Genomic DNA, 72,089 nt, shown 5'->3' on the forward strand with positions numbered 1-72,089 from the left:
CGCACCATCCAAGGCAGAAATCACATGGCCGATGAAGAAGAAGTGGTTCCGGCTAGATTATGAGTTTACTGTTGACATTTTCAACAAAATTGTTGATCATAAGACCTCGGGCACTGATGACGTGACGAAGGAGAAATTAAAAATGCTGCATGCATTTCTGAATGAGCTCAAAGTTGATTGGTCCAAGATCATCTTCAACAATCTCGCCCACACCATCACCTATCACAGGAAGAGTCCAGGAGACATTGCAAAGAAGTTAGGGTATGACTTTGTGATAAGTCATCTTCTTGCCACGAAAGGAGTCTTAATGCGCCCAGGAATTCGACCTGGACAGAAAGCATGCCATATGAAACAGAAACCCTCCGGGTATGACAAGCAGAAGGCATTGGAGTTGGGGATTCCTATTGAGCAGGTTAAAGCCAAGAGGAAGTCGAGAACCCCTAGGGTTTCAGAGGATGATCAACCCAAGCCGAAACGACAAAAGCGAGAAAACACTCCTCTCGGAGTAAGGCGAAGAAGGCAGAAGCTACTCCACCCGTTCCAATTCCTCCAAAATCTCCTCAAGAGAAGAAAAATCCTACTCCATCACCAGAAACAATCATTGTAAAAGATTCATCCGAAGAAGACAATTTGGTACTCTCTAGAATCATAAAAAAGGGTCACTTTCGGTCTCCTGTCAAGCCTAAACCTTCCCCGAAGGAACCTTCTACACCAAAAGCAGCAGACACGAGAGAAGCACCTCCACAGGGGGAAGAAGTTCTAAACGACGCACTTTCTGAGGGGGGAGCACAACCGAAAGTTGTCCTTCCTGGAAGTTTCCCTGCTGATCAAGATCCTGTAGTTGATCTCGTTCCTTCTCAAGTCCCCCATCCACAAGAACCTACTTTGGCATAGCAACTTCTTCGTGAGTTGACACAAGAACCTGCTAATGTAGAAATGGAGGCCAGTCGCTTAAGTCTTCCACAAGAACCTGGCTCGCCAGAAAAGACGAAAGGAGCGACTGCTGAATTTGTTGATGTTTCTTCTCTGCCACAAGAACCTACCAATGCAGAGCAGGTTAATCTGACACAAGAACCTGCGTTGGTAGAAGAGTCAGCTGTTGTGCAAGTCACAACCCCCGTTATCCCGAATCCTTCTGTTCCAGCTCCCAAAGCACCAACACCAGATCAAATTCTTCGAGCATCCATTGAAAGCGATTTTCAACGAGTTCTACAGTGGAAAAAGTGGCGCACTGCTCCCCTAAGAACTTTTCTTGAAACTTTTGAAGTCATGCAAGACGAAGAAGAATTTGCACTGAAATGGATTGGCACAGAAGATGTTTCCAAAGCCCTTCGAATTGAAGAAATCAATCGAGTGTTCTCATACAAGATGACGAATCGCACTCTCGGGAGAGACAAAGCTCCAATCTGCATTGAACATAACAAGCCACCTTTGGATCTGGCCTTGGAAGAAGAAATGAAGCAACTTCGATATGCCATGCTGCTATCAAAGATCAAGACCACGCTAGAAAAGGAACATCAGAATGATCCAAATTGCAATATCAGTGACACGAAGGATGAGCATGGCCGAGAGATTGAAGAAGACGAAAGTGATGAAGATGAAAATGATGATGATGTTGACGATGCAGATGACGAGAATGATGACAACGATGATGATGACAATGATGAGGACAATGATGATCAGTTGGGTAATGAAGGTGTTCAAGAAGACAAACCCGAAGACAGTGCTACAATTTTGATCGGCCCTGACTATGACATCTTTCCTCAAAGATCTCCCTTAAGAAAATTACCCTCTGACAGTGATGATCAGGAAGAAGCTTCAACTGCACATCCCGAAGACTTGTCTCGTGCCATAGTTCCACATGTCCCACCCATGGACGAGACCCCGATCAAGCAAGAGAAAGAAAATGTGTGTGAGGGCAAACTGGAAGCCTCACCAATTCTTCTTAGCTCAGCAAGTGGTGGAAAACGGGAAGCACCACCTCAAGATGAACACATGGACACGACGCCAACAAACATTGAGGAAGAATCTACTGCAGAGTCCCCACGGACTATCATGAACATCATGAGAGAAACTGTTCATTCAGCCGAAACCATTCATATGCAATATCTTGCTTTACGGCAAAAGGACACGAAAGTTTTGGAGGATTTATGCAAAAAGGTAGATCTTTTGATGGCTGCCCAATCTCAACCTCAGCCTCCACCTCCGGAACAGCCCCAACCGTCTCAACAAGCTCAATCTGATCACAAATTTCTTGAGCGAATAGCTAAGAGACTTCATGAACTGGACACCACCATGAACAAAGTTGCACGGCAACAACACGAGCTCAAGCACTCACATTATGGTCTAAAAGAGCGTGTTGACCTAGCCTGTACAAAGATTGACACTTATCAAGATAACTCGTACCAACTGGGAGAATATGCCCTTCAAATTCTCGGGTATGCCCGGGATATCTTGCTTGCAATCAATAAGGTTTCCTCTGTTCCTCCTACCACCTGTGCTGATGATGCCAAAAAGGGGGAAAAGAGAGATGACGACAAGGGTAAGGATGATGATCATCCGACAAATCCGAGAGATATCACGAAAGATCAGTCTCCACAAGCAAGACACTCGCCTTCTCGGACACCAAGAGACTCTGGCCGAAGGAACACAAATCCATCCCATCCTCCCTCAAGGTCTCGTGGTCACCATTCCTCGAAGCCAAGATACCATGGTCGATACCAATCCAAATCAATTAAGCATCGCCAATCCTTCGGTTCTGAAGCCAAGTACATCTTCACGGGTTTGCCCAAGAGAGAACAGACGAAACTAAGGCAGAGACTTATGAAGGACAACAAAGTAACTATGGATGGCATAGGAAACTTTGTGGACTTTGTTCCATACGAAGAAGGAAGTGGTAAACGTTTTGAGGGTTGCAATGTTCCTACCTGGCTTAAAACTAGGGACAATCATACAAGGCAAGATCACATCAGCACCCAAAACGAGAAGATCAAAAGAGAAAATAGAGAACTGTGGAAGAAACATGATGAAGAAATCAAAAGAAGAGAAGATGAAGCAATGGAAAGAGAAAGGATCAGGAATCTCATTGAAGATCTTTCTAGTGTAACCAAAGACTCTCCACAGAATGTCATTCACAATGCAGCTTTCAAAGTGCACAAAGAGTCAGGAAAGAGTTATCAAGAAGGAATGAATTCTTTTGAGCTAATTTCGTGGTGGAAGGCTGGAATAGTCGAAGGAAGAAACATTCGTGAAGCCTATAACAACTACACAAGCTTGAACATCAAAGGAGAACATGAAGAGCTTGTCAGGTCAAATCCAATCAAGGTTTTCAGGAAAAAGATCAATGAGGGAATAGATCTTAAAAGGATGCTCAAGCAACAAAAAGAAAAGGATGACAAAGAACTCAAGGAAGCTGCTCAACAGAAGTCAAAGCTCTTGGAAATGTAATATATCTTTTATTTTGTTGTTTTCATCATAAAGTTTTTGTAATCTTCACGATCTTATATATGAAACTCTCATTGTTACACATCTCGTGTCACTTGTCTGAGTTATTTGTCCTTGTCTTATTTGTTAAATGCTTTTATCCTAGAAAGGGCTTGTACACTCTCAAGTAAGACTGCTTTTATAATAGAAAATTCCTTATGGAATCATTTTTCAGTCTTACAAGAAGGGTATAGGTTTTGGCATCATCAAAAACGGGGAAATTGTTAGGAACCTTGTATTAAGATTTTGATGATACCAATGTAATGTAGAAAAGTAGACCCCTATCTATTAGCTTTTTCGTTCGCTGCTTTCGTCCTAGACGAGAGTTGCCATAACTCCTTCGTAATTCGTGTTAAGCTAGACAAATACACGAAAATGAGTTATGATTAGATGTTAGGGTCTCCCAGATGAAAGAAGACACGAGGCATGGTGAAGAATCAACGAATGATAAGCTGGAGTTGTCAACTATTACGAAAGGACAGTTTTGTTAAAGACGAATCCTATCAAGCATTACTTCTCTTCATCAACGAGAAGAATGTTCTACCTGTCTGATTTGACAACATCCTAGGACAATAAGGACTTCATCTTATGGGACACACTTTTCAAGGAGCATTAAATGAAGATGTACCATCTCCTGGAGCTAAAGGACAAAACCCTAATGCATTCCATACCTTCAACGGCTACATGGTACAACCTCATTAATGGAGCATTTAATGCATGAAGCTCCCCGGTCCTTGTCCACTGGTTAAAAGGTTCGAAAATTTCATCTCCCTCCAACGGATGAATTTTCATCACCTATAAAAACCCACCTTCATCAACTAAGAAGGTGCTGGTTTATCATCACTCGACTCATTTACTTGCAAAAGCTCTTGAACGCTCTTAAATTTCCAAAAGCTTTTGTGAACCAGTATTGAGGTGTTAAGTTACTTGAAGAAGGTCTTTGATCATTTTCTTACACCTCAAAAGAAGTCTTGCAATCTGTTCGAAGCAATCATCTCTCAGTCAAGACTTCATCGTTGGAGAAATCAAGAAATCATTTTCTACCAACCTCAGCTCAGAAGAAGAAGTTGATAGAGGCGGAGTAAACTTGTGAAGTTGAAAAACCTACGAAGGCTGTCCGGCTTAGTGATCAAGGAAGTCTTTGTGTAATTGTGCTAAGGAGTGATCGTGCAATCCTTCCATAAGTTGTGGAAGAAGAGTGGAGTAGGCAACGTTGGCCGAACCACTATAAAATCTCGTGTTCCTTCTATCCCTTTACTTACGCTTTTTATTTTTGCATTTGCATCATTCTAATCATCACCGTTACCGAAAGTTTTCTAATTTCGTAAACTCGTGCAAAGCTATTAAAACGAATCTGACTTTTTCGCTGCGCCAAAACACCGAAAGGTGACGTTTAGGGCATTTCATGAAAAGAGTCTATTCACCCCCCCCCCCCCCTCTAGACTCTCGTTACATTCTATCGGGACCAACATTACATAAGATTTCTGTAATGGAATTATTTGTTTATCATTTCCTTCATCCCGCTTCGCAATTCATGCTCGAGAAGATATTGTTAAGTTTGTCTCATATAGGGATTAGGAATATAAGTTTGTCTAATAGGAGTGAAACAATTTGGGCAGACCCATTGTACAACGATTAGATGCCTAGAAATACATTAATTATATCCCTAAGGTATCACCACGATCACCATCGCTATGAACTAATTCTTTTTATCCTCTGGTGGGTGTAAGCACATTGCCGAACCATGTAAATCTTACATTCTTTACCTCTATTTTTACCAATATTATTGTTTCTTGTTCTTGTTGATTTCGTCAGATATTGTAGGCAAGACAATATAATTCATACTTAAAATTGTTTCGGAGTTATCATTTGGATTTGTATTTTTCAAAATAAAAAATAAGTACTCGGATTTATAAAATCATATTTTGCAATTTGAAAAATAATTGTATTTGAACAATTAATTTTTTTTTTCAAAAAAGGTCACAAGGTTTGTTTGTTTTTTTTTTCTTTTTAAGTGAAATGCCCTCGAGTATAGTATCAGAACGTTATGTTGTGCAACCGTGTGCACCATGCAAGGTGCACACGGTTCCAATTCATAATTTCTATACTGTAGATTCATAATTTCTATAATGTAAATTCATAAAATCTATACTGTATATTCATAATTTCTAAACCGTAGATTCATAATTTAAACACAAGAGATTCATAATTTCTATATAGAAGATTCACAATTTCTATACTGCAGATTCATACTTTATGTACTGTAGATTCATAATATCTAAACTGTATAGTTATCAAATTATTAACATATAGTTCTGTGAGTTGTGAATACAGAGTTCAACAATTGGAAATATGAGCGTCAAAAATTATGAACATATAGCTCTATAATCATGAACAGATATTTATAAACTTATGAACATATAGCTCTATCACATGTTCACAAATCAAATATTGTAGATTCATAATTTCTACACTGTAGATTCATAATTTCTAAACTGTACGATTGCGAAGAGAGAAAAGAATGTTTGAATGCGAATGGAAACCGCTTAACGCCGTTAACGACAATGAAAAATGGAATTCATTTTTTAAATTTGGAACGACGTCGTTTTGCAACAGTATGCACCATGCATGGTGCACACGGTTGTACAACATAATTTGCCTATAGTATCAAAAGAGATAACAAGATGAGTTATTGTTACTGTATGGAAAATAACTATTATATTCTTAGGATTATCCTGATAAATTATGCTATTCCTTTTGGACATGCTTGATTGAGGAAACAAAATTTAGATGAATATAAATTCTATTTCATAAGGAATGCAAACACTTTTGTGAGATCGTCTCACACGTCTCAATCCCGTTAGAGAGAGAAAAACGAAGGAAAAGCAAGACACATGTGCGTTCCACGCATATACGGGGCGAGTAAATCTAGTTTTATTTTTTCTAGAATTTTTTTAAATCAAACAAAACAATGAATGCAACCAAAACCATCATCACTAGCCGACATACCAAAATCACCAAATTAATTAACTAATTTCCCAATTATAAAAATTTTCTTGAGCATATACAAATGAAAGATCAAAGATGAATGAGTGAAAGTGAGGAAACAACATCGTGGATGGCCAATTTTTGCAAGGAGCGGAATGCAATCGTGAAGACAGCAAATGAGATATCAACTCTTTGCGCCGCAAATGTTCTTAACGGTCATGTGTTTAACCATTTGCGGTCATATGTTTGGACACGCTTCGGGCCCCATTAGAGAGAGAAAAATTAAGGAAAAGTAAGACACGTGCGCGTTTCGCGCATCTAAATCTATTTCTTTTTCTTGAATTTTTTAAAATCTAACAAAACAATGAATGCATTCGATACCATCATCACTAGCCGACATACCAAAATTTCAAAAATAATGGACCTTATTAATTAACTAATTTTCCCAATTACAAAATTTTTTTGATCATAAAATCCAATTTGAAATGTATGAAGACTTAAATCCATTAGGGGAGTATTTTAACAAACTTTTTCTAAATGATCACTGCCACTGATTAAAATATTTTTCAGCGAAATTAATGAAATAAACTTAATAATATACACATTCATAAATGGCAAATTATGCTGTGGAACCGTGTCGATCCAAAACTGTTCATAACTATGAATATATAATTCAAAAATGATGAACATATAGGTCTATAATTATGAACATAGAGTTGTGAACACAATTATGAACATATATTTCTATAATTATGAATATAGAGATTCAATAATTGTGAATATGAAGATCAAAATTTATGAATATATAGTTATATAATTATGAACATATAGTTCATTAATTATATATGAATATAGAACTCTGTCCACCTTGAATATATAGCTTTATAATTATCAAGTGACATAAAACTTGGACAAATTATTGTGTGGACCATGGTCCACATAGTGCTGTACGGACCATAAAAGAAAGTACATCTTTTAATTATCGAAAGGTCGAAATATATATTATATAATAATCAAAAAAGATAAGATTGAATATATGGTCGATGAAAAAAATGATAAAAAGGCCGGGAAAAGACTAATTGACGGAGAAGAAGTGAACCCGGCCTGATCACAGGGAAAGGACCCTAGAGTATATGACTTGATTGTTCCGTTCATGATATTCATCAATTTTAATTTCTAAACATTAGTTATTATTGATCATATTCACACTAGAAATAATATTTATTCTCCCTAGCCCCTCTCTATATTATTGTGAATAATATAATATAATATTCCTTTTATCATTCCTTATCTGATTAGGAGTATATTTAACAATAGCCACCGCCTCCCTACAACAAGTATATACACTTCGTTCCACTTTCCCATTCTCAATCATCATACCAACCCAATCATGTCTTTCAGATCAGACCTAGCTACAATCCCTGCGCCATTTCTTTATATACATATGGCTTCTCATTTATATACTACAACTTTATCATGTTTGCTTCTACTGCTGCTCTCCTCCTTCTCGCAATGCCAAGCGCAGCAGCAGCTATCCCCATCATTTTACGACAACACATGCCCTAACGCTCTAAACATCATTCACACTGCCGTAAGGCAAGCCGTGTCCCGTGAGAGTCGCATGGCCGCTTCCTTGATTCGTCTCCATTTCCACGACTGCTTTTGTCAAGCTAAGGTTGCGACGCTTCCATCTTACTGGACGAGTCACCAACCATTCAGAGCGAAAAGACGGCGTTGCCAAACCATGCCTCTGCTAGGGGTTACGACGTGATAGAGGCTGCCAAGCGCGAGCTAGAGAAAGCTTGTCCCGGTATTGTATCTTGTGCTGATGTATTGTCGGTGGCTGCACGTGATGCCACTGTTGCTGTGGGAGGTCCGTCTTGGACAGTGAAGCTGGGAAGAAGAGATTCAACCACAGCTAGTCGTACCATAGATCTCCCCAGCCCTTTCGCAAATTTGGATATGTTGTGGTTTTTATAAAAATGTCGTAGGTTTATATGGACTACGATTGATATAGGCTGGGATATGTTTAGGATAGTTTCTGTGACGTGTGCAGGACACTGCCTTAAAAGCTTATATCCGGAGACTGTGCGGTCTTAACCCGGGAGCTTTCGACTGGCTCACACAGAAGTACTCACGTAACTCAGTTGCACTTATAGAGATACGTACTCAGAGTATTTATAGAGCTTGAGAGCTTTTTTTCAAGTGTAGAGAAATAGGTCTGGGAAGACAGGTATTTATAGTAGTGAGAATACCTGTCTCCCCTGTACCAGCCACAAAAAAAAAGAGAAAAAAGGGGAGAGGGAACGCAAGTTGCGTTCAGATGTGCCCACTAACGCACTAGATTAATTCTTGTCCACAAGAATAATTCTGACCGCCCATTCACCTCTTGAATGTTATTCCCAACAATCCCCCACACATTCAAGGGGTGTGGTAACAGGGCGTTTGAGTATACCACCTAGACTGACCTTAATGCCAGTGTGTAACCTTGAACTGGCACGTAGTGACCTGAGTAACTTACCTCTCAGGAGTGAACTAAGTCTTGAACTCTTTGAGAAGTGGGTAGTTTTGAACTCTGGTTCACATATCAGTACTTTAGCATACCCTTCAACTTTCTTACGTAAGTCTTTTCATGGCTTCGTTTGACCACTACAGTGGTGTCCACCTTGAATTCCTTACCTCTCATTTTAAGCACATTTCCTTTGACGTATCAAGAATAGCTTTCCGATTCAGTCCTTTTGTTAGAGGATCTGCAATATTCCTCTTGGACTTCACATACTCTAATGTGAGTACTCCGTTCACAATTAACTGCCTTACAGACTCGTGTCTGACTCTTATGTGTCTTCTTTTTCCATTGTAGGAACTATTTTTTGCTACACATATGGCAGTTTGTGAGTCACAATGAATGGGCACTGATGGAGCAGAATTCCCCCACAACGGCACGTCTGCCAGTAGGTTTCTCAGCCATTCAACTTCTTGCCCAGCCAGATCAAGAGCTATGAACTCAGCCTCCATTGTTGATCTGGCTATGCATGATTGTTTCGTGGATTTCCACGACACAGTTGCTCCGCCCATGGTAAATACATACCCACTGGTGGAGCTTACATCATCACTGTCATTGACCCAGTTTGCATCGCAATATCCCTCTAAGATATTTGGAAAACCAGTGTACTGCAGGCCCCACTCGATGGTGCCTCTCAGATAACGTAGTACACGTTTTAATGCATGCCAGTGGACCTCACTTGGATTATGAGTGTACCGACTGAGTCTGTTGACTGCAAGAGCGATGTCGGGTCTGGTATAGTTCATTAGGAACATCAGACTCCCTATTAATTTCGCATAGTCCTCTTGCGCCACTCCTGCTCCAGTTTTTTTTTTTTTTTTTTTAAAGGTTCATCTTATTTATAAAAACAAAGAACCAAACAAAGTCTCGCCAAGGCCCAAAAGTGACCAAGGCTAACAAAGGACAAGGACAAGGCCCCAAAAGTGACCAAGTCTACAAATAAAGCATGAGGGCCTAAAAGGCAACAAGTAAAGGAGAAAACTCTAGACTATTAAGTGGCCCTAACACCCATAAAGCAAGCAACCTGAAGCGGAGTGAGAAAGCTAGACAATTCCTGGGCGTCATGCCCTACACAAAGGGTGGGAACGATGCTCCAAAAGCCATGACGGACCAATTCCACCCTCAAGCGTCAGGTCGGTCCCCCGCGGTACAGAGCTCTGCATTTTATCCGAGGGAACCTATATGACCATCCACAGGAGCAATGAAACCAGCCGTCAAACCCAAACCACCCTCATGCGTTGGACTGATCCCCTCCGGTACAGATCTCTGCATTTTTATCCGGGGGGACCGTGAATAGTCCGCCACATGAGCAATGGTACTCACCTCCACCCACCCTTGGAACCCAGGCCACCCCCGTACGTACAGAGCTCTGCATTTTATCGCAGAGGGCTTCAACGGCCCAAAGTTCCAAGCGATGGCTCCCTAACCACTGGTGCCAACATATATACCACCCTCAAGCGTCAAGCCAGCTCCCACGGTACAGCGAACTGTATTTTACCCGGGGAACCTATATAGCCATCCACAAAAGCAATAGCATATATGCTAAGTACCAGAAGCCCTCCTCACACCCTCCCAACCCCTTAAAGAACATCCAGCCAATCACCAACCACCAACAAACGCAAATATATACAAGCAAGACTAAAGGAGCACTCCCACCTCAGAGTGTATGCTATGCATGAAACACACGAATACATCCGGCAAACCACACAGCAACACGCAGAAGCAAGATAGGCAAAGAGAACACAAAGCAGAAAGAGAAACCCCCGATACGAGAAGCCCCCCACGCCCCATGCAAACAAGCCATACAAAGAGAAAACTAGTTACAAAAAGAAAACAAATAAAATAAAGTACAGAAAATAAACAAAGATATAAGCAAGCAAGCACCGCCCTCACAGTGGATCCGCAAAGTCGAAGAAAACGTAGGGTACGTCATCATGGATGAGGAGAGCGCGCACCCTAGGTGGTAAAGCAGCAAGCATAGTAAAGGTAGTCTCCCCGGGAGTATCGAGGACCCAATCTGCAAGAGCCTGAGTCGGGAGATTCACCCGGGAAGAGCAAAGCTTGAAACTGATGGTGCCGCAGGAACTGAGGAAACGCAGTCTGGAAACCACATCATCCATGTACCAAGGTGTGGAGGCCGAAGCGTCAAAGTAAACCTCCAAGTCTCGGACCGAGGAGTCCACCACTAGAACTCGGTAACCTCTGTCCAGGCACCAAGTCAGACAAGAGAAGAGAACTCGGAAAAGACCCCGGATAGACTCCCCCTGCCTAGACCAGGCAACCCCATAGCAAAGCCCGCCACCCCGGTTGCGGACCAAGGCAGCCGCCCCCCCTTCTGAAGCCGAAAGAGCAAGATTAATCTTGAGAGAACCAGAAGAAGGGGGGACCAACGAACAGCATGGATAACTCGGCGAGGCACATGTGCCTCCAGATAAGACACAATCATCCGCCAATTAGGCGGCAGGATATGCTGACCCGGCCACCGCCTAAACAGGCACTCAACCACGCCCCGAGCTACCCCAAACATAACTCGCGCAACACTCGGGGTATCTCGGCCGTGTAAGCACCCATTGCGGTGTTTCCATAGCTCCCAAAGAACCAGATATGGCAACCTGCAAAGAACAAAAGAGCGAAGAGGGTTATGCGTACCACACCGCCCCCAGTTAGCGAACAAAGTCCGTAAACTTCTGTGTCGTGACTGGAGGCCGAGGGACGCAAACACGAGGTGCCACACAGTGCGAGCTGTGTCTCCTGAATAAAAGATATGTGAAATCGAATCAAAAGCAGGAGCCGGACAACACCAACATCTCGAGACGACCACATGGCCAAAACGAGATAGGACGTCATCCGTAGGCAGGCGACCCCGAAACACCCTCCAAGCTAAGAAGGACACCTTAAAAGGAAGGTGCTTATGCCAACATCTAGCAAGGGAGGGGTCCGGGGCAACCAGCCTAGCAGGTCGCAAAAAAGATTTCGCCGTAGCGAAAGAAAACATACCGTCAGATGCAGGGCGCCAAACCGGAATATCCCGCGGACCTTGCCCTAGTCGGGACAAGTCCGCCTGTAACCCGGCCAGAGCCAAGTCCGGGTGATCGAACAGGTCGAGGACGCCATCAGTAACAAAGTCGAGGAGCGGAACACGGGAGTAAGAGACCCCCGGGAAAGGATAGAGCCTGCCTAGCGGACCAAGACCCGACCAGTTGTCCCACCAGAAATTAACCCGGCCTTGGAACAACTGCCAGCCCATGGCACGCTCTGCCTCATCGCGAACAGCCAGCATCCGCTTCCATGATTCAGTTTGACACTAGAATCATACAGAGTTGGAGCCGGGGTCACTTCATAACTGTCAAACTTCCTTAACAGTTTTTCTGTATAGTGGCTTTGTGACAACTTGTAGTCATTTTCACTTTGAATGACTTTCACTCCAAGTATCACATCCGCCTTCCCCAAGTCCTTCATGTCAAATCTTTCAGAAAGAGACCTTTTGGTCTCTATTATTGCTTCGACATTAGGACTAAAGATTAGCATGTCATCTACATAGATGCAGATGAGTACTATGCTTGACTCAACTTCTTTTGAGTATAGACAAGCATCTGATCTGTTTACCGCGTAACCCAGATCTAACAGTGTTTTGTGAAATTTTTCATACCACTGTTTTGGAGCTTGTTTTAGCCCGTATAGGGACTTCACTAGTCTACAGACCTTCCCTTCTTGTCCGGGTTCTACACACCCAGGAGGTTGGTCCATGTAGATTTCTTCCTCTAGGTCTCCATTTAGGAAGGCCGTTTTGACATCCATTTGATGGACTGTCCACTTGTGTGCTGCGGCTAATACAAATAACACTCTTATTATTGCTATTTTTGTCACAGGCGAGTAAGTACAGAAGTAGTCTTCCCCAAACTTCTGTCTATAGCCTTTGGCTACTAACCTCGCTTTAAATCTTTCTATTGACCCATCGGGTCTAAGTTTTCTTTTGAATATCCACTTGCACCCAATAGGCTTGGCCCCTTTGGGAAGTTTGATATGAACCTAATCCAAGATTCAAATAAGATGGAGTATTGTCCCAAGATTACTCTCAATGCAAAGATAGAGATGGATCAAAATACCTTAAACCTCACGAGAAACCCTTTGTCTCGAATCCTCAAAGACTTGGAAGAATCCCATGTAGCTTCAAGTACCTCGATGTTGCAATCTTCAATCAACTAGAGTCGGATCTAGTTTCCTTCGATTCAAGAACGAGTCCACGAACCTAAATCTAAGGTTGAAGAAAGTAAGATTGATTCGAGTCCACGAATCAATTTGCTAGTCGAGTCCACGACTAGCCACTAATTGAGTCCACAATTAGCCATAAGGTTTCTTACACAAGTGTAAAGAAAAACTTAAGAATTTTATTGAATTGAAGCCTCCCCAAAACTGATATGGATGTGCCCTATTTATAGGTATAGGGCAGCATTGTAATCTAAATACAATGGGAAAAAGAGTCCTAAACCTAATCTAGAAAACAAGTAAATAGAGTTTTATTTAGAAAAGGATTTAAGGAATCTTTTCTAAATACAACTAGTGTTTTCTCTTTAATTCTAAACAATTTAAAATAAATGATGACCACAAATAATAAAGCTGATTTGGGCCTCGGATCTTGTGATTGGCCCAATTTGTAATCTTAATGGATCTTCATTATGTTGGGCCGCATCATCCTCCCCTTCTTGAAAAATGTTCGACCTCGAATCTTATAAACATTGTCTTCGATCCGTGACATGACTTGAAACGGGCCACTATAATACTTTCCTCTATCGAATGGAATTATTATTGGAATTCCTTGATTTTTCCACCAATGATGCTTTAAGGATGTACTTTTTGGCCTTGTGATGAGCCCACTATATACTCTTATTGGATTCCATGTGTGCTGGTTCCTATTAAAGTTCTACTATTTCCCACGTGTGATTAGACTTTATTGAGTCTAGTTCACTTTGAACGGCTTCTTTCCAGAACACCGCATCAACTGAGCGCATAGCCGCATCGAAAGTCTTTGGTTCGTCTTCTAAGACTAGTTGACACACGAACTGCTCAGAAAGTTCATTTAAGTCTTCTAGCTCAGATATATATGTTATAAAGTCTGAACCAAAGGTAGTTTCAGTGCGTTGTCTCTTGCTTCTCCTGAGTTGTTCAGGCTCACTCTCAATTTGTGAGTATGGAACCGAAAGCGATTCGGTCCTATTAGGGGTTTTCAAGGGGAAGATGGTTTCAAAGAACTCAGCTTCCCTGGCTTCACATATGGACCGGTTTTCTAATAGCATGAACCGGTAGGCTGCACTCTTTTCTGCATACCCAACAAAGACTGCATCCACAGTCTTAGACCCAAGGTTAGGTCTTATGAACGAGGGAAGCCCAACTTTCGCTAGGCACCCCCACACTCTGAAGTATTTCAGATTTGGGGAGTATCCTTTCCACATCTCATAAGGTGTGTTATCGTACCCCTTGTGGGGTATTCTATTCAGGATATGATTCGCTGTAAGCGCGGCTTCTCCCCAAAGTTTATTGGGAGCTCCCGAACTTAACAAAATGGCGTTTATCATTTCTTTGAGAGTTCGGTTTTTTCTCTCGGCTACGCCATTCTGTTGAGGGGTGTAAGGGACAGTCACTTCATGGATAATTCCATGTTTTTCACATAACGACTTAAAGGATGCAGATTCATATTCACCCCCCCCCCTATCTGAACGCAATCTTTTTATTTTCATACTTAGTTGATTTTCAACTTCATTTTTGAAAATAACAAATTTATCTTCGGCTTCATCCTTAGTTCTTAGCAGATATATTTTACAAAAGCGAGTAAAATCATCAATAAAGGATATGTAATACCTTTTTCCACCTTTAGATTCCGTGTTTCTAAAGTCTGCTAAGTCAGAATGAATTAACTCTAAAGCACATGTTGTTTTATGCTTAACTAAAGTAAACGGTTTCTTAATGAACTTTGCTTCAGCACAAGTCTCACATTGTGTTATAGTGTCATTTGTTACATTAGCTAGCAAGTTCACGTTCTTTAGTCTATTCATGCATTTAACACCAATGTGTCCTAATCTAGCATGCCACATGTCAAACGAAACAGCAATATAAGCAGAACTGCCAGTGCCACTGGCCACATTATTCATGTTGATTGCATTGTTTTTGTTTGAAATGAAAAGTAACACAAAAAAGCCCCCCACGCATGTAACCTTTCCCCAGATAATCCCCCCTACGAGTCATTATCATTCTGTCAGATTCAAACGCTAACTTAATCCCGGCCCTCACTAATAAAGGCCCCAAGACTAAGTTCCTTCGCAGAGAGGGAACATACATTACATTGTTTAAAAACAATTTTTTTCCTGAACATAGTTTTATTTCTATGGTACCACTACCTCTTACCTCGGCCATGCTATCATTGCCCATAAAAACTTGTTCACCTTGCCCTCGAGCAATTGCTTGAAAATTCTTGAAAAGACTCTTGTTTGAACAGAAATGGCGTGACGCTCCAGTGTCCACGATCCATTCTTCGGAGTCTTCTATAACGTTGGCTTCTAGTGTTACAACGGCTGCTACAACTTCAGAATCTTCCACCACATTTGCTTGGCTTTTTGGTCCTCCTTGGTTCCCTTTTTGATCAAATCCACCTTTCTTGTGGTAGCACTGCGCTGCACGATGGCCATGTTTGCCGCAGACATAACAGCCACCTCCTTTCCCTGATTTTTGGTTTCTGTTCGCCTTGAAGTTTTTAGAGTTGTTTGCTTTCATGCCTTTCTGCCAACCTTTATTTTTACCATTGTTTGCACTTTTTGACCTGTCACTTGTTTCTATAACGTTAGCCTTTAAATTTTCAGGAGAGGAAACTGACCTTTGTCTTAGGCGAAACGCCTCTTCGATGTTTATGTGATTCACCATTTCTTCCCATGTACTTAACTTTGGTTCATGTTTCATTTTATTTTGAAATTCAGACCACGATTCAGGTAATTTTTCAACCAAAGCATAAGTTTGCAATGTGTCGCTTACCGGAATCCCTTCGGTTATTAAATCCCCAATTAAATTTTCGAACTCATGAACTTGATCAATAATAGGCTTACCGTCAACCATTTTGTAGTTTAACCAACTTGCAACAGCATACTTTTTCCGGCCTGCATCATCTGACCCGTATTTCTTTTGTAGCAAATCCCAGATTGCCTTCGCGGACTTGTGAGGTGCATAAATATCCAGAAGAGAATCAGACATGTATTGAAGCAGTATGCCTCTTACCATTTTATTATCACGTTCGAACTTGTTTCGAATGTCTTGACTTGTTGTAGACAATTTTGCGGGCGCAGACGTCTTTGGATCTGGTGTCACCGGATCTGGAATTGTGTCTTCGGTCGAAGCAATCTCGATCTCATCTCCGACTGGTGTTGGTGTTGTTGGAGTCGTTGCTGCAGTGGTTTGACCGAAAGGACAGCTGGTGAGCACGTAGTCAACCTCGTGCGTCTCGAAATGCACCATCATCTTCACAGCCCACCTTCGGTAATTTATACCGTTCAACGGCTCGATTTTCGAGAGTTCAGTGGCGGGCTTGGAAAGGAGGGACGACATCTTCATTTTATATATAAGCTTTTAATTGTTGTGGTTTTTATAAAAATGTCGTAGGTTTATATGGACTACGATTGATATAAGCTGGGATATGTTTAGGATAGTTTCTGTGACGTGTGCAGGACACTGCCTTAAAAGCTTATATCCGGAGACTGTGCGGTCTTAACCCGGGAGCTTTCGACTGGCTCACACAGAAGTACTCACGTAACTCAGTTGCACTTATAGAGATACGTACTCAGAGTATTTATAGAGCTTGAGAGCTTTTATTCAAGTGTAGAGAAATAGGTCTGGGAAGACAGGTATTTATAGTAGTGAGAATACCTGTCTCCCCTGTACCAGCCACAAAAAAAAAAAAAAAGAGAAAAAAGGGGAGAGGGAACGCAAGTTGCGTTCAGATGTGCCCACTAACGCACTAGATTAATTCTTGTCCACAAGAATAATTCTGACCGCCCATTCACCTCTTGAATGTTATTCCCAACAGGATACACTTATATCCAGCTTCGCTAGCAAAGGCCTTAACACAAGAGACATGGTTGCCTTGTCTGGTGCGCACACTCTCGGCCAAGCTCAATGCTTCCTATTTCGCGATAGAATTTACGGCAACCGTACTGACATTGATGCCGGTTTTGCTAGCACTAGAAGACGCAAATGTCCAAAGGACACCGGAAATGGGAATTTGGCACCCCTTGATTTAGAAACCCCAAATTCCTTTGATAACAACTACTATAAGAATTGCAAAAGAAAGGTCTGCTTCAATCGGATCAAGTTCTATTCAGCGGTGGAGCAACTGACAGTATTGTTTCAGAGTACGCCAGGAGCTCTCGGGCATTCCAAGAAGATTTTGCATCAGCCATGATTAAAATGTCTGAATTTCAGCCGCTCACGCGTCAAAATGGGATCATTAGGAAAGTCTGCGGTGCTTTTAATGCAACCCAAACTACTGAAGATCCATTAAGAGTACCAGTTGGGCCAATCACAAGGTCTAAGTCCAAACAATTAAGACAATTCTTTATTGGTTATGTTCAAAAATGGTGGAAATCCAATTCAAGCCCAATTGCAAATGATGGCGAAGAACTCAAGGCTTTTTATAATTGTTTAAGTGTTGATTTTGGTGATTAAATTAGACCCAAATCAGCCCTATTATTTTTGGTCATCATTAATTTAAATTCTTTGGCATAAAAGAGAAAACACTAGTTGTATTTAGAAAGGATTCCTTAAATCCTTTTCTAAATAAAACTCTATTTACTTGTTTTCTAGATTAGGTTTAGGACTCTTTTTCCCATTGTATTTAGATTACAATGCTGCCCTATACCTATAAATAGGGCACATCCATATCAGTTTTGGGCAGGCTTGAATTCAATAAAATTCTTAAGTTTTTCTTTACACTTGTGTAAGAAACCTTATGGCTAATTGTGGACTCAATTAGTGGTTAGTCGTGGACTCGACTAGCAAATTGATTCGTGGACTCGAATCAATCTTACTTTCTTCAACCTTAGATTTAGGTTCGTGGACTCGTTCTTGAATCGAAGGAAACTAGATCCGACTCTAGTTGATTGAAGATTGCAACATCGAGGTACTTGAAGCTACATGGGATTCTTCCAAGTCTTTGAGGATTCGAGACAAAGGGTTTCTCGTGAGGTTTAAGGTATTTCGATCCATCTCTATCTTTACATTGAGAGCATTCTTGGGACAATACACCATCTTATTTGAATCTTGGATTAGGTTCATATCAATTTGGTATTCAGAGCCTAGGTTTGTCTCGTTATCATTGGAAATTTGGTTTCTTTGGTTCCCTAGGTTTATCTCGTTCTTATCTTACATACTACATTTATTCGTGTCTTATTCATTAAAAAAACTCCCAAAAAAATTTTCTTTTGCATTCTTGATTGTGTGCTTGAATCTTGATACATGTTCTCCAGTTTCTTGAAAAACAATCCCGAAAGTGTTTTCCCTTTTTCCTGTCCAATATCAACGAGACCTCACACCTCCTAAGCACCATATTACCACATATTCTGTCAAGAAAACAAACCCATCTTACCCTTACCTATATCCAAAGCGCATTTACGCGCAATCACGTCTCAATCACACCCTGTCCAAATTTCCGCGAGCTGTGACCAGTTTCAAAGAATTACCTATATCTCGAGATCCACTGGTTAGTTTTATCTGAAATTTGGATATGTTGTAGATCTCTTCTGGGGCGTTCTTTTGATATATTATACACTGTCTAATTCCTTCTGGTTAGTGATATATTGATCTTCAAAGGCAGGGCATTGTTTCTGTTTTTCTAGGCGATTCTTGAAATTCTTGATTCTGTTTTGAAGGGGTTGTGTGGATCCTCTTGGTCCGAAATTTTTGTTGATATTTACAGTGGTTATTTGGAGGTTTCTTATTAAAAAAAAAAAAAAAAAAAAAAAAAAAAAAAAAAAAAAAGAAAGCAAAAGAAGAAGAAGAAGAAGAAGAATAAGGTTGGGGAAAGAATAAGGTTGGTAGGAGAATCTTGGTGGGAAAAGGAAGGGAAAAGTATAAGGTTGGAAGGAGTTCTTGATAGATTCCTAATTGGTTGTGGTACACGTGAACCCCTTTTATATTCTATTTGTCTCTATCTTTTGATATTGGTCTTGCATATCTTTCTGCCATACTTCCTTCTTTGGTTTCCTTTTTCTTTCAAATCTTATTTAGTTTCTTTGCTCGTATTGTCCTTTTTCTTTACTTCTTGCTCTCAATTTTATTACCGATCTCGCGATACACCCTTACTCTCAAAGGCTTGTGAAGTCTTCCAAGGTACGTTTTCTTGAACTTTGAGGTTGAATCCATATCAACTTGAGTACCGGACTAGAATTTTCCTTTTTGGAAAAAGGCTGGTGAGAGTATCTGCCACCTTGAGCGATACACGAGTGGAGTGTGTGTTTGTAAGAGTGTGTAGTGCACCCCCAGAGCTATATAATCCACCTCTTACCTGCGACCTGAGAATAAGTGAGGGAGCGAGCCAACTTTTTGGTTTCACTAACGTGTCTACTCACACATCTTTTTGTTTAGAATTTTTTTTTCCCTCTACAGATGGATGAACAAGTTCCAAACCCACCCCAGACATTGGAAGAAAAAATAGATGCTCTAACCTTCGCCATGGACGGGTTACTCACACGAATGACTAATCTGGAGCAACGCTCACAGCAAGTGCAACCACCACACAATGATGAGCGACAACTGCCACCAGCAGGGAGAGTGGATCCTAGATGTCAAAGGATCCAACAACCTAATGAGGAGTTAGGAAACATTAAACTTGAAATTCCTAACTTCTCTGGTGAGAAGGGACCAACAGAGTATATAGAATGGGAGAATGCTGTTGAAACACTTTTTGATTTAAAGCACTATTCTGATGTTACAAAAATTAGGCTAGTTGCTACATCTTTTAAGGGTATGCAGTATCTTGGTGGAGAAAAAGAAATAGGGAGAGAGTTGCTGATTTTATTCCCTATGAATCTTGGGTTCAAGTAAGGGAAGATATGCGCCTAACCTTTCGCCCTAAATCTTTTTTCTATGATCTTGAAAGAAAATTGCAGGGAACTGTTCAGGGATCAATGTCGGTTGATGACTATCACCGAACAATCAATATTTTGCTTGAGCAAGGGGACATACATGAAGAAGAGGCAAGAACTATTGCTCGTTTCTTACATGGATTGAACAAAGAAATCCGGTGGGGAATGAGTACACAAAGATATGACACCCTTGATGATGCCTTGTATGCTGCACGCGAATCTGAAGTAAAAATCAAAGAGATGAAGATGTACAAGCCCAACAATGGTGCATCAAGATGGAACAACACTCGTTCTACCCCTCAAAGGCGTGATGAACGCCCTCTTCCAAGAGATGATTCACGAGACAAAGGTAAGGAAAAGGTAAGTGAGGCAGTGAGGCCTCAACGTGATAGAGAATTGATTTGTTATAGATGTAATGGAAGAGGCCATATGGCTCGTGATTGTCCTAACAAGAGGGTAGTTAAGATAACAAAACAATGTGAAAAATTTGCCTCTTGTCTTGAATATGAGTCTGAGGATGAGGTTAGTGACCATTTGGAAACCCCCAATGAGCATGTTGATGAAGAACCACCTTTACCTTTAGATTTTGATTATGAATATGCTGATAGTGAGTCTGTTCATACTCTTGTTGTTAAGAAGGTTTTGAATGTTCATCCTTTAAAAGAAGATGAGTCTCAAAGAGAAAATATATTTTATGCTAAAGGGTCAATTAGAGGGAATGCTTGTACTGTGATAATAGATTCTGGAAGTTGCACAAATGTGGCTAGTGCAGCTATGGTTAAATTTCTTCAATTACCTTTGCTTGATCACCCTAATCCATATCGTTTGCAATGGTTAACCGATGCAGGAGAAGTTAGAGTAACAAAGCAGGCTCTTATTCCTTTATCTATTAACAATTACTCTGATGAAATTTTGTGTGATATTGTCCCAATGCAGGCTGCTCATGTGCTGTTAGGTAGACCGTGGCAATTGATAGAAAAATCACTTTTGATGGAATGATGAACACTTATGTGTTTCACATGGATGGAGTTAGATATGTCTTGTCTCCTTTGACTCCTAAACAGGTGGAAGAAATACTATTGAAATCAAGGAAGGCATCAAAAGAGGCGAAATCAGTGTCATATTCCCCCTATCCAAAATCAAAGCCTCCACCTCCTTCAATATCCCTTTCCACGCCATTTTCATCTCAAAACCCAGCAAAGGAATCACCACATCAGCCCTCTCTTCTTGCAACAAAAAATGACATTAAGAAGGCAATAAGAAGGGGAGACACGTTTAACTTACTTTTCATTCATAAGCTTACCACTGATCTTGATTCTTCTCTTGTGTTACACTCTGAATCTTGTTTTCGTAATGCCTCTATTGATGAATTGCTTGCTGATTTTTCAGATTTATTCCCTAAAGAGATGCCAAAAGGATTGCCACCACTTAGAGGGATTGAGCATCAAATCGACTTTGTCCCTGGATCTACCTTGCCAAACCGACCAGCCTACAAAACCAATCCCGTGGAAGCAAAGGAAATCCAGAAACAGGTTGAAGAGCTTCTTGAAATTGGACATATTCGAGAAAGCTTGAGTCCGTGTGCCGTTCCAGTGCTCATTGTCCCAAAAAAAGACGGTACATGGAGAATGTGTGTTGATTGTCGTGCAATCAACAATATAACTATTAAGTATAGATTTCCTATTCCTCGACTTCATGATATGCTTGATGAACTTTGTGGAGCTAAGTACTTTAGCAAGGTGGATTTGAAACGAGGATATCATCAAATCAGGATGAAAGAAGGTGATGAGTGGAAAACAGCCTTTAAAACAAAGCATGGTTTATATGAGTGGTTAGTCATGCCCTTTGGCTTAACTAATGCCCCTAGCACATTCATGAGGCTTATGAACCATGTTTTGAGGAAATTTATTGGTAATTTTGTTGTTGTTTACTTTGATGATATTCTGATTTATAGCAAGTCACAAGAAAAAAACTTGAAACACCTTCAATTAGTTTTTCTTGAACTTAGGGCTGCACAGTTGTATGTCAATCTTGAGAAGTGTTCTTTTATGTCTGAGAGTGTTGAGTTTTTAGGATTTCATGTTAGTATAGAAGGTGTGACCATGGATTCAAAAAAGGTTGAAGCTATCACAAGTTGGCCAACGCCAACTAATGTATCTAACTTGCGTAGTTTTCTTGGACTGGCAGGTTTCTACAGAAAGTTTGTTCGTGATTTCAGCTCCATAGCAGCCCCTATGCATGAGTTGATTAAGAAAGACATCATCTTCAAATGGGGGCCTAAACAGGAACAAGCTTTTGCTACATTGAAAGAGAAACTCACCACCGCTCCTGTTCTAGTTTTACCTTGTTTTGATAAAACTTTTGAACTAGAATGTGATGCTTCTGGCATTGGAATTGGTGCTGTACTGATGCAGGATAAACGCCCCATTGCCTATTTTAGTGAGAAGTTGGGTGGCGCAACACTCAACTATCCCACATATGATAAAGAACTTTATGCCATTATAAGAGCCTTGGAAACTTGGCAACATTATTTATGGTTTAAAGACTTTATTTTACACACTGATCATGAAGCCTTAAAACATTTGAAAGGCCAAGGTAAGTTGAATAAGAGACATGCTAAATGGCTCGAGTTCATTGAAGCTTTTCCTTATAAAATTGCCTACAAGAAAGGTACGGAAAACAAAGTGGCTGATGCTTTATCTAGGAGATATACTTTACTTGCTACTTTACATGCTAAGTTTCTTGGTTTTGATTTCATTAAGTCTCTCTATGCTAGTGATTCAGTGTTTGGCGAGATCTACACCTCTTGTGTACGATCTCCTTTGGGAAAGTTTTACTTGTCAGATGGGTTTTTGTTTAAGGAAAATAAAGTGTGCATTCCTAATTGTTCCTTGCGTGTGAGTTTGATCACTGAATCACATGGAGGTGGTCTTATGGGACACTTCGGTATTTCTAAAACCTATGATGCGTTGCATGAACACTTCTATTGGCCTAGAATGAAAAAAGACGTTGAGACTTTTGTGAATAATTGTACTACATGTCACCATGCTAAGTCCAAATCACTTCCCCAAGGGCTTTACACACCACTTTCTGTTCCTAGCGGCCCGTGGCTTGATATTTCTATGGATTTTGTTCTAGGGTTACCTATGAGTTCTAAGAGAAAAGATTCTATTTTTGTTGTAGTTGATCGTTTTAGTAAGATGGCTAGATTTATTGCTTGCACCAAAACTGATGATGCAACCCATATTGCTAATCTTTTCTTTGCTGAGATTGTTAAATTGCATGGCATCCCTAAGACTATTGTTTCTGATAGAGATTCTAAATTTCTTAGCCACTTTTGGCGTGTTCTGTGGGCTAAAATTGGGACTAAGTTGCTATTTTCTACTACTTGTCATCCTCAAACTGATGGACAAACAGAAGTAGTTAATAGAACCTTATCCCAATTACTTAGAAGTGTGATCTCTAAAAATCTAAAATCATGGGAAGAATGTTTGCCTCATGTTGAATTCGCTTATAATCGTGCAATACATTCAACCACTAACATGTCTCCTTTTGAAGTTGTGTATGGTTTCAATCCGTTATCTCCCATAGACTTACTTGCTTTGCCTTACAATCCGCAGGATAGCTTAGATGGAGAAGAACGTGCCAAGAAGATCAAGGAGATGCATGTTAAAGTCAAAGAACAAATTGAGAAAAGGAACGAACAAATAGCTGCTCGAGTGAACAAGACAAGGAAAAAGATCACATTCGAGCCTGGAGATTGGGTGTGGATTCACTTGCGCAAAGACCGTTTTCCCCGCGAAAGAAAGTCAAAGCTGAACCAACGTGGAGATAGCCCATTTCAAGTTATATCACGGATTGGAGATAACGCATATAAGGTTGATCTTAGAGGAGAATACAATGTCTCTTCTACTTTCAATGTTTCAGACTTGTCTCCATATGATTGCACAGATTCGAGGACGAATCATTTTCAAGAAGGGGAGGATAATGCAACCCAAACTACTGAAGATCCATTAAGAGTACCAGTTGGGCCAATCACAAGGTCTAAGTCCAAACAATTAAGACAATTCTTTATTGCTTATGTTCAAAAATGGTGGAAATCCAATTCAAGCCCAATTGCAAATGATGGCGAAGAACTCAAGGCTTTTTATAATTGTTTAAGTGCTGATTTTGGTGATTAAATTAGGCCCAAATCAGCCCTATTATTTTTGGTCATCATTAATTTAAATTGTTTGGCATAAAAGAGAAAACACTAGTTGTATTTAGAAAGGATTCCTTAAATCCTTTTCTAAATAAAACTCTATTTACTTGTTTTCTAGATTAGGTTTAGGACTCTTTTTCCCATTGTATTTAGATTACAATGCTGCCCTATACCTATAAATATGGCACATCCATATCAGTTTTGGGCAGGCTTGAATTCAATAAAATTCTTAAGTTTTTCTTTACACTTGTGTAAGAAACCTTATGGCTAATTGTGGACTCAATTAGTGGTTAGTCGTGGACTCGACTAGCAAATTGATTCGTGGACTCGAATCAATCTTACTTTCTTCAACCTTAGATTTAGGTTCGTGGACTCGTTCTTGAATCGAAGGAAACTAGATCCGACTCTAGTTGATTGAAGATTGCAACATCGAGGTACTTGAAGCTACATGGGATTCTTCCAAGTCTTTGAGGATTCGAGACAAAGGGTTTCTCGTGAGGTTTAAGGTATTTCGATCCATCTCTATCTTTACATTGAGAGCATTCTTGGGACAATACACCATCTTATTTGAATCTTGGATTAGGTTCATATCAGCTTTGAACTAGCTTCAATTCATTTCTCCAAATTTCATTTTTTTTTTTTGAAAACCATTTCTTCAATTTAGTTTTTCATCCCCGTCAATTTAATTAATTGTATTTCTTTTCTTCATTACTGTACTCACGATCTTTTTTACAAAATTGCAATGTTTCTTTTATTGAACATTATATTCAAATTCCAACTAATTCAAGGTTACCTTACTTATTGTCAACAAAGTTACAATAAAAGCATGCGCTGATCTAGTCAAATTACATAAGATTTCTGTAATGGAATTATTTGTTTATCATTACCTTCATCCTGCTTCGCAATTCATGCTCGAGAAGATATTGTTAAGTTTGTCTCATATAGGGATTAGGAATATAAGTTTGTCCAATAGGAGTGTAACAATTTGGGCAGACCCATTGTACAACGATTAGATGCCTAGAAATACATTAATTATATCCCTAAGGTATCACCACAATCACCATCGCTATGAACTAATTCTTTTTTTACTCTGGTGGGTGTAAGCACATTGCCGAACCATGTAAATCTTACATTCTTTACCTCTATTTTTACCAATATTATTGTTTCTTGTTCTTGTTGATTTAGTCAGATATTGTACGCAAGACAATATAATTCATACTCAAAAATGTTTCGAAGTTATCATTTGGATTTGTATTTTTCAAAATAAAAAATAAGTACTCGGATTTATAAAATCATATTTTGCAATTTGAAAAATAATTGTATTTGAACAAATTTTTTTTATTTTTCTTTCAAAAAACGTCCCAAGTTTTGTTTGTTTTTTTTTTCCTTTTTTTAGTGAAATGCCCTCGAGTATAGTATAGGAACGTTATGCTGTGCAACCGTGTGCACCATGGCTTCTCATTTATATACTACAACTTTATCATGTTTGCTTCTACTGCTGCTCTCCTCCTTCTCGCAATGCCAAGCGCAGCAGCAGCTATCCCCATCATTTTACGACAACACATGCCTTAACGCTCTAAACATCATTCGCACTGCCGTAAGGCAAGCTGTGTCCCGTGAGCGTCGCATGGCCGCTTCCTTGATTCGTCTCCATTTCCACGACTGCTTTGTTCAAGGTTGCGACGCTTCCATCTTACTGGACGAGTCACCAACCATTCAGAGCGAAAAGACGGCGTTGCCAAACCATGCCTCTGCCAGGGGTTACGACGTGATAGAGGCTGCCTAGCGCGAGCTAGAGAAAGCTTGTCCCGGTATTGTATCTTGTGCTGATGTATTGTCGGTGGCTGCACGTGATGCCACTGTTGCTGTGGGAGGTCCGTCTTGGACAGTGAAGCTGTGAAGAAGAGATTCAACCACAGCTTGTCGTCGTACCATAGATCTCCCCAGCCCTTTCGCAAATTTGAATACACTTATATCCAGCTTCGCTAGCAAAGGCCTTAACACAAGAGACATGGTTGCCTTGTCTGGTGCGCACACTCTCGGCCAAGCTCAATGCTTCCTATTTCGCCATAGAATTTACGGCAACAGTACTGACATTGATGCCGGTTTTGCTAGAATTAGAAGACGCAAATGTCCAAAGGACACCGAAAATGGGAATTTGGCACCCCTTGATTTAGTGACCCCAAATTCCTTTGATAACAACTACTATAAGAAGTTATTGCAAAAGAAAGGTCTGCTTCAATCGGATCAAGTTCTATTCAGTGGTGGAGCAACTGACAGTATTGTTTCAGTGTACGCAAGGAGCTCTCGGGCATTTCAAGAAGATTTTGCATCAGCCATGATTAAAATGTCTGAAATTCAGCCGCTCACGGGTCAAAATGGGATCATTAGGAAAGTCTGCGGTGCTTTGAACTAACTTCAATTCATTTCTCCAAATTTCATATTTTTTTTTTTGAAAACCATTTCTTCAATTTAGTTTTTCCTCTCCGTCAATTTAATTAATTGTATTTCTTTTCTTCATTACTGTACTCACGATCTTTTTTAAAAAATTGCTCTGTTTCTTTTATTGAAAATTATATTCAAATTCCAACTAATTCAAGGTTACGTTACTTATTGTCAACAAAGTTACAATAAAAGCATGTGCTGATCTAGTCAAATTACATAAGATTTCTGGCGGGTGTAAGCACATTGCCGAACCATGTAAATCTTACATTCTTTACCTCTATTTTTACCAATATTATTGTTTCTTGTTCTTGTTGATTTCGTCACATATTGTAGGCAAGACAATATAATTCATACTCAAAATTGTTTCCAAGTTATCATTTGGATTTGTATTTTTCAAAATAAAAAATAAGTACTTGGATTTATAAAATCATATTTTGCAATTTGAAAAATAATTGTATTTTAACAATTTTTATTTTTATTTTTTCAAAAAACGTCACAAGTTTTGTTTGTTTGTTTTTTTTCTTTTTAAGTGAAATGCCCTCGAGTATAGTATCAGAACGTTATGTTGTGCAATCGTGTGCACCATGCAAGGTGCGCACGGTTCCAATTCATAATTTCTATACTGTAGATTCATAATTTCTATAATGTAAATTCATAACACAATGGCATAGCCGAAAGAAGAAATCAGACGCTTAAAGAAGTCGCACAAGTGATGATCAGTGCATCCAGGTCTCGCAAAAAGATATTGCGCGGAAGCAATCAACACTACTTGCTTTCACAAGATTTCTTTCAAACAATCACAAGATCCACAGGCTTGTCTTGATTTGGGGTGTGCGAACTTCGGTAAATGTTTGGTTAACTGACCGAACCGACAAAGTTCGGTTAACCTTTTTTAACCAAATTTTTCTGGCTCAGTTAATGGTTAACTATTTTTTAAAATTTGGTTAACGGTTAATTCGGTTCGAAATAGTCGCTTAACCGAAATTATATATATATATATATATATATATATATATATATATATATATATATATATATATATATATATATATATATATATTATTTTGTATATTTTCTTATTGATTTATTATTGTATGTATTATTTTTAGGATATAACCGACCGAATAAAAATGTACATAATTGTATACAAAAAAGTACATAATTGTACACCATAATGTACACAATCGCGTCAACTTCCTACACAACTTAACAAAACGACGTCGTTTTGGGAGGCTCGGGGCGCACAGTGTTGTGTGTGCTGTGGTGTAGGGTATACCGATTGAGATAGAGCAGAGTGAATTTTGAGTTCCTGAGAGATAGTGGTTTTTTGTGGGCCTCAGGTAATAGGAACCAGTACACATGGAATCCAGAAAGGGTAAATAGTGGGCTCATCACAAGGCCCATAACGACGACCTTAAAACATCATTGGTGGAAGAAACAACAAAGACCAATAATAAGTCCATTCGATAGAGGAAAATATTATAGTGGCCAATTTCAAGTGATATCATGGATCGAAGACAATGCTTACAAGATTCGAGGTCGAATCATTTTCAAGAAGGGGAGGATGATGCGGCCCAACATATGAAGATCCATTAAGAATACTAATTGGGCCAATCACAAGGCCCAAGTCCAAACAATTAAGGAAACTCTTCATTGGTGATGTTCAAAGATGGTGGAAATCCAAGTCAAGCCCATTTGTAAAATATGAAGAATAACTCAAGGTTTTTTTATAATTGTTTAAGTGCTGATTTTGGTGATTAAATTAGGCCCAAATCAGCCCTATTATTTTTGGTCATCATTAATTTAAATTGTTTGGCATAAAAGAGAAAACACTAGTTGTATTTAGAAAGGATTCCTTAAATCCTATTCTAAATAAAACTCTATTTACTTGTTTTCTAGATTAGGTTTAGGACTCTTTTTCCCATTGTATTTAGATTACAATGCTGCCCTATACCTATAAATAGGGCACATCCATATCAGTTTTAGACAGGCTTTAATTCAATAAAATTCTTAAGTTTTTCTTTACACTTGTGTAAGAAACCTTATGGCTAATTGTGGACTCAATTAGTGGCTAGTCGTGGACTCGACTAGCAAATTGATTCGTGGACGCGAATCAATCTTACTTTCTTCAACCTTAGATTTAGGTTCGTGGACTCGTTCTTGAATCGAAGGAAACTAGATCCGACTCTAGTTGATTGAAGATTGCAACATCGAGGTACTTGAAGCTACATGGGATTCTTCCAAGTCTTTGAGGATTCGAGACAAAGGGTTTCTCGTGAGGTTTAAGGTATTTTGATCCATCTCTATCTTTACTTTGAGAGCACTCTTGGGACAATACTCCATCTTATTTGAATCTTGGATTAGATTCATATCAATTTGCTGATTTGGGCCTCGGATCTTGTGATTGTAATAGGAACCAGCACACATGGAATCCAATAAGGGTCTATTGTGGGCTCATCACAAGGCCAAAAAGTACATCCTTAAAGCATCATTGGTGGAAAAATCAAGGAATTCCAATAATAATTCCATTCGATAGAGGAAAGTATTATAGTGGCCCGTTTCAAGTGATGTCACGGATCGAAGACAATGTTTATAAGATTCGAGGTCGAATCATTTTTCAAGAAGGGGAGGATGATGCGGCCCAACATAATGAAGATCCATTAAGATTATAAATTGGGCCAATCACTAGATCCGAGGCCCAAATCAGCTTTATTATTTGTGGTCATCATTTATTTTAAATTGTTTAGAAGAGGAGAGAAAAAAATGAAAGAAAGACTGTGCATGCTTTTTTTGTGGTACATTTTAATTTTTAAAATAATAGAAAGTAATATGGTGGTAGGAGACATTGTACCAATATCAAATAATAATAATAATAATAATAATAATTTTAATAATAATAATAATAATAATAATAATAATAATAATTTTAATAATAATAATAATAATAATAATTTTAATAATAATAATAATAATAATAATAATAATAATAATAATTATTATTATTATTATTATTATTATTATTATTATTATTATTATTATTATTATAACAAAAAGTTAATACCCATTTTGGTCCCTCGACTATTAGATAATAATAGCTAATACCCATTTTGGTCCCTCGACTTTAGATAAAATGACGTTTTTGCCCCTCTTTATAACGGTGGATTGCTGGAAATTGTAACAGAGGACCAAATTGTGTATGATTTTACAACTTAGAGGACTAAATTGGGTACTTTTAATAGTTCGGGACTAAATTGCGCATTACCTAATAGTCAAGTGACCAAAATGGGTATTAAATCTTTTGGTTGCAAATGTTTTATTCACATTAATGATAAATTGCATCTAAAAGCTTTTCGATGAGCGTGCAGATGAAGGAATTTTTCTAGGATATTCGACTACCAGCAAAACATTCAGAGTATTAAACAAAAGAACAATGGTAGTTGAAGAGTCTATACACGTGGTGTTTGATGAAAAATCGCACGTAAAAAATATTGCAATGGACGTGGAAGACGTGCAAAATGGTAACATGTGTCAAATTGATTTTTGTGATACTAATGATACGTGTGAAGATAATATTTTGCTGGGTTTAGATGAGATGGAAACCAATTCTCTAGAAAATCCCATCTCTCATCCAGAAAGTGCTGGAGATACAATTAATTTTAATATTAATAGAGATGAGTTTGGAGATCCAATTAGAGATGAGGTTGGAGATCCACTTGGAGATCAAGTTGGAGACCAAGGAATTGATGATGAAATTCGAATCAACCCCTCCAATTTTCAACCAGCGAACCCATCCAGTATCATGCACCCTTTTTGAACCATATTTGAAATAGCTTAGAATTAACCCTCCAGAATTAATTATTGGAAATGTCCGTGATGGCGTGAAGAAAAGATCCTCTACCATGGAAGCATTGTTCATGTGTTATTTATCTCAAATCGAACCAAAGGAAGTGGACGAAGCATTAAGCGATCCGAGTTGGATTGACGCCATGCATGAGGAGCTCGATCAATTCAAGCGAAATGACGCTTGGGAACTTGTTCCAAGACCAACGAACCACAATGATGTAGGCACAAAAAGGGTATTTCGTAAAAAAAGCCAACGAACACAGCACAATTATTAGGAATAAAGCAAGGTTCGTTGCAACGGGATATTCGCAAGAGGAAGGAATAGATTTTGATGAAACCTTCGCACCCGTAGCAAGACTCGAAGCAATAAGAATTTTCCTAGCTTATGCCGCACACAAGGACTTCACCGTCTACCAAATGGACGTCAAGAGTGCATTCTTGAATGGATTACTTGAAGAAGAAGTTTATGTCGAACAACCCCCAGGTTTTTAGGTAAAAGGCGAAGGTGACAAAGTCTACAAACTTAAAAAGGCATTGTATGGGTTAAAACAAGCACCGAGAGCTTGGTGTGATACCTTGTCAATGTTCTTGATAAGTTGTGAATTCACCAAAGGCCAAGTTGACAAAACTCTATTTAGAATTCAAGATGGTGAACATATTTTATTAGTGCAAATATATGTTGATGATATTATATTTGGAAGCACTAACAAATCTTTGTGTGATAAATTTTCAAAATATTTGTTACGTGAATTGTGGCATGATAAATATTTGTTACGTGAATTGCATGTGCTATATGTGTTTTATTTGTATTATTTTAATTGACATACGAAAAACCTTTTAGAAATTGGTATCAAAATTATTTTTGGTTTCTAAAAAATTTGTTCTTGGGATGAAGTTACCAAATTTATTTGATTACCAAAATTTGTGCAAGTTTATATATGTATTACCGTATGCAAGTTTATTTTAATCGACATACTTGATTTGTTTCCTAATTATTTTTGGTAATTGAATCCCAAAAGACATTTTATACCACCAAAGTGTTTGATTTATTTTAAATCGTGTGGTTGTTTATTTATTTTAAAGAAAATTCAGTTTGTATAAGGTGGAGATATTATCTGATATTATTTTATTTGTGAGGAAAATTAGCTTGCCATTCGAGAATTCCCTCTCCTAAACCGACTCTCCAACTTAGTCTCCTCTCAAATCTCCTCTCAAAACTCTCTCCAAAATTAAATCCTAAATCTCCTCTCAGAAACCCAAATCTCTGCCTGTCTATTCAAAAATTAATTCCCAAATCTCCTCTCATTTATTTTAGCCTCATAAAATCCATTGAGAGGCGTTACACGTCGAATCTATTCCCATCCACCGCCCTCTTCATCCAATGAGAAGTGGTGTTTCTAGCCACAAACCATAAGTAGAGTTTATCGGTTCTAATACACCCTAGAGCCCACTAAGATCTTCCAGCACATTCCTTTTGCTATAAATTGGAGAGTATGGCTAGAACCAAACCTGAATAGAAGTTTCTTTTGTTGTTTTTGTTTTGCAGGTAACAATAGTCTCAAAGAACATGGATGAAAAGAATCAGCCAAGGAGAGCGTCCAAACGCGTATGGGAGCGAGTAAGGCATCAGAAACCGAGAGTTGTTCGAACTGCTCATGGAGGACATCTGATCAAAGATACTCCAAGTGATCATCTTGCTGTATCATCGGAAGAAAAAGAGGTTGGAACACCAGTCATGAAGCATGATCATAAAACTATCATCGACCCGTTCAAGATTTTGGAGAATCCAGTTCCTATCTCACCGCCAAGGGAACCGGGTTTCGTATAAGAAGATGATCCACAATTCAAAAACTGTGTGCCAGTGGTTCAACCAGATTTTTATGATCAGGTAATGAACAACATGCCAGACAGTGATTTCATGTACTATCTGAATAACCATGTGTTCGAGTACAGACTACCACCTCCACCAGAACCACTCACTTATGTTGAAAAACCTCTTCCACTGCCTCCACCACCAGCACCAGAGAATCCATACATCAGACCTCCAGTCGACTTCACGAGGTTCTTTACTGCGACATACTCCTCGGCGAGCTCAAACTTTGAAAATGGAAAACATCATTGTAGTGTCAATTCAGTGATGGCTCAGGACCTGGTTACTGTCCTTCCCTTCCGCGAAGCGACTTAGATGCAAGTTTCGGCACCACCTTATCGTCTACCAAAAACTGAAAAGTTGGATGTTGTGAAAGTCAAGATGGATGTTGTGAAAACCGGCCCCTCGTAAAACTCCCTTAGAAAGGAGTTATAAATAAAAGTCTTGCTTTTACCTCTCTCTCTCTCGATCGACCTTATATAATGATTAATCATTAAAAACGTACACTACAAGAAACTAAACAATCTTGTCAGAAAAGAAGTTGACAATTTTGATTAGTAGTCAGAGAAGAAATAAGATAAAATATTACAGAAGAGGTTGGAGAAGAAGTGAGAGTAGAAGTTTTTAATGAAGAATTAATTGGGGGGGGGGGGGGGGAATTAATTGAAGTTGCAGTATGAAACACAAATGTCTCTGTCAAAACTACTTTTCAATCCCCCTTAGAAGACAGATCACTGTCTGAGCAACCTATTCTCTCTAAGAAATGTTTCTCCCAAGATATTGATAATTATCAAGAAGATGAAGAAGTGAATGAAGAAAGGGAGAATCGTGAAAAAGAAGCCAGTTGTCAAGAAAATACCACTTGGCCGAATCATCTGAAGGAAGGAGCCAACAACTTGTGGAAACTCCAGTTTTAGCAGATTCAATGAGAAAGTTTCTCAGATCCATACATAATCTAAACTGGACGACACACCACCGGCCTGAAGAAGATGAAGATGACTAATAAAGGAATCAAGATTGTGAGAGCCAATCAAGAACGAGATACACGTGTCCTTTATTTTCTTGCAAATAATGCCAAAAGGGGGGAAGAATATCTTAGTCATATGGCTCAACAGCAACAACATGCTACACCACCAAGTGGCCGAGGCCGAAGCCATGGACGCCAAGTATCATCCCCAGGTGGAAAGAAAGAAGTACATCAAGGAGAATGCTATAATGACTAATAATCCATACAAATGAGATGGTTAGAAGTTTGATGAAATAATAACTCTAAGGTTTCAGGTTTGAAACTCACTCCTTTCAATTTTATAAGGAAAAATTTAAAGAAGCCAAAATCAGTTCAATGAGATGAAGTAGGAGCAGAGGTTTCGAAATTAATTCAATAAATTCGAAGATGATGTTCACAAAGTCAAGTCAAACAAGATAAAGGTTTCACTACCGGTATGAGATCCAGTTCGACAAGATAAAGGTTTCACTACCAGTATGAGATCCAGTTTGAGAGATCTCATTGGTCGAACAGAAGGAAGAAAGTCTTCATCAGTAGCAGATTCTCTGAAAAAACGCTACACGATTTCAAATTTGAGATTGTCTTTTTCCAACGGGCAAATTCTCAAAACCAGCTATAAAATGGATGAAGATTGAAGCAGAGAAGATAGAGAGAAAAATATTCAAGTGAGAAAAACACTTAGAGATTCGAAACTTACAGAGAAAATATCCAAGAGTGTTCGAAATCTTCATCATTGAGAGACTTGCTGCATATTGAATATCCATCAAGAATTCTCAAAGTTGGAAGCAAGAGAAACTTGTTTTTCTACTAACAAGTAAACATCCCTACGTGAGTGTAGGAAGAAGAGTGTTACACGGAGCTGTGAAGTCTTGGAATAAGGAAGCAAGTAACACGAAGTTGTGAAATCCTGGATTGTCACATGGAGTTGTGAAATCCGAAGCAGCAGTGTTGGAGGCACTGGGCGTGATTAGTGCGGACTTTGTGATCAAAGCACTAGATCACGTGATACGTCTACCGGACCATGGAAGACGGGGGAAAGTAACACGGAGCTGTGAAATCCTGTGAAAGTAGCACGGAACTGCGAAATCCAAAACAACAGTGTTGGAGGCATTATGCGTGATTAGTGTGGGCTTAGTGATCAAAGCACTTGATCACGGGAATTCATTGTATCTAGGAACCAAGAAGTGGTGGATATAGTGAATTGCTCTTGGAGGATAAGAGCAAGTGGAGTAGGAGGATTGCATCATCTTTGAACCACTATAATTGCCTTGTGTCATTTACTGCTTTATTTACTTACTGCCTCCTGCTTATCACGTGGATATATTTGACACAATCATTACAGACACTTACTTTATTATTCCGCTGTTCACAAGACTCTAACAATCTAGTTAAGACTCTTGGTTTCTCTGTCCCCTTACCAATTGTTGTATTTGCGAAAACGTTTAAAAGTCTATTAACCCCCCCTCCCCCCTCTAGACTTTTACCTTACCTCTTTTGGGACCAACACAAATTGTTGTTGCGAACAGTAGTTCGCTGTTCGTAGTAACATGTTGTTAAAAAAGGAAAAATATATATTACGAATATAAACTTAACAAGAATAAAAATCAAAATATATAAGTATTTATATGAATATTATGAAACATATACTAAAATTTGTCGATGAAAAATTTACTTTGTTCATGTATTTAGGGAGAATTGGAGAAAGTTAGGGGAAAAAATTAAAAATCAATATAAACAAGCAATAATGAAGTAAAAATAATATTATTTCGAATTTTTAAAAGAAGATTGTAAAGTTTAGGAGAGAGAGAAAAATTGGTAGAGTTTAGATATGAGGACAATATAGGATAATGAAGAAAAAAATAATTTTATTAAGTTAATTAGATAGGTTTATAAAGTTTAAGTATGGAGAAAAAATAGAGTTTAAATAGAGAGAGAAAACATTCAACGCCGTTAGAAATAAATTTTTTAAATCTTGGGGTTGATGGTTGGATTTCAACTATTTATATTTGAGAAAGAAAAGTCTACAAAAGTTCTAAAATTAAAAAGTCTTCAAAAAGTTCATAACTTTTTGAATACCACATGACTTTTAATGACTCTTTGCTACATATTGAAGATCCATCAAGACTTGCTACTCTTTTAATGACTCTTTAAAAGTCTTCAAGAGTTCATAACTTCTTACCATACGACTTTTAAAAACACTCTAAAAATCTTGATTGAATACCGCCTGGTTTTTACCTCCAAACTTTTAAAGTATTTAAAACTATATTAAAATCATGATTGAATACGCCCCCTTATTGTTTAAATATATATAATAAAAAAATATATTCGTGTATCGTACGGATAATTTAATAGTTTCAATTAAAATTCTTTAATGACTTATTTTTTATACATTAATTTTATTTGAAAAACAAAGAGTTTAAAATAAGGAATATGTTGGACGATGCTTGTCTTATAGAATCCTGAAGTCTAGGATAGTTATCCAAAAAAGGAAAAAAAAAAATAGAAACTACTACGTATCACATAACTGATAACTCCAATGGAAAAACAGAAGTTTCTGGAGCCTATAATGGGTAGAAAAAATGGCGGTCAAATTTTTTAACCAAATGAATTGCTCAGATTGATCAAATTTTAATTTTTGATTGAGATTTCCTAATTTATCTTTAATGAATATGATTATCCGTTAACTTGTCCGTTAAATATTATCTTTTCCGTTAATTTCTGTTAATTCAACGCTAATTTCTGTTATATTCTCAAACTATAATTTAACGTCTAGGCTTTTCTGAGAAAGAAAAGGGTGTGAAACATGTGACAATATGATATAATTTGTCCAATCAAGTTGTAGTCAGCACAAATTATTCTATGGATCCGAGTCCAATTGTTCTCAATTTACATACTAAATGTTCGTAAGTTATCTTTTAAAAATTCACAATTTGTATATACTATGACCATCAATGTTAACATATATGCAATTGATTACCTTATTTTGTATTCACAAGTTCCTTTCTGTAAGTGTAAATATATTGCACATTTAAACCTCTGTATTATTGGCTTAGATTAGTTGTCAAAGTAGTCTTGGATTAGTTGCTGGATTAGTCACGTCGTCTGGAGTAGTTGACTGGATCAGCGCAAGGAAGTAATCCAGGAGGTATGAAGCTTGTTCAAAGTATTTATTCAAGACCCTATCAATTGGGAGATCTAAATCTAATGGAGCAGCCGAATTCAAGGAAGGGAAGAGTGCATGCTTTGAGGATCAAAACATTCCTTACAATCTATATATAATGCTACCTTAATTAGCATTTATTACGCACTCTTTCAAAAAAGCTTTACTCTGAAATTCTTGGTGCATCTATACCAAATACATCCTGTACTGTTGAGGGTGAAGAAGATCTTGCTATCGGATCATGAAGCAATGAAGATCGCCTGCACATCGGATCCACTGGAGTAGGTTCTGGAGTAGTTATAGGTTATACTTTAGTGTGTAATTAACTCTCCTCTTGTACTCCGTTTTTATCATAGTGGATTTGGGTTGATGTGAGTGGCCACGCAGACGTAGGAGTGAGGCTCCGAATTGCGTGAACATATCCTGGTGCATGCTTTCCTTTACTGCTATTTATTTCATGTTCTTTATTATATCTGGAATATGTTTTCATCTAGTCCAGCTTTATAATTGAAATAAAATTAAAGTTATTAAAAGACTAAATCTTGCATTCAAGACTCACGTGTTTTTTCAATTGGTATCAGAGCAAGGGGACTTAAATTACTAGTCTATCCGATCTGGCTATCACGTGTTTTTTGAACTCAAGATCTCAGCATCTGTCTATTTTTTTGTTTATCTGGATTACTTGTTGCTCACAGTGCATTGAGTCTTACAGAATGGAACGACATAGAGCACCTCTTGAGTTAACAGGTGACAACTATGCGTACTGGAAGGCCCGCACCAAAATGCATCTACGAGCTCAAGGGGAGAGGGTCTGGAGGGCTGTTCTCACTGGTTGGTCTCATCTTACCAAAGATGGAGACAATACAGGAGATCCTCCAGTCCTCAAACCAGAGGCAGAATGGACAGAGACTGAGATGACCACCGCAAGCTTCAATCATAAAGCGTTACATACTATATTTTCTTTAATGCATGAGAGTCAATTTACCATTGTTGCAGGGTGTGATTCGGCTAAAGAAGCTTGGGATGCCTTAGAAACTACCTATGAAGGAACCGCATTGGTTAAACAATCCAAACTACAAATGGTTCAAACCGACTTTGAAGATCTAAAGATGAAAGATGATGAAACCATAGTGGATTTTCATGCTCGGGTACAAGAACTAGCCAATAGGGCAAGCATTCTAGGCGAACCAATCACTCAAGAAAGACTCGTCAAAAAGATTCTTCGCTCACTTCCTCCAAGATTTCGAATGAAAGTTACAGCCATTCAGGAGCACGATGGATGGGAAAAGAAAACGGTACAACAATTGATGGGAAGCCTACAAACTTATGAGATGGAAATCTTAGGCGGACCTGAAACAAAAGGAAAAACCGTAGCATTCACTGTAGAATACACTGGAGCAGTTTCTGATCCATATGAGGTAAGTGATGATCCAGTAGTCTTTTTAACTAAAGGTTTTTCTAAATTGTTGCAACAGGTAAAACAACGACAAACTGGAAAACTTGGCAAGTTTCAAGGTCAAAGAGGATCAGGATCGAGTGCAAATCGAAACAATCAAAGATCAAACTCATCCAGCCAACAACTAGGTGCATCTAGGAACTCTCAATCTAAAGACAAAGCGGGAGGCAAAGGGATCAAATGTTATGAATGTGAAGGGTATGGCCATGTGCAGGCTGAATGTCCAACCTATTTGAGAAGGAAGAAGTCAATGAAAGTTGCCCTTACCTGGAGTGATGATGATGAACCAGAAATTGATCCAGGTTCTGATCCAGATGAGATCTCTGGAAACTTTGTTGCCTTTATAGCTCTTACAACTACAGTACCTGCTTCTACAACTGGCGAAGAATCAGAAATTGAAGAGTATGTGTCATCAGAAGAGCAAGATTTACCTGCACCTTCTTTTGAAGTAGAATATAAAAAAATTGTATGCAAAATGGGAAATACTTGTAAAAGTTAATAGATCTCTGTCTAGTCAGGTTAGCATTCTAGAAAATGCCAAAAAGGTGTATCTATCTAAAATATCTGACAGGGACAGCATCATTGAAGACAGTCACAAGAAAGAAGAAAATCTCAAACATGAGCTGGAAGATCTCAAAAAGGAACTGGAGCAACTCAAACGCAAGATAAAAATGATGGACAACACATCCACCTTAGACAAAATTTTAGATTCTGGTCGAAAGACATCTACAAAATATGGGTTAGGCTACTCTGGAGGAAAGGACAAAGCGACTACAATTTTCGTCAAAGCCTCAGGCCCTGACTCAGTTTCTGGAGCAGATCAAGATAGTCCAGAAACTAGTACAGCTCAGCGTCAAGTCAAATTTGCTCCAAGAAAAACTTCAACCAAGGTTAGATTGTATAATCCTATATGTCATTACTGTAGGGTACGTGGACATACAAAACCGGAGTGCTTCTACTTCTACAAAGACCAACGTTTTGAAAAATACACAAACAAGACTATCACACCGTTTGTCAAGCAAATTTGGGTGAAGAAAAGTGACTTTGTCTGCCACGTCTCTTTCCACTCTACGAGTACTAACAGAAAAGAGAGATGGTACTTTGATAGTAGATGCTCACGTCATATGACGGGTGATGCTAAGTTCCTAAACAATATAAAAGGAAGTACAGGAGAAGTAACTTTCGGGGATGGTGTTAAGGGAAAGATTACTGGAATTGGCACTCTAAATATCACAGGTCTACCCAAACTCAAACAAGTTCTCTTGGTGGAAGGTCTGCACGTAAATCTGATAAGTATCAGCCAATTATGTGATCAGGAATGGAAAGTTTGCTTTACAAAAGACAGTTGCAACGTCACAGACTACCAAAAGAACTGTGTCATGGAAGGTAAACGCTCTTCTGATAATTGCTATATACTTACTAACGATTCCTATTGTTACAGGTCCAGCATAAAAGAATCAAAACTGTGGCATCAAAAGTTAGGCCACTTAAATTATCGCTCACTTGAAAAGTTAATCAAGATTGAGGGTGTACGAGGTCTACCTAATATCAAGGTTGAAACAGCTGGAGTATGCAGTGCCTGTCAAGCTGGAAAAAAAAACTAGAGCAGCGCATACCGCTCAAAATATGATCAATACCACACACTGCCTGGAACTCATTCACATGGACCTCATTGGTCCTACCCGAACAGGAAGCATTGGAGGTAAAAGGTACATTTTAGTTTGTGTTGACGATTTTTCTCAGTTTTCGTGGGTCAGTTTTCTCAGGGAAAAGTCAGAAACTTTCGAAGCCTTCAAAGCCCTAGCCCTAAAGCTCCAAAAAGAGAAAGATGAGCCAATCATACGCATTAGAAGTGATCATGGACGTGAATTCGACAACCAAGTGTTTGATGATTGGTGTGCATCAGTCGGTATTTTCCATGAATATTCAGCACCTAAAACGCCACAACAAAATGGCGTGGTTGAAAGAAAGAATCGGACGATTCAAGAGATGGCTCGGGTTATACTCAATGCAAAAGACTTGCCTTAGAGATTTTGGGCTGAAGCAGTAAGTACTGCTTGTCACACGATAAACCGAGTATATCTACGACCTGGAACGCATCATACTCCATATGAAATATGGAAAGGTAAGAAGCCTAATATTAACTATTTTCATATTTTCGGCTCACGGTGTTTTATCTTGAAGGACCGAAACCCAACTGGAAAATTCGAGCCTAAAAGTAATGATGGCTATTTCCTTGGGTACTCAACGAATAGTCGTGCCTACCGTGTCTACAACAAAGTTACAAAATCCATCATGGAATCGGCAAACGTGGTGGTTGATGATCAACCTGAGGAAATAACCGAGGTCATAAGAGTCTCTAATCCAGAAGTTACTCCAGAACCTGACACAAATAATCCAGAACCCTCTGAAACTACATCATCAGATTCTACTCCAACTCCTCCAGCTACTAGTCCAGAACCTGGTCCAGACCCAAATGCTGGAGCACTCGACAGGGCTATCCGCCTTCACAAAGATCACCCTACACAAAATATCATAGGAGATCCATCCTCTGGAGTAAGGACTAGAGGGATTAAACGAAATTACCTCAAGCTTGCAGGGTATACGTGTTACACATCAAAGATCGAACCCAAGACAGTAAAAGAAGCCTATCTGATGAACACTGGATTAAAGCCATGCAGGAAGAACTCGGACAATTTGAACGTAACAAGGTATGGAATCTAGTCCCTAAACCTGACGGTGTGAATGTTGTAGGAACAAAGTGGATCTTTCGTAACAAGACTGATTCAGCTGGAAACATTGCTCGCAACAAAGCAAGACTGGTTGCACAAGGCTACTCTCAAATTGAAGGTATCGATTATGAAGAGACTTTTGCACCGGTAGCACGGCTAGAATCTATTTGCCTTCTTCTATGTATAGCGTGTGCTCTAGGGATAAAATTGTTCCAGATGGATGTCAAAACGGCTTTTCTAAATGGATATCTGTCCGAAGATATATATGTTGCTCAACCTAAAGGGTTTGAAGATCCTCATCATCCTGACCATGTTTACAAACTGGACAAGGCTCTATATGGTCTAAAACAAGCTCCAAGGGCCTGGTATGAAAGGCTATCCCAGTATCTTCTCCAGCACGGCTACAACCAAGGGGGAGTCGACAAAACCTTATTTATCAAAAGGTCAGGTAAGCATATTACAATTGCTCAGGTTTATGTTGACGATATTATCTTTGGTTCCACTCAAACAGGTGTTACAGATCAGCTGGTTCAAGTCATGCAACAGGAATTCGAAATGAGTATGATCGGCGAACTAACCTATTTTCTAGGACTACAAGTCCAACAAACCAATGAAGGTATTTTTATATCTCAAGAAAAATATGCAAAAGGCCTGCTAACAAAGTTTGGACTTGAGTCAACTAAAGAAGCAAGAACGCCAATATCTACAACTACAAAATTAAGCAAAGATGAATCAGGGAAGCCAATTGATCCTACTTTATATAGGAGCATGATCGGGAGTCTACTGTATCTGACAGCCAGCCGTCCAGAAATTATGCTCAGTGTTGGAATATGTGCCAGATTTCAAGCGGCTCCTAAAGAATCACATCTTAAAGCCGTGAAAAGAATAATCAAATATGTCAAAGGTACTCTCAATTATGGCATTTGGTTTTCAAATGATACTAATCTGAATCTTGTAGGATACAGTGATGCCGACTGGGCCGGAAATGCAGATGACCGCAAAAGTACATCTAGTGGGTGTTTCTTTTTTGGAAAAAGCTTAGTTGCCTGGCTAAGTAAGAAGCAAAACTCGATATCTCTCAGCACAGCTGAAGCTGAATATATAGCAGCTGGTAGCTGCTGTACTCAACTCCTATGGATGAGACAGATGCATCAGGATTATGGTCTACAACAAGAGTGCATGACTCTCTACTGTGACAACACTAGTGCTATCAACATCTCCAAAAATCCAGTTCAACATTCCCGGACTAAACATATTGAAATACGACATCATTTCCTAAGAGAATTAGTAGAAGACAAGGATATCAACCTGGAGTACATTTCAACAGAGAAAAATCTAGCCGATCTATTTACAAAGCCTCTTGATAACACAAGATTTGAGTTACTTCAAGCTGCTCTCGGAGTGTGCAGGTTTTCAATCTAAGTTTGTTTTGTGACTCAAATAAAGTTTTTGTGTTTCTTTTGTTTTGTGTTGGTTTTTTTTCTTTCTTTTCAGATTTCATCCAGAAAATCCTCCAGATATTCTCTCCGCTCCAGTAAGTACTCCAGACCGGAAAATAAGCCTTTTAACCACATTTTTATACTCAGATTTTTTTTATTATTAATTTCTTCTCTCTCCTGGCTGTTATACACCACCGCCTTCTTCCCCAATTAATAGAATCCAATCCCTAGAATTACTCTCACCTTCCTTTAAACACTTCTCATGCCTTCCATCAAAATTTCGAATCCTAGCCAAATTCTTCTACCATATCGATTTTACCTATCTCACATATGGCTAGCCATTCTGATCTTAACCCTTTCCTTTTCTATCTCACGGAAGATGAGCGCTTAGATCTATATTGTCAGATTCTTCGAGGCACAGCTCCAATTTCAGACATCTCTTTCGCCGGGTTCTTGCAACGCTACTTCGACACCCATCTCTGATGGAGGAATTATCTGTGAAGGACTCCAAGGAGATCTTTTCCAGAGCATCAGGGATCACGGATGACCCATGGCCACTTGATGACATTTTAGACGAGGAAATCCTTCAGGAAGAGCTTCGGGCTCGGCAACTACGGGCTCAATCCACGGTTTGATTTCTCTAATCTCTTAGGCATGCATTGCATTTTTATGCTTTAATTTTTCTATATTGCCTAGGATATATATGGTGTGTTTTTGACATTGTGCTTTTGTTTTGCGAAATTAGGATCCCTCTGCTGGTATGTCTATTGTGCCTCTTTCTACGATTGCTTTCACAGGTTCCCAACCTCAACGCTCCGATGAGGCCACTCCCAAAATGGCTGAGCATTCGCATGATCCAGCCGCTGCTCCAGCCTCAGATCCAGCTATTGATGATCCAGTCTCTGCTCTAGGCTTTGTTCCAAAGGATGTTGAGGTATCGATTCGGGATATAGTTTCTGAACCTGAGGATCCATCAGCTCAAGCAGCCATCATCTCAGAAACCATTGCAAATATGCCTAACTCTGCCCGTGCACAAACGGCTGTCCCAATTATCAGAGTGTCGTTTGCTACATCGAAGGCCAAAGGGAAAGCCAAAGTTACTGATCCAGATGAAGCACCAGCTGCACCTGTTCCAGCTCCAGTGGCTAAGAGAAAGCTTCACACGTCCGATGATGTTGAATTTGTCTCTGAATCTCGTCCTAGCAAGCGTTCTGAACATCGGCCTACGGGTCTTGCTCTGCGTACACGATCGAGAACTGGCGTGTCTACTACAGCTCCTCCTCCAGCTTCTGCTCCAGCCTCTGCTCCTGTTTCAAAGCCAGCTGCATCATCCAGGTCCAAGACCGCTAAGGTATCCAAGGAAACCTTGTTCAGGCCAATCTTGCTCTCTCCTGCATTGGAAACAGTATGGCAGCAACATTCCAATCGCGATATCTTGGTTGAGAAGAATTTCAGTATTGAGTACCTCATTCACGCGTGCAATATCATTCCTCTTCTTAGTGCTCAGAACCTTCTCCAGACTATCCAGAATGTGGGAGCTTACTCTGCCTGGCTTATTCCGGAATTCTACGCAAATCTCACATCTGATTCTCTTCGGCCGGCCTCTCCGCATTATCATCAGGTTTTTCTCCAGGATGTTTGGTATGATTTCAGTCCCTCTACTATTAATGCTTATTTTCAGCGTGATGCGTGTGATGATCTTTTTTGGCCTGCTGGGGACTTTCTTGCATCACATCTTACCCACGATGAGATCAACATCTGGCCAAAGGATGGTCTTCCTTCGAATGTCCTTACTGCAGTCTATTCAGTTCTGTTTCGCCTAGCTTCTAGCAATTGGATCCCAAATGTATCTGTGCACACTGTCAATAAGAAGATGACCTCTCTGTTATACAAAGTTCGACATCAACTGCCTATTGATCTTGGTCACCTCATCTATCATCACATCATGAGTTTTGCTAAAAAGAAGGGCTTCAACTCTATTCCAATGAAGAGCTCTGCCATGTTACTCACAAGACCTATATGGACTCTCGCATCTTCCAAAGATCACACTATGATGATCGGGCCACTCTCTCCTCAGTTCCACCTGCCCTTGCTCCAGCTGATCCTCCTACAACAGGCCTGGACTCTACACCGACTGCTTCTGTTACTGATTCTGCTTCAACACTAGCTGTTCTTAGACAGCAAGTCGCCTTTCTCACTTCACACATTGCTACAATGAAAGATACCTCTCTCTCCATTCAATCTTCCATCTCAACTGCCGAGGCTCAGCTGCTCCGCACCAATCGACACATTGCCACTCTTAAGAGTGCTTCTCCTGCTGCTCTTGCTGGTGATACTGAAGACTTGGAGACCTCCTCCTCCTCCACTCAGTCCTGATGCTGCTCTTTGTCCATTAGTTTGACAAAAAGGGGGAGTGCACGTAGTAAGGGGGGGTACGTTTTTTTGTGAACTTAGCCATAAGTGCCAGTGAATAATGTGGTGTGCTCTACCTTTATTTTGCTTTTATATGTGTTAAGCTGCTGCGTGTTTTGCCTTGACTCTGTGATAAATGCTATGCAGCTATATTATGTGACATGTATGTGTTCTGTGTCTCTTTTTGCTTTAAATTTCTATGTGTGTATGCTTTAATTGTGTTTGAAATTCTCTGGCACAACATTGGTTAAGTTTAAGGAGGGTGTGTGTCTAGCTACTCTTGACTAGTGACTAATCCGCTCTCAATTGTATAGATTATTCATTTGGCAGTTCATTTAAAAGCCGACGATATCTTTTAGTAGTTTTGTCAACTAATAGCCAAAGGGGGAGATTGTAAGTGTAAATATATTGCACATTTAAACCTCTGTATTATTGGCTTAGATTAGTTGTCAAAGTAGTCCTGGATTAGTTGCTGGATTGGTCACGTCGTCTGGAGTAGTTGACTGGATCAGCGCAAGGAAGTAATCCAGGAGGTATGAAGCTTGTTCAAAGTATTTATTCAAGACCCTATCAAATGGGAGATCTAAATCTAATGGAGCAGCCGAATTCAAAGAAGGGAAGAGTGCATGCTTTGAGGATCAAAACATTCCTTACAATCTATATATAATGCTACCTTAATTAGCATTCATTACGCACTCTTTCAAAAAAGCTTTACTCTGAAATTCTTGGTGTATCTATACCAAATACATCCTGTACTGTTGAGTGTGAAGAAGATCTTGCTATCGGATCATGAAGCAATGAAGATCGCCTGCACATCGGATCCACTGGAATAGGTTCTGGACTAGTTATAGGTTATACTTTAGTGTGTAATTAACTCTCATCTTGTACTCCGTTTTTATCATTGTGGATTTGGGTTGATGTGAGTGGCCCCACAGACGTAGGAGTGAGGCTCCGAACTGCGTGAACATATCCTGGTGCATGCTTTCCTTTACTGCTATTTATTTCATGTTCTTTATTATATCTAGAATATGTTTTCATCTAGTCCAGCTTTATAATTGAAATAAAATTAAAGTTATTAAAAGACTAAATCTTGCATTCTATACTCACGTGTTTTTTTCATATATTTATCTAATTTGATGACCTCCAAATATCTTTTATATTAGAGATGGTCATATTCAATGGGATTAGATGAGTTTGAAGGGGAGGGAGTGCTACTACTATTATCATCCGGCAAACAGTTCCCCTATTATGCATATAATGAGCCCAGAGGAGTAAAGATAATTTGGGTTCCAATTATAAATGACCTGAATGAGCAAGTACAAAGGCATCATGTTTTGTGCCACTATTGTTGTGTATTGAATACACAAAAATGGATTGCACCAGAATTTGTAAGATTTCTTAAAGACAAGTGCTCTTCAACTTTTCAAGTTGGGGGAGACCCTATTGTCATTTCACTCGATAAACGGGGAGGATTGGTTCATTCTAATGCACTTCACATGAGATTCGTATGGGGAGATCAACTTTCTGAATGGAGAACAATGAGATCAGGTGGTACAATCCTTTCATTAGAAAATGAGTTGAGGGAAAGGACTTCTGGTGCTGACCGTGTGATTGGTGACATTGACAAACAAATACATAATTTTGCGAGAGAGGTCCGCAAAATGATCAAAGATTGGATTGACGACATCGATATCAAGATGAGATATTCGGTATGTCTATCTTATAATTAAACTCTTACTTACTTATTATATGTATATGTCTATCTTTATTTATTTCGAAAAAAATCAATAAATTTTTTATAATTTTAAAATTTAACCATTTTATACAAATACAATAATAATATTTTATATATTCATCAGTTTCGTTCATTCAACTACACGCGTGAGAGGGAAGAAGAGCTTTGGCTTAAAGAATCTTGGAATCTTAAGCTTGTAGTAGGAAGGACTCGCAAATGGGATTTCCAAATGAGGCTAAACTCGTGGGTAAGTAATAAGCCCTCATTTTCAATTCTAATTAATTTGTGGCAATTAACTACAAGCTAAGCTAAGCTAAACTATACACTACAATTCAATTATCTTAGCTTGTACGTCCCCTCATGCTTAAAACAAAATTACTACTCACTATTCAATATTTATTTTTTCTTAATTTTAAATAAACGATTCAATTAAGCATTAATAAAACATTATATTGTCCTATATATGTATTTTTCTTTTGAACAGATTGCTGATGATGAAAAGTACATTTTCTTGTGCGGAGGCAATAACATTAAACGAGTTATAGAATTTGTATTTAAGGTACAAGAAGTTCGTTCCAAATTTCAAATAAATATGATAATTGCATACGTTGGAAGAAGAGGAAGAAAAATGGTTAAAGAGGTGAGCCGAGCATGTGATTATGAATTTGAACCTTATGATATTAAGTGGTTTTGGACACGACTTCATAGTGTGACCTCATCTAGGATCCAATATTTGAGTAAGGTTGGAATTGATGAAAGAAGTGATGAAATTTTGCAAAGACTTGGAAAATTATTATCTTATGGAGATGAATGTACAACAATTGGATCATGGGCTTTGTTGGGCAAAGGGAAAAGAATAATTGGATGTGATATGGGAGACAAAATGTTACAAGTCGTGAATGAGTATGAGAAATGGGAGAACAATGTACATGCCGATGATTTTGAACAAGCATTCAAGGATTGCTATGAGATGCTTAATAGTTCTTCTTCTCCTTCCAATCAACACTCTTGTTGTGCTCTCAATCACTCATCTAATTTGGATAAAATTCCAGAGGCTGTGTCCTGCCCTCAATGTAACCACAACATGCATAAATTTGTCACTTTCTCCTGCTGTCATGGGCCGACCAATTATTTTTATTATCTACAGGATGAAGACTACAAGAAATAATACTAGAGTTTATGAAACTTGCACTGGCTGTTAGAGTTGTTGTGGTTCATGGTCTTCATGTGCAGATTTTGTTTTTGTTTTTGTTTTTTTTTTAATATAGCATTCAATACACCCCCCCCCCCCCCTCCTTAGTTGGTATGGAAAGCATGCACTAGGAACCAATTGTTGTATTGAATGCTATATTAAAAAAAATAAAAATAAAATAAAAACCAATTGGTGCATGCTTTCCTTTACTGCTATTTATTTCATGTTCTTTATTATATCTGGAATATGTTTTCATCTAGTCCAGCTTTATAATTGAAATAAAATTAAAGTTATTAAAAGACTAAATCTTGCATTCAAGACTCACGTGTTTTTTCACTTTCAAATACTGTTGTCACACAATACTAACAAATTAGGATTTGATCATGTATTGTATTCACAAATTCCCTTCTACAGTTGTTATGTGTTTTGCCTTAGAAACATAATTTATATATTCAAGAAGTTCACAATATCAATAAGTTAACGGATTATATTAGCGGATTTGACCTAACGTTATACATATAATAATAATAATAATAATAATAATAATAATAATAATAATAATAATAATAATGAGAGTGATGTGGAGGAACATGAGGATGAAGAGGATGAAGAGGATGGAGAGTCTAGTGAGAGTGATGTGGAGGAACATGTTGAGATGGAAAGAAGGTTGGACCATGACTTGAGCCGTTTTGAGATGATTTATCCAAACCATAGTGCAGACTACAACAACGTTTTGGAGAACTTAATTCTCAAGGAGAGGCTGTTGTTGATGGAGAGAGAGTTGAATTGGGTGATCTGATCTGAGGAGGAGATTGCAGAGTCTTGAGAGGCAGAATAATGGAGAAGCAGTGGCAAATGAATCTGATAGTGAAACTGTAGATAACAATGTAGAGAAGGAAGATGTAGGTGTGAACCTAAAATCAGATAACACTAATGAAACTGCTGAGAGTGAATTGAAGGGAACATTATATTAATTATATTGTTAAAGGAACTTAGCAACACTGGAATAATGAGACTTTTGAATTGAAGAAGCTGAGGCTGATGACAATATAAATATATAATGGAGCTAAGGCTGCAGAAAGCAAGCACAAGAAGAGTGACATGGATTTGCAAGAGAAAGAAGACAAGAAGCAGCAGGATGTTGACATGAAGGAATTGCAAATAATAGTTTTTTGCATGATGCCTAACAATATATCAAGTATATATATATATATATATATATATATATATATATATATATATATATATATATATATATATATATATTATTAATATTAGATTTTTATTTTTTATTTTATGCAACTTGTAATAATATTTTTAAATATTTTATCTGATCAATTCTTTTATTATCAATTTTATTGTTCAATATTGTTATGAATTTCTAATGAAATAGTTTTTTTGTTGATATTTATTAATAATATATATATATAAGTAATTAGCATATAAGTCTCAGCATACTATGATAAAAATAACAATGTTGAAAATGTTGATGTGGGTGAAGAACTACATAATAAGAAGAATTTTATAAACATTTTGTAAGAAATTATAAATGATAAGAATCAAAATCATTGAAAGTTTGTAAGGATGTATTCAATTTATAATTTCAATTATTTTTGTAGACTTTTTAAAATAAAAAGTTGATAAAAGTCTATGAATGTTTTTTATATAGACTTTTATAGAGTCTTATAAACTTTTACAAAGTTTTGAACGACTCTATGAAAGTCAATCAAAGTTTATTAAAATCAATTATTGTATGTATTATTTTTAGGATATAACCGACCGAATAAAAATGTACATAATTGTATACAAAAAAGTACATAATTGTACACCATAATGTACATAATCGCGTCAATTTCCTACACAACTTAACAAAACGACATCTTTTTGGGAGGCTCGGGACGCACAGTGTTGTGTGTGCTCTGGTGTAGGGTATAACGATTGAGATAGATCAGAGTGAATTTTGAGTTCCTGAGAGATAGTGGTTTTTTGTGGGCCTCAGGAGAGAAAAAAAAATGAAAGAAAGACTGTGCATGCTTTTTTTGTGGTACATTTTAGTTTTTAAAATAATAAAAAGTAATATGGTGGTAAGAGATATTGTACCAATATCAAATAATAATAATAATAATAATAATAATAATAATAATAATAATAATAATAATAATAATAATAATAATAATAATAATAATAATAATAATAATAAGAAGAAGAAGAAGTTAATACCCATTTTGGTCCCTCGATTATTAGATAATAATAGCTAATACCCATTTTGGTCCCTCGACTTTAGATAAAATAACGTTTTTGCCCCTCTTTATAACGGTGGATGGATGGCAATTGTAACAGAGGACCAAATTGTGTATGATTTTACAACTTAGAGGACTAAATTGGGTACTTTAAATAGTTTGGGGACTAAATTGCGCATTACCTAATAGTAAAGGGACCAAAATGGGTATTAACTCTTTTGGTTGCAAATGTTTTATTCACATTAATGATATATTGCATCTAAAAGCTTTTCGATGAGCGTGCAGATGAAGAAATTTTTCTAGGATATTCGACTACCAGCAAAACATTCAGAGTATTAAACAAAAGAACAATGGTAGTTGAAGAGTCTATACACATGGTGTTTGATGAAAAATCGCACGAAAAAAATATTGCAATGGACGTGGAAGACATGCAAAATGGTAACTTGTGTCAAATTGATTTTTTTGATACCAATGATACGTGTGAAGATAATATTTTGCAGGGTTTAGATGAGATGGAAACCAATTCTCTAGAAAATCCCATCTCTCATCCAAAAAGTGCTGGAGATACAATTAATTTTAATATTAATAGAGATGAGTTTGGAGATCCAATTAGAGATCCAGTTGGAGATAAGTTGGAGACCAAGGAATTGATGATGAAATTCGAATTAACCCCTCCAATTTTCAACTAGCGAACCCATCCAGTATCATGCACCCTTTTTGAACCAGATTTAAATAGCTTAGAAATAACCCTCCAGAATTAATTATTGGAAATGTCCGTGATGGCGTGAAGAAAAAATCATCCACCGTGGAAGCATTGTTCATGTGTTATTTATCTCAAATCAAACCAAAGGAAGTGGACGAAGCATTAAGCGATCCGAGTTGGATTGACGCCATGCATGAGGAGCTCGATCAATTCAAGCAAAATGACGTTTGGGAACTTGTTCCAAGACCAACGAACCACAATGTTGTAGGCACAAAAAGGGTCTTTCGGAAAAAAAGCCAACGAACACGGCACAATTATTAGGAATAAAGCAAGGTTCGTTGCAACGGGATATTCGCAAGAGGAAGGAATAGATTTTGATGAAACCTTCGCACCCGTACCAAGAATCGAAGCAATAAGAATTTTCCTAGCTTATGCCGCACACAAGGACTTCACCGTCTACCAAATGGACGTCAAGAGCGCATTCTTGAATGGATTACTTGAAGAAGAAGTTTATGTCGAACAACCCCCAGGTTTTTAGGTAAAAGGTGAAGGTGACAAAGTCTACAAACGTAAAAAGGCATTGTATGGGTTAAAACAAGCACCGAGAGCTTGGTGTGATACCTTGTCAATGTTCTTGATAAGCTGTGGATTCACCAAAGGCCAAGTTGACAAAACTCTATTTAGAATTCAAGATGGTGAACATATTTTATTAGTGCAAATATATGTTGATGATATTTTATTTGGAAGCACTAACAAATTTTTGTGTGATAAATTTTCAAAGTATTTGTTACGTGAATTGTGGCATGATAAATATTTGTTACGTGAATTGCATGTGATATATGTGTTTTATTTGTATTATTTTATTTGACATACGAAAAACCTTTTCAAAATTGGTATCAAAATTATTATTTTTTTCTAAAATATGTTCTTGGGATGAAGTTACAAAATTTATTTGATTACCAAAATTTGTGCAAGTTTATATATGTATTACCATATGCAAGTTTATTTTAATTGACATACTTGATTTGTTTCCTAATTATTTTTGGTAATTGAATCCCAAAAGACATTTTATACCACCAAAGTGTTTGATTTATTTTAAATCGTGTGGTTGTTTATTTATTTTAAAGAAAATTCAATTTGTATAAGGTGGCGATATTATATGATATTTGTGAGGAAAATCAGCTTGCCATTCGAGAATTCCCTCTCCTAAACCGACTCTCCAACTTAGTCTCCTCTCAAATCTCCTCTCAAAACTCTCTCCAAAATTAAATCCTAAATCTCCTCTCAGAAACCCAAATCTCTGCCTGTCTATTCAAAAATTAATTCCCAAATCTCCTCCCATTTATTTTAGCCTCATAAAATCCATTGAGAGGCGTTACACGTCGAATCTGTTCCCATCCACCGCCCTCTTCATCCAATGAGAAGAGGTGTTTCTAGCCACAAAACGTAAGTAGAGTTTATCGGTTCTAATACACCCTAGAGCCTACTAAGATCTTCCAGCACATTCCTTTTGCTATAAATTGGAGAGTATGGCTAGAACCAAACCTGCATAGAAGTTTCTTTTGTTGTTTTTGTTTTGCAGGTAACAATGGTCTCAAAGAACATGGATGAAGAGAATCAGCCAAGGAGAGCGTCCAAACGCGTATGGGAGCGAGTAAGGCATCAGAAACCGAGAGGTGTTTGAACTGCTCATGGAGGACATCTGATCAAAGATACTCCAAGTGATCCTCTTGCTGTATTATCGGAAGAAGAAGAGGTTGGAACACCAGTCATGAAGCATGATCATAAAACTATCATCGACTCGTTCAAGATTTTGGAGAATCCAGTTCCAATCTCACCGCCAAGGGAAACGGGTTTCGTATAAGAAGATGATCCACCAATCAAAAACTATTCAACCAGATTTTTATGATCAGGTGATAAACAACATGCTAGACAGTGATTTCATGTACTATCTGAACAACCATGTGATTTCATGGAAAACATCATTGTAGTGTCAATTCAGTGAAGGCTGAGGACCTGGTTACTATCCTTCCCTTTCGCGAAGCGACTCAGATGCAAGTTTTGGCACCGCCTTCTCATCTACCAAAAACTGAAAAGTTGGATGTTGTGAAAGTCAAGATGGATATTGTGAAATCCTGCCCCTCGTAAAACTCCCTTAGAAAGGAGTTATAAATAAAAGTCTTGCTTTAGTCTCTCTCTCTCTCTCGACCTTATATAATGATTAATCATTAAAAACGTACACAACAAGAAACTAAACAATCTTGTCAGAAAAGAAGTTGACAATTTTGATTAGTAGTCAGAGAAGAAATAAGAGAAGATATTATAGAGGAGGTTGGAGAAGAAGTGAGAATACAAGTTTTTAATGAAGAATTAATTGGGGGGGGGGGGGGGGAGGGGGGGGGGGAATTAATTGAAGTTGCAGTACAAAACACAAATGTCTCTGTCAAAACTACTTCAAATTTTCAATCCCCTTTAGAAGACAGATCATTGTTTGAGCAAACTATTCTCTCTAATCCAAGTTTCTCCCAAGATATTGATAATTATCAAGAAGATGAAGAAGTGAATGAAGAAAGGGAGAATTGTGAAAAAGAAGCCAGTTGTCAAGAAAATACCACTTGGCTGAATCATCTGAAGGAAGGAGCCAACAACTTGTGGAAACTCCAGTTCTAGCAGATTCAATGAGAAACTTTCTCAGATCCATACATAATCTAAACTGGACAACACACCACCGGCCTGAAGAAGATGAAGATGATTAATGAAGGAATCAAGATTGTGAGAGCCAATCAAGACCGAGATACACGTATCCTTATTTTTTTTTGGAAATAATGCCAAAAGGGGGGAAGAATATCTCAGTCATATGGATCAACAGCAACAACATGCTACACCACAAAGTGGCCGAGGCTGAAGCCATGGACGCCAAGTATCATCCCCAGGTGGAAAGAAAGAAATACATCAAGGAGAATGCTATAATGACTAATAATCCGTACAAATGAGATGGTTAGAAGCTTGATGAAATAATAACTCCAAGGTTTCAGGTTTGAAACTCACTCCTTTCAATTTTATAAGGAAAAATTTAAAGAAGCCAAAATCAGTTCAATGAGATGAAGTAGGAGCAGAGGTTTCGAAATTAATTTAATAAATTCGAAGATGATGTTCACAAAGTCAAGTCAAACAAGATAAAGGTTTCACTACCAGTGTGAGATCCAGTTCGACAAGATAAAGGTTTCACTACCAGTATGAGATCCAGTTTGAGAGATCTCATTGGTCGAACAGAAGGAAGAATGACTTCATCAGTAGCAGATCCTCTGAAAAAAGGCTACACGATTTCAAATTTGAGATTGTCTTTTTCCAACGGGTAAATTCTCAAAACCAGCTATAAAAAAAATGAAGATTGAAGCAGAGAAGATAGAGAGATAAATATTCAAGTGAGAAAAACACTCAGAGATTCGAAACTTACAGAGAAAATATCCAAGAGTGTTCGAAATTTTCATCATTGAGAGACATGCTGCATATTGAATATCCAACAAGATTTCTCAAAGTTGGAAGCAAGAGAAACTTGTTTTTCTACAAACAAGTAAACATCCCTACGTGAGTGTAGGAAGAAGAGTGTTACACGGAGCTGTGAAGTCTTGGAATAAGGAGGAAAGTAACACGGAGTTGTGAAATCCTGGATTGTCACACTGATATGAACCTTGGACTAGGTTCATATCAATTTGATTGAGTCCACAATTAGCCATAAGGTTTCTTACAGAAGTGTAAAGAAAAACTTAAGAATTTTATTGAATTAAAGCCTCCTCCAAAACTGATAAGGATGCACCCTATTTATAGGTATAGGGGCAGCATTATAATTCTAAATACAATGGAAAAAAGAGTCCTAAACCTAATCTAGAAAACAAGTAAATAGAGTTTTATTTAGAAAAGGATTTAAGGAATCCTTTCTAAATACAACTAGTGTTTTCTCTTTTATGCCAAACAATTTAAATTAATGATGACCAAAAATAATAAGGCTGATTTGGGCCTAATTTAATCACCAAAATCAGCACTTAAACAATTATAAAAAAGCCTTGAGTTATTCTTCATATTTTGCAAATGGGCTTGACTTGGATTTCCACCATCTTTGAACATCACCAATGAAGAGTTGCCTTAATTGTTTGGACTCGGGCCTTGTGATTGGCCCAATTAGTATTCTTAATGGATCTTCATATGTTGGGCCGCATCATCCTCCCCTTCTTGAAAATGATTCGACCTCGAATCTTGTAAGCATTGTCTTCGATCCATGATATCACTTGAAATTGGCCACTATAATATTTTCCTCTATCGAATGGACTTATTATTGGTCTTTGTTGTTTCTTCCACCAATGATGTTTTAAGGTCGTCGTTATGGGCCTTGTGATGAGCCCACTATTTACCCTTTCTGGATTCCATGTGTACTGGTTCCTATTATTGATACCAAATTGATATGAACCTAGTCCAAGATTCAAATAAGATGAGTATTGTCGCAAGAATTGCTCTCAATGTAAAGATAGAGATGGATCGAAATACCTTAAACCTCACGAGAAACCCTTTGTCTCGAATCCTCAAAGACTTGGAAGAATCCCATGTAGCTTCAAGTACCTCGATGTTGCAATCTTCAATCAACTAGAGTCGGATCTAGTTTCCTTCGATTCAAGAACGAGTCCACGAACCTAAATCTAAGGTTGAAGAAAGTAAGATTGATTCGAGTCCACGAATCAATTTGCTAGTCGAGTCCACGACTAGCCACTAATTGAGTCCACAATTAGCCATAAGGTTTCTTACACAAGTGTAAAGAAAAACTTAAGAATTTTATTGAATTAAAGCCTGTCCAAAACTGATATGGATGTGCCCTATTTATAGGTATAGGGCAGCATTGTAATCTAAATACAATGGGAAAAAGAGTCCTAAACCTAATCTAGAAAACAAGTAAATAGAGTTTTATTTAGAAAAGGATTTAAGGAATCCTTTCTAAATACAACTAGTGTTTTCTCTTTTATGCCAAACAATTTAAATTAATGATGACCAAAAATAATAGGGCTGATTTGGGCCTAATTTAATCACCAAAATCAGCACTTAAACAATTATAAAAAAGCCTTGAGTTATTCTTCATATTTTGCAAATGGGCTTGACTTGGATTTCCACCATCTTTGAACATCACCAATGAAGAGTTGCCTTAATTGTTTGGACTTGGGCCTTGTGATTGGCCCAATTAGTACTCTTAATGGATCTTCATATGTTGGGCCGCATCATCCTCCCCTTCTTGAAAATGATTCGACCTCGAATCTTGTAAGCATTGTCTTCGATCCATGATATCACTTGAAATTGGCCACTATAATATTTTCCTCTATCGAATGGACTTATTATTGGTCTTTGTTGTTTCTTCCACCAATGATGTTTTAAGGTCGTCGTTATGGGCCTTGTGATGAGCCCACTATTTACCCTTTCTGGATTCCATGTGTACTGGTTCCTATTATTCTCCCATTCTCATTTTGGTATCCAGAGCCTAGGTTTATCTCATTTTTATCTTACATACTACTTTTTTTTCGTGTCTTATTCATAAAAAACCCTAAAAAAATTTCCTTTGCATTCTTGATTGTGTTCTTGAATCTTGATACATGTTCTCCAGTTTCTTGAAAAACAATCCTGAAAGAGTTTTCCCTTTTTCCCGTCCAATATCAACGAGACCTCACACCTCCTAAGCACCATATTACCATATATTCTGTGAAGAAAACAACCCCATCTCACTCTTACCTATATCCAAAGCGCATTTACGCGCAATCACGTCGCAATCACACCCTGTCCAGATTTCCGCATTCTGTGACCAGTTTTAAAGAATGACCTATATCTCGAGATCCACCAGTTATTTTTATCTGACATTTTGATATGTTTTAGATCTCTTCTCGGGCGTTCTATTGATATATTATACACTTTCTAATTCCTTACGGCCATTGAGATATTGATCTTCGAAGTAAGGGCAGCGTTTCTGTTTTTCTGGGTGATTCTTGAAATTCTTGGTTCTGTTTTGAAGGGGTTGTGTGGATCCTCTTGATCCGAAATTTTTGTTGATATTTACAGTATTTATTTGGAGGTTAGTTATCAAAAAAAATCAAAAAAAAATCAAGAAAGTTGAAAAAAAAAAAAAAAGCAATAAAGAAGAAGAATAAGGTTGGGGAAAGAATTTGGCTGGTAGGAGAATTTTGGAGGGACAAGGAAGGGGAAAAGTATAAGGTTGGAAGGAGTTATTGATAGATTCCTAATTGGTCTCTATCTTTTGATATTGGTCTTGCACATCTTTCTGTCATACTTCCTTCTTTAGTTTCCTTTTTCTTTCAAATCTTATTTAGTTTCTTTGCTCGTATTGTCCTTTTTCTTTGCTTCTTGCTCTCAATTTTATTACCTACCTCGCGATACACCCTTACTCTCAAAGGCTTGTGAAGTTTTTGAAGGTACGTTTTCTTGAACTTTGAGGTTGAATCCATATCAACTGGAGTACCAGACTAGAATTTTCCTTTTTGGAAAAAGGCTTGTAAGAGTATCTGCCACCTTGAGCGATACACGAGTGGAGTGTGTGTTTGTAAGAGTGTGTAGTGCATCCCCAAAAGCCATATAATCCACCTCTTACTTGCGAGCTGAGAATAGTGAGGGAGCGAGCCAACTTTTTGGTTTCACTAACGTGACTACTCACACATCTTCTTGTTTTTAGATATTTTTTTCGTTTACAGATGGCTCAACAAGTTCCAAACTTGCCGCAGAAATTAGAACAAAAAATAGACAGGTTACTCAAACGAATGAATAATTTGGAGCAACGCTCACAGCAAGTGCAACCACCACACAATGATGAGCGACACCTGCCACCAGTAGGAAGAGTGGATCCTAGATGTCAAAGAATCCAACAGCGTAATACCGAGTTAGGAAACATTAAACATGAAATTCCTAACTTCACCGGTAAGAAAGGACCTACCGAATATATAGAATGGGAGAATGCTGTTGAAACTCATTTTTATTTAAAGAAATATTCTGATCTTACAAAAATTAGGCTAGTTTCTACATCTTTTAAGGGGTATGCATTATCTTGGTGGCGAAAAAAAATAGAGAGAGAGTTGCTAATTTTATTCCCTATGAATCTTGGGTTCAAGTGAGGGAAGATATGCGTCTAACCTTTCGTCCTAAATCTTGTTTCTATGATCTTGAAAGAAAATTGCAGGGAACCGTGCAAGGAAATAAGTCAGTTGATGAGTACTACCAAACTATAAGTATTTTGCTTAAACAGGGAGACATACATGAAGAAGAGACAAAAACTGTTGCTCGTTTCGTACATGGATTGAACTTAGAAATTCGGTGTGGAATGAGTATTCAGAGATATGACACCCTTTATGATGCCCTGTATGCTGCACGTGAATCTGAGGCAAAAATCAAAGAGATGAAAATGTACAAGTCCAAAAATGGTGCATCAAGATGGAACAACACTTGTTCCACCCCTCAAAGGCGTGATGAACATCCTCCTCCAAGAAATGATTCACGAGACAAAGGTAAGGAAAAGGTAAGTGAGGCAGTAAGGCCTCAACATGATAGAGAATTGATTTGTTATAGATGTAATGGGAGAGGCCACATAGCTCGTGATTGCCCTAACAAGAGGGTAGTTAAGATAACAACACAATCTGAAAATTTTACTTCTTGTCTTGAATATAAATCTGAGGATGAGGTTTGTGACCATTTTGAAACCCCCAATGAACATGTTGAGAGAGAACCATCCATACCTTTAGATTCTGATTCTAAATATGTTGATAGTGAGTCTAGTCATATTGTTGTTGTTAAGGAGGTTTTGAATGTTCACCCTTTAAAAGAAGATCAGTCTCAAAGAGAAAATATATTTTGTGCTAAAGGGTCAATTAGAGAGAATGTGTGTGCTATGGTAATAGATTCTAGAAGTTGCACAAATGTGGCTAGTGCAACTATGGTTAAATTTCTTCAGTTACCTTTGCTTAATCATCTAAATCCTTATTGTTTGCAATGGTTAACTGATGTAGGAGAAGCTAGAGTAACCAAACAGGCTCTTATTCCTTTATCTATTAACAGTTACTCTTATGAAATCTTGTGTGATAATATCCCAATGCAGGATGCTCATATCTTGTTAGGTAGACCATGGCAATTTGACAGAAAAATAAGTTATGATGGAATGAGGAACACTTATGTGTTTCACATGAATGGAGTTACATATTTCTTGTCTCGTTTGTATCCTAAACAAGTAGAAGAAATTCAATTGACATTGATGCAAGCTCTCAAACCAGCCTCAAAGAATGAAGAAATCATAGAGAGAAAAGTGGAACCTCCATGTTTGGAATTGCAATCACCACTCCAATCCTCTAACTCAGTTTGTAGCCAAACAAAGGGACCACAATCAGTGATACAGTGGAAAGGACCAGCCCAAGGTGTCAAAGTGCAACATCTCTTGGTAACTAAAAAGGATAGTATGCAAGAGAAAGGAAGGGGAGTCACTTTATACTCACTTTTATTCCAAAAGCATGCATTATTATTCTCTAGATTTCTTTGCCATGTTTCTATTAATGACGTACTTGCTAGATGTGTTAGAAATTTGTTTGCCTCCATACATCCAAGATTCCTTAATTTTGATTTTACTAAAACTTTGTTTGATAGAGATAAGGAATCACTGGAAAGTTATAAGGCACATTTGAAAACTTATGTGAAACACTACTTGCTCAAGGGGTTTTGGTTCAAAGTCAATGGGATTTGCACTTTTTGCTTTGTTTTGGGCAATGGTTTAATTGTTGATTCACATAAAGGACACTTTGGTTTTCCAAAGAGTGATGATGTTTTGCATGGATATTTTCATTGGCCAAAGAAGAAAAAAGATGTAGAATCTTATGTTCATAATTGTGCTACTTACCACCACAATACATCTAAAACATTACTTGATATTTCCATGGATTTTGTGTTTGGTTTAGCCTTAAGCTCTAGAAGGAAAGATGTTGTGCTTGTTGAAAATTCAAAAAAGATGGCAAAATTTAATATGTCTCGTTTTGCTGATCTATTACTATCCAGAATGTTTAAATTCCATGATGTGTCATTAGACTTAATTGCCTTACTTGTTGATTGTAGGATGATGATTGGAGCGACTCGTGTCAAGCACCCCAAGAAAAAGTTCCATGAGCGTGATAAAACAGAAAGTGAGCTTGCTACTTTGTCTTTCATTGAAGATTTGGATTCGAGGACGAATCCTTTTCAAGAATGGGAGAATAATAGGAACCAGCACACATGGAATCCAATAAGGGTCTATAGTGGGCTCATCACAAGGCCAAAAAGTACATCCTTAAAGCATCATTGGTGGAAAAATCAAGGAATTCCAATAATAATTCCATTCGATAGAGGAAAGTATTATAGTGGCCCGTTTCAAGTGATGTCACGGATCGAAGACAATGTTTATAAGATTCGAGGTCGAATCATTTTTCAAGAAGGGGAGGATGATGCGGCCCAACATAATGAAGATCCATTAAGATTACAAATTGGGCCAATCACAAGATCCGAGGCCCAAATCAGCTTTATTATTTGTGGTCATCATTTATTTTAAATTGTTTAGAATTAAAGAGAAAACACTAGTTGTATTTAGAAAGGATTCCTTAAATCCTTTTCTAAATAAAACTCTATTTACTTGTTTTCTAGATTAGGTGTAGGACTCTTTTTCCCATTGTATTTAGATTACAATGCTGCCCTATACCTATAAATAGGGCACATCCATATCAGTTTTGGAGGAGGCTTTAATTCAATAAAATTCTTAAGTTTTTCTTTACACTTGTGTAAGAAACCTTATGGCTAATTGTGGACTCAATTAGTGGCTAGTCGTGGACTCGACTAGCAAATTGATTCGTGGACTCGAATCAATCTTACTTTCTTCAACCTTAGATTTAGGTTCGTGGACTCGTTCTTGAATCGAAGGAAACTAGATCCGACTCTAGTTGATTGAAGATTGCAACATCGAGGTACTTGAAGCTACATGGGATTCTTCCAAGTCTTTGAGGATTCGAGACAAAGGGTTTCTCGTGAGGTTTAAGGTATTTTGATCCATCTCTATCTTTACATTGAGAGCAATCTTGGGACAATACTCTATCTTATTTGAATCTTGGATTAGGTTCATATCAATTGCCTTGTGTCATTTGCTGCTTTATTTACTTACTACCTCCTGCTTATCACGTGGATATATTTGACACAATCATTACACACAGTTACTTTATTATTCCGCTGTGCACAAGACTCTAACAATCTAGTTAAAACTCTTGGTTTCTCTGTCCCCTTACCAATTGTTGTATTTGTGAAAACGTTTAAAAGTCTATTCACCCCCCCCCCCCCCCTCTAGACTTTTACCTTACCTCTTTTGGGACCAACACAAATTGTTGTTACGAACAGTTGTTTGCTGTTCGTAGTAACCTGTTGTTAAAAAAGGAAAAATATATATTACGAATATAAACTTAACAAGAATAAAAATCAAAATATATAAGTATTCATATTAATATTATGAAACATATACTAAAATTTGTCGATGAAAAATTTACTTTGTTCATGTATTTAGGGAGAATTGGAGAAAGTTAGGAAAATAAAAATAAAAATCAATATAACCAAGCAATAATGAAGTAAAAATAATATAATTTCAAATTTTTAAAAGAAGATTGTAAAGTTTAGGAGAGAGAGAAAAATTGGTAGAGTTTAGATATGAGAAAAATATAGGATAATGAGGAAAAAAATAATTTTATTAAGTTAATTAGATAGGTTTATAAAGTTTAAGTATGGAGAAAAAATAGAGTTTAAATAGAGAGAGAAAACATTCAAAGCCGTTAGAAATAAATCTTTTAAATCTTGGGATTGATGGTTGGATTTCAACTATTTATATTTGAGAAAGAAAAGTCTACAAAAGTCCTAAAATTAAAAAGTCTTCAAAAGTTCATAACTTTTTGAATACCACATGACTTTTAATAACTCTTTAAAAGTCTTAATCGAATATCATACGACTCTTAAAAACTCTCTAAAAATCTTGATTGAATACCGCCTGACTTTTATAAACTCTCGAATAGTTTGAATTGATTACCTCCAAACTTTTAAAGTATTTAAAACTATATTAAAATCATGATTGAATACGCCCCCTTATTGTTTAAATATATATAATAAAAAAATATATTCGTGTATCGTACGGATAATTTACTAGTTTCAATTAAAATTCTTTATTGACTTATTTTTTAAACATTAATTTTATTTGAAAAAAAAAGAGTTTAAAATAAGGAATATGTTGGACGATGCTTGTCTTATAGAATCCTGAAGTCTAGGATAGTTATACAAAAAAGGAAAAAAAATTAGAAACTACTACGTATCACGTAACTGATAACTCCAACAGAAAAACAGAAGTTTCTGGAGCCTATAATGGGTAGAAAAAATGGCGGTCAAATTTTTTAACCAAATGAATGGCTCAGATTGATCAGATTTTAATTTTTGATTGAGATTTCCTAATTTATCCTTAATGAATATGATTATCCGTTAACTTGTCCGTTAAATATTATATTTTCCGTTAATTTCTGTTAGTTCACCGCTAATTTTTGTTATATTCTCAAACTATAATTTAACGTCTAGGCTTTTCAGAGAAAGAAAAGGGTGTGAAACATGTTACAATATGATATAATTTGTCCAATCAAGTTGTAGTCAGCACAAATTATTCTGTGGATCCGAGTCCAATTGTTCTCAATTTACATACTAAATGTTCGTAATTTATCTTTTAAAAATTCACAATTTGTATATACTATGACCATACAATGTTAACATATATGTAATTGATTACCTTGTTTTGTATTCACAAGTTTGTTTCTGTAAGTGTAAATATATTGCACATTTAAACCTCTGTATTATTGACTTAGATAGATTAGTTGTCAAAGTAGTCCTGGATTAGTTGTTGGATTAGTCACGTCGTCTAGAGTAGTTGACTGGATCAGCGCAAGGAAGTAATCCAGGAGGTATGAAGCTTGTTCAAAGTATTTATTCAAGACCCTATCAATGGGGAGATCTAAATCTAATGGAGCAGCCGAATTCAAGGAAGGGAAGAGTGCATGCTTTGAGGATCAAAACATTCCTTACAATCTATATATAATGCTACCTTAATTAGCATTTATTACGCACTCTTTCAAAAAAGCTTTACTCTGAAATTCTTGGTGCATCTATACCAAATACATCCTGTGATATGAACCTAATCCAAGATTCAAATAAGATGGAGTATTGTCCCAAGAATGCTCTCAATGTAAAGTAGAGATGGATCGAAATACCTTAAACCTCACGAGAAACCCTTTGTCTCGAATCCTCAAAGACTTGGAAGAATCCCATTGTAGCTTCAAGTACCTCGATGATGCAATCTTCAATCAACTAGAGTCGGATCTAGTTTCCTTCGATCAAGAACGAGTCCACGAACCTAAATCTAACGTTGAAGAAAGTAAGATTGATTCGAGTCCACGAATCAATTTGCTAGCCGAGTCCACGACTAGTCACTAATTGAGTCCACAATTAGCTATAAGGTTTCTTACACAAGTGTAAAGAAAAACTTAAGAATTTTATTGAATTAAAGTCTGTCTAAAACTGATATGGATGTGCCCTATTTATAGGTATAGGGCAGCATTGTAATCTAAATACAATGGGAAAAAGAGTCCTAAACCTAATCTAGAAAACAAGTAAATAGAGTTTTATTTAGAAAAGGATTTAAGGAATCCTTTCTAAATACAACTAGTGTTTTCTCTTTTATGCCAAACAATTTAAATTAATGATGACCAAAAATAATAGGGCTGATTTGGGCCTAATTTAATCACCAAAATCAGCACTTAAACAATTATAAAAAAGCCTTGAGTTATTCTTCATATTTTGCAAATGGGCTTGACTTGGATTTCCACCATCTTTGAACATCACCAATGAAGAGTTGTCTTAATTGTTTGGACTTGGGCCTTGTGATTGGCCCAATTAGTACTCTTAATGGATCTTCATATGTTGGGCCGCATCATCCTCCCCTTCTTGAAAATGATTCGACCTCGAATCTTGTAAGCATTGTCTTCGATCCATGATATCACTTGAAATTGGCCACTATAATATTTTCCTCTATCGAATGGACTTATTATTGGTCTTTGTTGTTTCTTCCACCAATGATGTTTTAAGGTCGTCGTTATGGGCCTTGTGATGAGCCCACTATTTACCCTTTCTGGATTCCATGTGTATTGGTTCCTATTATTCTCCCATTCTTGAAAAGGGTTCGTCCTCGAATCCAAATCTTCAATGAAAGACAAAGTAGCAAGCTCACTTTCTGTTTTATCACGCTCATGGAACTTTTTCTTTGGATGCTTGACATGAGTCGCTCCAATCATCATCCTACAATCAACAAGTAAGGCAATTAAGTCTAATGACACATCAGGGAATTTAAACATTCTGGATGGTAATAATTCAATAAAATGAGACATATTAAATTTATGCATCTTGTTTGAATTGTCAATAAGCACAAAATCTTTCCTCCTAGAGCTTAAGGTAAAATCAAACAGAAAATTCATGGAAATATCAAGTAATGATTTAAATGTATTATGGTGGTAAGTAGCACAATTCTGAACATAAGATTCTACATCTTTTTTCTTCTTTGGCCAATGAAAATATTCATGCAAAACATCATTACTCTTTAGAAAATCAAAATGTCCCTTATGTGAATCAACAATTAAATCATTGCCCAAAACAAAGCAAAAAGTGTCAATCCCATTGACTTTGAACCAAAACCCCATGTGCAAGTGGTATTTGCCATAAGAAGTTTTCAAATGTGCCTTATAACTTCCAAGTGATTCCTTATCTCTATCAAAGAAAGTTTTAGTAAAATCAAAATTAAGGAATCTTGGATGTATGGAGGCAAACAAATTTCTAATACATCTGGCAAGTAGGTCATTAATAGAAACATGGCAAACAAATCTAGAGAATTTTAATGCATGCTTTTGAAATAAAAGTGAATAAATAGTTACTCCCCTTCTTTTCTCTTGCTTATTATCCTTTTTTGTTAGCAAGCGAGGCTGCACTTTGATAGCTCTGGCTGGTTCTTTCCACTGTACCACTGATAGCGGTTCCTTTGTTTGACTACAATCTAAGTTAGAGGACTGGAGTGGTGACTCCAATTCTAAACGTGGAGGTTCCAGTTTGCTCTCTTTGATTTCTTCTTTCTTCAATGCTGGTTTGAGAACTTGCTTCGATCTCAATTGAATTTCTTCTACTTGTTTTGGGAGTAGAGGCTTAAGCACATGTATAAATCTATTATAGGTGACATTGCATGTGTTGTTGAGTGCATTATAATAAAAATGTATATCATGTTGCCATGACCTTCCAAGTGAAACATGTGCAGTACGCATTGGCACAATATCGCATAGAACCTCATCATAATACTTGCCAATACAAAAAGGAATAAAAACTTGTTTAGTCACTCTCACATCCCCAGAATCAATAAGATTATATGGTTGGGGGTGATTGATAAGAGGTAACTTAAGGTAGTCCACCATGGCTGCACTAGCTAAATTCATACAGCGATCCGAATTGATAACGATAATGCATCCCTTTCCATGAATGTTTCCCCTAGTATAGAGTGGCAGTTGCACTCGCTTAGGGTGTTGCTCTAGATTAGTCATTCGAGTGCTTAAACCTTCCATGGCAAAGGCTAGAGCATCTATTTTCTGCTCTAATCTGTTACGTGTGTTTGGAACCTCTTCAGCCATCTGTAGATGAGAAACAAAATCTAAAAACAAGAAGATATGTGAGTATTCATGTTAGTGAAACCAAAAAGTTGGCTCGCTCCCTCTCTATTCTCAGCTCGCAGGTAAGAGGTAGATTATATGGCTCTGGGGTGCACTACACACTCTTACAAACACACACTCCACTCGTGTATCGCTCAAGGTGGCAGATACTCTCACAAGCCTTTTTCCAAAAAGGAAAATTCTAGTCCGGAACTCAAGTTGATATGGATTCAACCTCAAAGTTCAAGAAAACGTACCTTGGAAAACTTCACAAGCCTTTGAGAGTAAGGGTGTATCGCGAGATAGGTAATAAAATTGAGAGCAAGAAGCAAAGAAAAAGGACAATACAAGCAAAGAAACTAAACAAGATTTGAAAGAAAAAGGAAACCAAAGAATGAAGTATGGCAGAAAGATATGCAAGACCAATATCAAAAGATAGAGACAAATAGAATAAAAGGGGTTCACGTGTACCACAATCAATTAGGAATCTATCTAGAACTACTTCCAACCTTATACTTTTCCCCTTCCTTGTCCCTCCAAAATTCTCCTACCAGCCAAATTCTTTCCCCAACCTTATTCTTCTTCTTTATTGCTTTCTCTTTTTTTTTTTCAACTTTCTTGATTTTTTTTTGATTTTTTTGATAAATAACCTCCAAATAATTACTGTAAATATCACAAAAAATTTCAGACCAAGTGGTTCCACACAAGCACTTCAAAACAGAATCAAGAATTTCAAGAATCACCCAGAAAAACAGAAACGCTGCCCTTACTTCGAAGATCAATATCTCAATGACCGTAAGGAATTAGCAAGTGTATAATATATCAATAGAACGCCCCAGAAGAGATCTACAACATATACAAATTTCAGATAAAACTAACCAGTGGATCTCGAGATATAGGTAATTCTTTGAAACTGGTTACAGCTCGCGGAAATCTGGACAGGGTGTGATTGAGACGTGATTGCGTGTAAATGCGCTTTGGATATAGATAAGGGTAAGATGGGGTTGTTTTCTTGACAGAATATGTGGTAATATGGTGCTTAGGAGGTGTGAGGTCTCGTTGATATTGGACGGGAAAAAGGGAAAACACTTTTGGGATTGTTTTTCAAGAAACTGGAGAACATGTATCAAGATTAAAGAACACAATCAAGAATGCAAAAGAAAATTTTTTTGGGGGTTTTTTTAATGAATAAGACATGAATAAATGTAGTATGTAAGATAAGAACGAGATAAACCTAGGGAACCAAAGAAACCAAATTTCCAATGATAACGAGACAAACCTAGGCTCTGAATACCAAATTGATATGAACCTAATCCAAGATTCAAATAAGATGGAGTATTGTCCCAAGAATGCTCTCAATGTAAAGTAGAGATGGATCGAAATACCTTAAACCTCACGAGAAACCCTTTGTCTCGAATCCTCAAAGACTTGGAAGAATCCCATTGTAGCTTCAAGTACCTCGATGATGCAATCTTCAATCAACTAGAGTCGGATCTAGTTTCCTTCGATTCAAGAACGAGTCCACGAACCTAAATCTAAGGTTGAAGAAAGTAAGATTGATTCGAGTCCACGAATCAATTTGCTAGCCGAGTCCACGACTAGTCACTAATTGAGTCCACAATTAGCTATAAGGTTTCTTACACAAGTGTAAAGAAAAACTTAAGAATTTTATTGAATTAAAGTCTGTCTAAAACTGATATGGATGTGCCCTATTTATAGGTATAGGGCAGCATTGTAATCTAAATACAATGGGAAAAAGAGTCCTAAACCTAATCTAGAAAACAAGTAAATAGAGTTTTATTTAGAAAAGGATTTAAGGAATCCTTTCTAAATACAACTAGTGTTTTCTCTTTTATGCCAAACAATTTAAATTAATGATGACCAAAAATAATAGGGCTGATTTGGGCCTAATTTAATCACCAAAATCAGCACTTAAACAATTATAAAAAAGCCTTGAGTTATTCTTCATATTTTGCAAATGGGCTTGACTTGGATTTCCACCATCTTTGAACATCTCCAATGAAGAGTTGCCTTAATTGTTTGGACTTGGGCCTTGTGATTGGCCCAATTAGTACTCTTAATGGATTTTCATATGTTGGGCCGCATCATCCTGTACTGTTGAGTGTGAAGAAGATCTTGCTATCGGATCATGAAGCAATGAAGATCGCCTGCACATCGGATCCACTAGAGTAGGTTCTGGAGTAGGTATAGGTTATACTTTAGTGTGTAATTAACTCTCCTCTTGTACTCCATTTTTATCATAGTGGATTTGGGTTGATGTGAGTGGCCCCGCAGACGTAGGAGTAAGGCTCCGAACTACGTGAACATATCCTGGTGCATGCTTTCCTTTACTGCTATTTATTTTATGTTCTTTATTATATCTGGAATATGTTTTCATCTAGTCCAGCTTTATAATTGAAATAAAATTAAAGTTATTAAAAGACTAAATCTTGCATTCAAGACTCACGTGTTTTTTCAATTGGTATCAGAGCAAGGGGACTTAAATTACTAGTCTATCCGATCTGGCTATCACGTGTTTTTTGAACTCAAGATCTCAGCATCTATCTATTTTTTTGTTTATCTGGTTTACTTGTTGCTCACTGTGCATTGAGTCTTACATAATGGAACGACATAGAGCACCTCCTGAGTTAACAGGTGACAACTATGCGTACTGGAAGACCCGCACCAAAATGCATCTACGAGCTCAAGGGGAGAAGGTCTGGAGGGCTGTTCTCACTGGTTGGTCTCATCCTACCAAAGATGGAGACAATACAGGAGATCCTCCAGTCCTCAAACCAGAGGCAGAATGGACCGAGACTCAGATGACCACCGCAAGCTTCAATCATAAAGCGTTAGATACTATATTTTCTTTAATGCATGAGAGTCAATTTACCATTGTTGCAGGGTGTGATTCGGCTAAAGAAGCTTGGGATGCCTTAGAAACTACCTATGAAGGAACCGTATCGGTTAAACAATCCAAACTACAAATGGTTCAAACCGACTTTGAAGATCTAAAGATGAAAGATGATGAAACCATAGTGGATTTTCATGCTCGGGTACAAGAACTAGCCAATAGGGCAAGCATTCTAGGCGAACCAATCACTCAAGAAAGACTCATCAAAAAGATTCTTCTCTCACTTCCTCCAAGATTTCGAATGAAAGTTACAGCCATTCAGGAGCACGATGGATGGGAAAAGAAAACGGTACAACAATTGATGGGAAGCCTACAAACTTATGAGATGGAAATCTTAGGCCGACCTGAAACAAAAGGAAAAACCGTAGCATTCACTGTAGAAGACACTGGAGCAGTTTCTGATCCAGATGAGGTAAGTGATGATCCAGTAGTATTTTTAACTAAAGGTTTTTCTAAATTGTTGCAACAGGTAAAACAACGACAAACTGAAAAACTTGGCAAGTTTCAAGGTCAAAGATGATCAGGATTGAGTGCAAATCGAAACAATCAAAGATCAAACTCATCCAGCCAACGACTAGGTGCATCTAGGAACTCTCAATCTAAAGACAAAGCGGGAGGCAAAGGGATCAAATGTTATGAATGTGAAGGGTATGGCCATGTGCAGGCTGAATGTCCAACCTATTTGAGAAGGAAGAAGTCAATGAAAGTTGCCCTTACCTGGAGTGATGATGATGAACCAGAAACTGATCCAGGTTCTGATCCAGATGAGATCTCCGGAAACTTTGTTGCCTTTACAGCTCTTACAACTACAGTACCTGCTTCTACAAATGGCGAAGAATCAGATATTGAAGAGTATGTGTCATCAGAAGACCAAGATTTACCTGCACCTTCTTTTGAAGTAGAATATAAAAAATTGTATGCAAAATGGGAAATACTTGTAAAAGTTAATAGATCTCTGTCTAGTCAGGTTAGCATTCTAGAAAATGCCAAAAAGGTGTATCTATCTAAAATATCTGACAGGGACAGCATCATTAAAGACAGTCACAAGAAAGAAGAAAATCTCAAACATGAGCTGGAAGATCTCAAAAAGGAACTGGAGCAACTCAAACGCAAGATAAAAATGATGGACAACACATCCACCTTAGACAAAATTTTAGATTCTGGTCGAAAGACATCTACAAAATATGGGTTAGGCTACTCTGGAGGAAAGGACAAAGCGACTACAATTTTCGTCAAAGCCTCAGGCTCTGACTCAGTTTCTGGAGCAGATCAAGATAGTCCAGAAACTAGTACAGCTCAGCGTCAAGTCAAATTTGCTCCAAGAAAAACTTCAACCAAGGTTAGATTGTATAATCCTATATGTCATTACTGCAGGGTACGTGGACATACAAAACCGAAGTGCTTCTACTTCTACAAAGACCAACGTTTTGAAAAATACACAAACAAGACTATCACACCGTTTGTCAAGCAAATTTGGGTGAAGAAAAGTGACTTTGTCTGCCACGTCTCTTTCCACTCTACGAGTACTAACAGAAAAGAGAGATGATACTTTGATAGTGGATGCTCACGTCATATGACGGGTGATGCTAAGTTCCTAAACAATATAAAAGGAAGTACATGAGAAGTAACTTTCGGGGATGGTGTTAAGGGAAAGATTACTGGAATTGGCACTCTAAATGTCACAGGTCTACCCAAACTCAAACAAGTTCTCTTGGTGGAAGGTCTGCACGCAAATCTGATAAGTATCAGCCAATTATGTGATCAGGAATGAAAAGTCTGCTTTACAAAAGATAGTTGCAAAGTCACAGACTACCAAAAGAACTGTGTCATGGAAGGTAAACGCTCTTCTGATAATTGCTATATACTTACTAACGATTCCTATTGTTACAGGTTCAGCATAAAAGAATCAAAATTGTGGCATCAAAAGTTAGGCCACTTAAATTATCGCTCACTTGAAAAGTTAATCAAGATTGAGGGTGTATGAGGTCTACCTAATATCAAGGTTGAAATAGCTGGAGTATGCAGTGCCTGTCAAGCTGGAAAACAAACTAGAGCAGCGCATACCGCTCAAAATATGATCAATACGACACACTGCCTGGAACTCATTCACATGGACCTCATTGGTCCTACCCGAACAGGAAGCATTGGAGGTAAAAGTTACATTTTAGTTTGTGTTGACGATTTTTCTCGGTTTTTGTGGGTCAGTTTTCTCAGGGAAAAGTCAGAAACTTTCGAAGCCTTCAAAGCCCTGGCCCTAAAGCTCCAAAAAGAGAAAGATGAGCCAATCATACGCATTAGAAGTGATCATGGACGTGAATTCGACAACCAAGTGTTTGATGATTGGTGTGCATCAGTCGGTATTTTCCATGAATATTCAGCACCTAAAACGCCACAACAAAATGGCGTGGTTGAAAGAAAGAATCGGACGATTCAAGAGATGGCTCGGGTTCTACTCAATGCAAAAGACTTACCTCAGAGATTTTGGGCTGAAGCAGTAAGTACTGCTTGTCACACGATAAACCGAGTATATCTACGACCTGGAACGCATCATACTCCATATGAAATATGGAAAGGTAAGAAGCCTAATATTAACTATTTTCATATTTTCGGCTCACGGTGTTTTATCTTGAAGGACCGAAACCCAACTGGAAAATTCGAGCTTAAAAGTAATGAAGGCTATTTCCTTGGGTACTCAACGAATAGTCGTGTCTACCGTGTCTATAACAAAGTTACAAAATCCATCATGGAATCGGCAAACGTGGTGGTTGATGATCAACCTGAGGAAATAACCGAGGTCATAAGAGTCTCTAATCCAGAAGTTACTCCAGAACCTGAAACAAATAATCCAGAACCCTCTGAAACTACATCATCAGATTCTACTCCAACTCCTCCAGCTACTAGTCCAGAACCTGGTCCAGACCCAGATGCTGGAGCACTCGACGGGGCTATCCGCCTTCACAAAGATCACCCTACACAAAATATCATAGGAGATCCATCCTCTGGAGTAAGGACTAGAGGGATTAAATGAAATTACCTCGAGCTTGCAGGGTATATGTGTTACACATCAAAGATCGAACCCAAGACGGTAAAAGAAGCCCTATCTGATGAACACTGGATTAATGCCATGCAGGAAGAACTCGGACAATTTGAACGTAACAAGGTATGGAATCTAGTCCCTAAACCTGACGGTGTGAATGTTGTAGGAACAAAGTGGATCTTTCGTAACAAGACTGATTCAGCTGGAAACATTGCTCGCAACAAAGCAAGACTGGTTGCACAAGGCTACTCTCAAATTGAAGGTATCGATTATGAAGAGACTTTTGCACCGGTAGCACGCCTAGAATCTATTCGCCTTTTTCTATGTATAGCGTGTGCTATAGGATATTGTTCCAGATGGATGTCAAAACAGCTTTTCTAAATGGATATCTGTCCGAAGATATATATGTTGCTCAACCTAAATGGTTTGAAGATCCTCATCATCCTGACCATGTCTACAAACTGGACAAGGCTCTATATGGTCTAAAACAAGCTCCAAGGGCCTGGTATGAAAGGCTATCCCAGTATCTTCTCCAGCACGGCTACAACCAAGGGGGAGTCGACAAAACCTTATTTATCAAAAGGTCAGGTAAGCATATTACAATTGCTCAGGTTTATGTTGACGATATTATCTTTGGTTCCACTCAAACAGGTGTTACAGATCAGCTGGTTCAAGTCATGCAACAGGAATTCGAAATGAGTATGATCGGCGAACTAACCTATTTTCTAGGACTACAAGTCCAACAAACC

At 37.9% G+C, this 72,089-nt stretch overlaps 2 pseudogenes; both read left to right on the forward strand.

Annotated features, from left to right (window-relative positions):
- Window positions 1-7,915: 7,915 nt before the first annotated feature.
- On the forward strand, window positions 7,916-22,380 carry LOC109146975 (annotated as a pseudogene).
- Window positions 22,381-25,805: 3,425 nt separating this feature from the next.
- LOC109146976 lies at window positions 25,806-26,848 on the forward strand (annotated as a pseudogene).
- The last annotated feature ends 45,241 nt before the right edge of the window (window positions 26,849-72,089 follow it).

Source organism: Ipomoea nil, unplaced genomic scaffold (assembly GCF_001879475.1).
Source record: "Ipomoea nil cultivar Tokyo-kokei standard unplaced genomic scaffold, Asagao_1.1 scaffold1956, whole genome shotgun sequence".
In the NCBI taxonomy this organism is placed as follows: Eukaryota; Viridiplantae; Streptophyta; class Magnoliopsida; order Solanales; family Convolvulaceae; genus Ipomoea; species Ipomoea nil.